Raw genomic sequence first — 72,089 nt, forward strand, 5'->3', positions numbered from 1 at the left:
GACACCTGCTGGACATTTTGTGTGTTGCAACCATGTGCTATGGTTTATTTTGGGTAATGACTCCGCCCTCACCTGTCATGCTTCCATGTGGTCATTGTCGGCCATTTTGTGCTCACCTGTTCTCTGTTAAGTCCTAATGATTAGGCCTACTTATTCTGTGCTCTGTCAGCCCCAGTTTGTCAGATTGTCCCAGTCTTTTGTTCTGAGCACATCAAACCGTTGTTACCTGCTTTGCCTGTCTGCCAACCTGCTTGTTTCAACTCTGCCTGTGAACCTGGTTTTTGGATTATCTGCCTGTTTGGACTGCTAATTTGGACCTGACCCTTGCCTGCCTCTAGACCACTCTTTGGACTGCCCTCTGGTTTGTCAGCTCTTCTCCTGTTTCAGTTTTGTGGCCAAGGGCCTGCATTTTTGTTGAGTTTTTGTTCACCGTTTGACGGGACATTCTTTGTTGGAGTTGTTTTTTGACTTTTTCTGTTCAATTAAAAACTCTTGAATTTGAACTTTCTGCATTTGGGTCCGAACTTTCTACCAGACTTGACAATAAAGGCCTGCAGCCTGCTCCTAAAATCTTAAGAAGAGCCTGTTAATGCCCATGGTTTTGGAGTGAGATGTTCAACAATCTCATATAGATGTCTGTGTCATGTGTCAACATAGATACATGTGTTGTGCATTTTGACTGGACATTTATGTTCTTGTGACCATTTAATTGTAAAACATTGAAATAACTAAAAGGTTATTTTCTGTCTTCACAAGACATATAGATAACTTCTTCTGTGCTTAGCAACTATACTGTCGACATATACAAACTGTGCCAAGGGGTCCCAAGCAGATTTTAATGGGGTGCAATATCTTGTAGTTCACTGTAATACTAAAAATCTGCCCAGCTTTTCATTACCTCCTTCTTTTCATTTCTTCTTCCCAGCAGACAACACTGTAAATATGTATAGTAGATTTACACTTATCCTTTAACTGCTCTTTCTAATCTCATGGTAAAGCCTCATAACATGACTGTGCAAAAAAAAACTGAACAGATACAGCCCACCATGTACTTGAATGTCCATAAAAGATAATCAACACAAGAGAATATATTATCAAATATTAGCCAGAAGAGTCCAATAAAATCCTTGACTTGTGTATATCTTGTATGAAGATTAAGTAACTGTGAACAGCAGGTCTTGGATTACATCGTAGCACTTTCTTTATGTCTTTGTGTACATTCTCTGTACTTTAAATCACATAAAACAAACAGTTGTAGGATGATGGAGAGCATTCCTGAAGAGTGACCATTTAAATATCATACTGAGTTAACCACTGTTTCTCTTTTGTTTGTTAGCAACCACAGAAATGTTTTCCAAACACAATTCATGAAGTCACCTGTATTCAAAAAGTATGCTTATTTTGGAAATACAGATAGTGTTGTAATATCCTTGACGCTAGTTAGGTTGAATGCTTAATGTGATGTTATGGGAATGAGTCAGAGGATGCAGCAGTGTTTTAGTTTATTCCTTGTGTGATTAATATGTTGACATTAATGGAAGAGAATTGTCAGATGAATAGAATTTGGATAAGCAAAGCTAATTTTCAGCCGAAGTAGGCCATGCTTAAAAAGCACCTTATAAGATCATCTCTAGTTTCCGTGTTTCTGTGTATTCTCATGAGTCAGACAGAGACGAACTAGTCCTGTGCTGTTTAACCTTAAACAAGATATAACTTTATTATCCATCATGGCCACAGCATACTCATCAGAGCTATTTCTTTCTTGTAAAGTCACTCATGTTTGGCTTGTCCCAGTAAATCCCCTGTGCTTAGTTTGGGTGATCTAACTAATCTGTTATGTTCATCTTTACTGTGTTTTTTGTGGTGGAAAGTGTTTATCACCTATATGTCATACCCTATTGTTGTCTCATGTGTGTCGCTGTGTAACATTATTTGTGACATCAAACCTTAAACTGCTGGGAAATCCACTGGCTAAGAGATTAATTTAGTTGGTGTTGCCAAAACACAGCAATAATATATGAGTTGTATGAATGTACCATGTTTTCATTTCCCCTCCTTAAATTATACACACACATACACTATATATCAAGTAAACATATATTGGGACAGATAAAAAGATCATAGTCAATAATACAAGAACAACAAAATATCACTTTCTTTCAAAAAGTCTTTAGTTGGTCTCATGAACAATGCCTGTTCATCTTTCATTTAATGCACTGGCCTGTTGTGTTTGGATTGTATTTATATGATTTACATGGATAAATATAGGTTCACACTGAAACTGAGTGTAAATACATATGTTTCCACTCTACTATTATTATTTCTTTTCCAATGGCATTACTCTAAGCTAGACTTATTCATGCTATCAGTGTCAGGCCTGACCTTTTATCCCTCTTGTATAAAGAAGTACAACAGTCTTGACAAACAACTTGTTTTCCCGGTCGAAATCCTTCAGGTACATGCAGATCCAAATTTAGTCAAAAGTACTTTTCTGTATCTCTTGGCCTCAGAAGTGGAACCATTATAAGAAATGTTGCTATTCATTTAGACAATAAATCTCATCTCCTGCATTAAGTGCAATTGGAAAACAGATATTTCTCAAAAATATTGAAAACAGTATGGCAGTTAGTGGTTAAATTAGTACATTCATGATCAATACAGGCATGGGCTACGTATGTTTCATCTGACCTGTAGTAAATTGGTGAACCTCAAGGGAATAAATGAAAATTACCTAATATGCAGGTGCTGCCATACTGTTTATTGGGCATGTGCATGGATAGAGGAGTTTTTGACAGGGTTTTGCTAAATTAAATTTAACCCTTTAATGGTCATATTTAATGCAGCCTTGCAGGACTTAAATATTACAGCTAACAAAGTTGAAGGCTGTTGCCTTTTGCTTACTCAGAAACTGATTCTCAGATGGAGAAGGACTTCACTGCCATCTTAATAAACATTTGTTAAAGAAGGTAATGGCAATTTTCAAAGGATCAACCAGAAAGTTGTATTACATTTGGCAGCTTTTTTCTCTTACTTTCAAAACTGGACACATTTTATTTAATCAATGTATATTGTGTGTGTGTGTGTGTGTGTGTGTGTGTGTGTGTGTGTGTGTGTGTGTGTGTGTGTGTGTGTGTGTGTGTGTGTGTGTGTGTGTGTGTGTGTGTGTGTGTGTGTGTGTGTGTGTGTGTGTGTGTGTGTGTGTGTGTGTGTGTGTGTGTGTGTGTGTGTGTGTGTGTGTGTGTGTGTGTGTGTGTGTGTGTGTGTGTGTGTGTGTGTGTGTGTGTGTGTGTGTAGCTCTTTGATACTAAAATAAATTATATTATTTATGTGGAAAGGTATAGGCATTTGTTAAAGGTTGTAGGCCATTTGTGAGTATAGTTTATTTGTCGGCTTATGTTCTGAAGACAAAAATGCATTGTGTAATTATAGGAATGCTTATATAAAACATGAAATTATTATATGCATTATTAATATGTTCCAAAATTAAAGCTTTTAACTACTATTTAACATTTACCATCTACACAATCAAAATAAAAACCCTCTGTCACACCAAGGGGACTTTTTCATATTTTAGGAACCTGCGATATATATTTGAAGCCTGACTGCATCTCATTTTTGCACAAACATACAGCAGGAAAATGGTTTCATGGCATATTTCCTGCACTGAGCTTCACTTCCTCCCCACAGCTTCTAACCATCAAACCCTATTATCTCTCCCAGTGTCTCCTCAGTCATGTCTGCATTTCCCATGGAATTGCCCTGCAGCTAAGAACATCTTCCTGCCTCTGAGGCCGGAGCATCGACATGACCACTTATCTATTTGCAGACTCTCTGCCTCCCACAGTCTTCTCACCAGGGCGGCACACATAGACAGATCTGGTGTGGAAAGAGGTTGTCTTGAAAGACAGAGTTGACTAAATGACACAGTGGCTCGGCCACAGTGGAGAACTGAGGCACCTTGTGCATGATGAGACAAATTGTAGAGTATGAAGTTTGAGGCTGTGAAGAATGTTAGGAGGGCAGCATGAAGAGATGCACTCATCAAACTCCCACTGCAGCATCCCAAAGAGGAAATGAGAGCTGCTGTTAACAGGCTGGGAAGATGAGTGGGTGTCTTTTTCAAGGTTATTGGTTGCACTATATAAAAGAAACACCATGCAACAGATATGCACTAAATACAAATGCAGTGAAGCTCATGATTTTTGAGTCACACAGTCACAAACGTTGCAAAAAGACATGGTGGGAAAGTCTAAAAAAAATTAATTGTGTCTAGTAAAGGGATGTGCATGGAAACACTGATGAGAAGGAGGAAAAAGTCAAGATAATCATATTACAAGCTGCTGATATTTAATCTATTTTTGCAGAAAAATACTGAGAAAATGAATCAGTGGGACTTTCAGTCTATGACAGTGAGGAAATGTAGGAGTGCCCAATGAGTCACACACAAGCTGCTTTTCCTCACAGAGTTTTCTCAGAAATCATAGCTTCTCTATTGGCTTGAGTATGTTTATTGGATTTGGATGCATATTCTCCATTAAAATATCTAAACAAGCAGACTGAATAAATGGTGCAAGGTCTCAATGCGAGCTATAGGAATTTACTTATCTTTTCATTCATCAAAGTAAAAAGAAAATGCAGAAAACAGCAGGTAAAATGATAACCAGTCTTCATGGATCTTACTTGTAACATTTACAGTATGTTATCACTGTATACTGTATCTGTAGCCATGCTGTGATGTATAGCAAGGCAAGGTAAATTATAGGACATTTCATACACAGAGGTAATTCACAGTACTTCACGTGAGGCATAAAAACATCAAAAAGAGAAAATGCAGCATAGGGAATTTGAAACATAAAAGGAAAGTAAAAACAAGAAAATGGACAGGCATAAATAGGAGAGTGCAGGATGAAAGTGTTTCTACTTATGATTCATTTAAATGGAATTGAGAATGTAAAAGTTTTACATTCTCATTTAAAGGTGAGTCAGATATCATGCAAGTCTTTTATCCTCAGTTACGAGGGCTATAATAAGTAATTCAACCTCTTCATGATTAGTTTGGACTCTTTGAACTGTTAGCAGACTGCCTCCTTGTGATCTAAGACATGTATTTTTGTCTCAAAACGTATTACTAAGCAAATCAGAGTATTATAAGATGCACAAAAAGCCATTGCAAAGACTTCAGAACAGGTGTGATATGTTAAATTTTCTTCACTGAGCAGCATAATTCTTCATGACCCAAATTGACCCAAAAACGTGAGAATATATCATTACAACAGCCAAACCTGTCTAAGCATGTATATATTTTTCTGAACCTGTCTGTAAATGTATACCTTTGAATCTTGCTATGTGAAAAAGGATTGTGTAAGGCTCCCAAGGATCCACATGGACTTCCTCCAGCAATGTCACCGTTTAACATTTCTTACAAGCCACACAATCCTTCAAAACATGCAATTAGGGCCGAGTGTCATTCACTGTTCCCTGCTGCAGTGGATTTACCCTCCCCAAAATGTTCATATGGTCCCAAAGTGACAGTCTTCCCTGAGCTGTCACAGTTCCACAGACCACAGTGTAATAAGTGTGGTTTTATGTCTCTCGCTCAGCGCTCTGTTTGCCTACAGAGCGGGCTGGGAGGAGAGATCCCTCTTTCTCCACTATGAGAGGAAGACACAGCGTGCTCAGAGAAAGGTTATGATCTGAAAACCTTTCTGGAAGGGGGTTCTCTTACTAAGCTGTGGACACTTTGTCTGCTGTCTGTGTGATTTTTATTGCCAATAATCAGAGGTGTTTTTATGTCTTATGTCAATTCCTTTATACAGTAAAAATGAAATGTAATAGTTTCACATTTTGGGAAATAAAATTATTAGCATTATTAACAAATTGTGGTTTTACAAGGGAAGTGACGAACTATTTCTTGGCTGAGCGTAGTGACTTCCTGGCGGATTTTGTTACCTTTGTTTCCAGTGTTTGTGCTAAGCTACTGTAAGCCAACTGTCTGCTGGCAGTAGCTTTATATTTACTTAACATTTAATACTGACTTGACAAGAAAGCATATAAGCGTTTTTACAAAAATGTAAGAATCCAAGTCAAGCCACAAATTCCCACAAGAAAAAAGCCGCCGAACCCTGACCAGTAATGACACAACATTTGAAAACTGTCCTCATAACCCTCATCCTAGCAACATATTTAACATGCAAGTACTACCAACGGATCCCAAGAGAACACTACTGTAAGAAACAACCATCATAGCAAAATGTGAATGTATTCCTTCTTAAAAAAAACATCTAAAAAACCCAGAACTTTGACCTTGTTTAACACAGTTATTAAACATTATAACCATATATATCACAAAAAGCATGTTATGTCGTATTTAACAAATAATATATGATAATAACATATAGAGCACACACACACACACACACACACACACACACACACACACACACACACACACACACACACACACACACACACAATTATTTGTTAGTAATTTGCAAATCGATTCACATACTCATTCTTTTCTTTTTAATTATTATTTATTATTAGTCTCATTATTATTATTGTTATCACAGATTTGGGTTTTCATGTGTCTTGGATAGTTTGATTTAATTAATTTTCAGGAGAGTAGCTGGTTGGGGGTTTACTCTGACGAAATGATGTTTTACTTCTGGGGGATTGATTTACATCCTAATTTGCTGTAATGGGCAAGAGTGTAAAAGGAGGCCAATAACATCTGAGCAGTGCCGACTGGTTTACTGAAAACTCTCAGCTGTACTTGATGATTCAAGCTGAAAAAAACAGTGACTATATTGCACGTATCTCTACAGATATGACTGTACATTGTCAGGAGAAAACAAAATAGCACAAAGTTCACCACACGAGATAAGTTTGTGGAGCCTGTTAAACCTCTCTGAGGGAGAGTTTGCCCACAGGTGATTTTTTTAAAACACCTTTCTTACCATGATAATATGTCACTGGTGTATTCACAGAGCACCAGAGAGTGTAGTGTGAGGATTAATCCTTTTTTTTTTTTGTCTGAACTTCTATGAAATACCACATTTTTTTGTTTGGATTGTTTCTATTATATTCTAAGGGAAACCCAATCTATGAACAGTTGAACAAGGTCTGAATTTTCAAGAGATCATACACATTTATTTAAAATATACAATAATAATAAGAAACACAAAGCACATTTAGTAATACCCAATAAGTGATGAGATTCACTTTATTCTAGATGAACATTACGATCCAGTGTAAAACAACAGAACACAATGAGGACAAAACATGAAACGCATTGACAAGTGAACTGTGAAGTCTGCAGGTGTGGCTCCTGGTACTAATAAATATAAGATTTTATTTGGATGTAACTGATGCAATTTTTTTGACGGCTTATGTATCACTTGACTTGTTGTTGTGTTTTGACCCTCAGGGCCACCGTACTTTCCTGCTTCATTACAGCATTATAGAAAATAAAGGTGAAAGAAAAAAGGGTGAATAAATCAGTCTGGTGAAGTTTATGGGAAGGGAAGTTTCCAGGAACTCATCATCATCATTACTCTCATCACCTCAATATAGCCTATACATTTTCTTCCTCTTTTCTCTCTCTCTATCTCTCAGACAAACGGGATGGGGGATGGGAGAAGGAGGGGACAGAGAGAGAGAGAGAGAGAGAGAGAGAGAGAGAGAGAGAAGGAGAGGAGGAGAAAGGACGACGTTAGGTGGTGGTGGGATGGCTTTGTGCAGAGAAGGAAGGAGAGTAACTCCTTGAGGAAAGGAGTCTCAGTGAATGAGCTCCTGTAAGCTGGACTGACACGGGAAAAGGAGCAGCGTTTTAAAACAAAGAACAACTTCTTCACTTAAGCCTGCAAAATCTTTACACTTTGACTTCCGGTAAGTAAACGAAAATACGCTAGGGATACTTCGTGTTGCTGTTTTAATGCACTTAATACCTGTTTGGCTTCAGGTGGCAGATATGAAATGATGTTGCTGAGAGACTCATTAATTAAACTTAACTTGGAGTTAATGCACCAACTCTCTCTCTCTCTCGCTCTCGCTCTCTCTCTCTCTCTCTCTCTCTCACTCTCACTCTCACTCTCTCTCACACACACACACACACACACACACACACACACACACACACACACACACACACACACACACACACACCGTGCAAGAAGTGCTACTTGAGATAACTGTCCCTTGATCTCTTTAATAGGATTGTTTTTTGGCAGCAATAAGTCTGTTTCTAAGTAGTACAAGTTTTGCATGCCTCATTGATTTTTCTTTTGTCCAGATAGATAATGCTGAAGCAGCCACCTGTATACAATTTGAATTTTATTTTTTGGTTTGAAAAAACAACAACATAAGAAGTTGGTCTCATTTAAGTAATGTCGATAAGGAGAAAGAACAATATGCTTCAAGGTGAAAGTGTAATGTCTACAGTTGCATCAGGTCTTACTATTTTCTGTGTTCAGGTTATAACATCTGGTTGTAGTTGGACTTCACTGCACAAAATCACCTCCACAAGAAGTCTAACTTCTTATCACACAGCACTTTTTTAAACATGTCTGCCCAGCAGCCTGCTGTTTTCACCACAAACCCCTGTCCTTGGAGTGCAGGGAGGGGGCCAGTCCAATGTGAGCCACCCATGGAGCTCTGCCCAATACACACTTAACTGTGATGGGAAGTGCTACTCCATCATAAACTAAACAAAACCAGGAAAATGTCCTGTGTTTATTCTAGCTGAGCTCAAGGACAAACCGGAGTAAAATGATGAGAGGAGGGAATCACCACTGTCTTTCAGAAATATATCAGAGGAAAAATCCATCATCTAATACTCACGCCGTTACAAATCAACACATTGCAGGAGATATTAGGTGATCTAATTATGTGGCTATTTACTAAAGTGAGTAACCCTAACCTGGCTTTGTTTCCTTGATTCAGTTTTGACAGTCCCTCCTGAGAACAAGTGCAAACCTGTTGTGTGTCACTGGTTGGAGCCGTGATAGTGATAACAGAGAAAGATGTCTTACAGTGGTTAAAAAAAGGAGAAGTTGTTGGTTTTAGCAACTAACAACAGCCTTGTGGTTATATGTCATTTTGATCTATTGAGTTTAATACCCGACAGAAGAGAACTTTGTCACTCTGCCTCTTCTGTGACTCATTTTAGCTTGTGAGAGTCTTAAAGATCAGCTAGTCTCTTTAAAACCATGTAGGAGACTCTAAAGGACCATAAAAAAATACTTTTAACATTCCATTAATTACTGATAGCATGTATTTGACATTACTGCTTACAATGAGTTCCTAGATGCATTCCCTGCCTTGTAACCTGTTGGTTTATATACAGATGCTCTGACATCAGAAACTTTAGAGGCCGCTAATAAACAGATAAATTGTACAATTTTCATAATGCAACTTGCTAACGTCTTTTATTAGATCATACTTGCCTGGTAAATGCCCATGTCTTTTCCCATGCAAAAATTAGTCTCCAAGTCCAAGCCGAGCTAACCTTGATGACATAATTAGGGGTGTATTCTCAGACAGTCCAAAAGCCAAAGAAGACTTGAAACAACAGTTTACTGAGTAGTATTTCATGTGACGAATACACTGATCTTTGTGTAAATTTGGGAAAGCACTCCTTATTAATGCAAGAAATGTTTATAATTTTTCAGACATATAGCTTGTGAGCACAATGATTATTGAAAATGAACCTTAATCTTAGATATGGAAGAATTTGTAAAATGACATAGAAGGATATTTTAACTGGCCTTGCTTATAACTGCATTATCACTCTAATGATAGATCAAGGAGACAAAATGTTCATTGTGATGGTTTACTTTTGTATTTTACACAAGTTTTAAGATTTCATATCAGACTGAAATGAGTGGAGGTAGGTGGGTAGGAAATGTATTTAAAAACTGATGGTATAGCACGCTTAGGCGATAATAGAAAGTATAAAGATTAATTAGTTAGTCATTTGCATGCAGAAAAAGATCTGAGGTCCTTTAGAAGTCACAGTGAAGGGGGCTGCATCCATCATCCGAACCTTTTAGAAACAAACTCTAGAGCAGAAGAAGTGAAGAGGGAGTAAAGCGAGGCCATGTCATGCTTGTCTTTGTGCAAGTGAAATGTGAGGGTCGCTGAGGGGGCTTTGTGCGTCAGAAGCTGTGGGGCCACTACAGAGTCAGCGTAAGGAGTGAGGGGCCGGGGTGTTGCACAGATTGAATAGGTTAGGGGCCACAGCGGCCTGTCTTTGAGAGGGAAGGATAGCATTCTGGGCCAACGGTGGCATGTCTTTGAGCACTGAAGAGTGAGTGAGGCGGGGGCCAGTGTCGGCACGTCTTTGTGCAGCCTTTCTTGAGTAGGGTTGCACCAGATGAAGAGGGCCGATTTTTATTCAGGCGTTTTTGGCACATGCACACACAAACACACACACAAACTGGCTTGGCTCATACTTTTCTCTGGGGAAGTCATGCGTTTTGATGCAATTATACCCTGGGTGAGTGAGCACAGGCTGGCACCTCTCACAGTTTATGGGTGAGTATTTGTTTTTGTGTTTGTGCGTCAGTAAAGTGGGCTGTATTGTTTTAGCACGCTGTTGGAGGGCTTCTCTCTGTCGTTTACAGTTTGGGGTCTCTCATTGTTATCGAAACCTCAGGCTCCCTAGTTGTATTTGAAAACTAGAGCTGCTGGCATTTCCACACTCCTCATACACAACCGGGGAATAACTTTTAATGGCTTTTTTATACATCTTGAATTGTTTTATAGTGTTTAATCTGGGTTTGTAAGTAAATCAAATCTAAACTATCTGCACCAAACATGCATTTTGATGGCCACCATCACTCACTAGTTGAAGTTATGAGACACAAGTTGTGGTAACTGTCTATCCATGGGAAACATTTTCTCCTCTTACAAGTCTTTCATTCACTGTTTATGGAAGGCTACAAAAGCGTCCGACTCACATGGTTATGGTTAGCGAAAAAGAAAGAGTTCTTGAGCACAGCGGCTCGGGTTGTTTCATAATATCTGGGAGGATTGAGAAAGCTCAAGTAAACGGAAGAGACTCTACTCATCTTTGTGCCTCTTCTATGTAGTGTTTCTATGTTATGCATGAATCACTCTCTCACTATCTCTCCTCTTTCTATGTATTGAGTGTGAAGCATGCTGCGTAAGCAGGTGTGGATGTTGCCTTCCCTAAGGCTACAGTCCTAGGTGTGACAATCAAAGGAGACCTGATGTACAACTCATTAAGGCTTTTTGTAACTTCTCTCGTAGCTTTTATGTCTGAAAGGCTTTTTCTTTCTCCACCCCTGGTGATAGACATGATTTGTGTTTCACAAGTAATCAAATCTGCCTTTCAGACTGCTGGGGGCAAAAAGAGCTTGCTGTTCATCTGTTGTTTTTCAGTATATATACAAATGATCTGTGATGAAAAGTTTACCTCTCAACACTGCAGGGCACGGGTGTCTTTATTCTGGAAAATGTTATGGCTTGTCTGCTATTCTCAACGTCAGCCACTCATCAGCTGCTCTCATAAAGCCATGATGTGTTTTAAGAAGGAAGCTTTTCCTTAGAGATTAATAAGAACGTGATTTTGAAACTGAGAGTTGAGGGTGTGATATTTTCCCAGTGTGTGGGTGGTGTCTGTTCAGCGTTCAGGCTACATTGCTTCACTCTCTCTCACTTTGACTCGGCTGCTTGCATTCTTTTATGAAAGAGGGATGAGTTTGGTCCTGTCCAACTCAGGCTGGTATCACACTAGTTTCGTATCTTTTGGAGGTTTTATTTTCTTGCAGATACAAATGGAAATTTGGGCCCTCATTGGTGGCCTGACTCCCACACTGTCTTGTTTGAGTAGTTGTGTATCGCTGACGATGATGATGGTAACAACCTCTTATGTGGTTTTGGTTTGAGGGCTTTCCTCCTGGCTGGTCCAGATGCATGACCAGACCCGACCAGGCACAGCAGCCAGTAGGGAACAGATTGCCTTGGTTTGAGGTTTCTGGTTCAGAATCTCTGAGTAAAGAAAGATGAGCTAATGGAGTCCTCTCAGCCCAGATCAACTGGGGGGAGTCATCTGATCTGGGTGGGTGATCCACCAACTCAAACAACCATTTCTAAACCAGGACAAGGTCATTGCCATTATAGGGGGAAAAAAGCGTTTTAATCTGATCTCTAACAGTTTATAAATGCATGTCCATGAATGGAATTGAGTCATGCAAACTCGTGTTAATGGCGGAGTCTAACTTCCCCTTCACAGAACAATCTGGGTCAACTGTGTTTCAGATCTCTCAACCACCCACCTTCAGTCCTCATGCACTTTCACTCTCCAGAGCAGACTACAGTGGCCTTCACTCATTACCTCAGCACCTTGGCATGCTACCAGCGCCTTTGCTCATATCTCAGACCAATTACTCTAGATTTACTACACAGCGGCCTCCTCTAACTAACGGCCAACTGACTGACCCACATATGCCTCGAATCTGCTGCTTTGTCTTGGACTTCAAAAAGGCTCTGGCTCAAACAGTTTTTACGCTTCATTAGTAGATATTTTATTGACCATACAGACTGCTTGGCCAACAGGTTTTAACAGCCAAAGTTGTAGTCCACATGGTTGGCTGTTGGCCTGTGGATTGTATTTTTTGCAAATTCCATGGGAGAAAGTTTGTCTCATAGCGGCAAGGAGGCTATTCATATTGGCCCACTGAATGAAGGATTGGAAGAGTGTGTATAAGTTGGCTTCAGGCCTTCACTGGTACATGCATATAATTCTGCATGGCTGGCAAGGTTTCTGTCAGGACAGGAGAGCAGTGTGGGAACAAACAGGTCCAGATCAGATGCACAATCACTCCACTGCTGATTCAGCTTTCATCTTTCATCTTCCAGCATATCTACTGGATTATCGGCCTAACTCAGCATCACGGACGAGTCACGGAAAGAACCATGAGATACATATCTATGACAGGGACATAGAGAGCTGCAGTAACAAAGATCTGACAGTATGATGATACATATCTATCAAAAGCAAATGGGAGGCAGAGACCTCTCACCCAGGGCGCCTTGGTCGCCGGGTAATGAATAAGTCATAATTCAGAGTAGCTGATGTGCCGTAAAGTGTAAAATACTACTCCCTCAGCACTCATGTAAACACATAAAATCTTGACCTCGCCAAGGAAGTACTGTTCAAGCACTTTCCCAGAAGTCTGCTGAACAACCAGCAAACAAGCGGAAAATATTCATCAGTTTCAGGATGTAGCGACATTTGTGCTCACTAAATGACACCACAAAGGGCCCAGACACATGCATATACACTGTGTATATAGGTCCACCCACAACACACATGCACAACCTCTCTACATGTGCAGAGTAGATTCACAAATATGAAACATTTACAAGAACTTTGATAATCAACATATTAGATGTATAGATTTTATGCCAATGTACAATACACACTTTTTAAGTCACCAAATACATTTGTAAACCTTCTAATTTCTCACCTGAAAGGCCAATATCACTTTTTAAAAATGTGAGAAATCCCTACTATGTACCTTCTCATATTACCCTGCTCTGAAACCCAGCAGAAAAAAGCCTCATCAAGTTTTTTATCTCCCTCTGAGTGCAATCCTCAGCCAGACTACAGAGAGCATGATGAGGTATGTGTCAAATGATTTCCTGTAAGAGCTGGGGGGAGATCGCACAAGGTGCCTGCCTGCTGCCCCAACAAGATATGTTTAACCTCCATCCCTGTAGTTTAAAGAGGCAGAGCTGCTAATTTGTGGGCATTGTAGTCTTAACAGGCAGCACCGTGCCTGGTTTTCATGGACTATAATCATCTCAAAACAGGAGACCCAAACTCCACAGCCAAGCTAAAACTGTGCCTGGGTGGCTTAAAACAAAAACCAGTGCAAACAAACACACACACACACACACACACACACACACACACACACACACACACACACACACACACACACACACACACACACACACATATACGGTTTGCAAGGGTGTGTGCTCAATATTCTCTTACATTTTTCCACATTTACACACATACTTTCACGTTGAAAAAACACAACATTTCTTGTATTTTAATTATAGCTATAAATAGAGCTAAAACACTGGCTGTTTTGAGCGAGTGCAAGTGTGCGAAACAATTGTAAGTACTGCAGAATGGAAACTGTGATAACAATTTGGAGAGTCATGGTTTGTGACGAGGCTTGGAATAAAGTCAAGGACTAGAATAGAATAGGACACACCTCAACCTCTCCTCAAGCACATAAACACACTTCAAATACATCACAATTAATGAAAACCTGCTTGTATTCTACTCTGTACTCTTGCTTAGGATGTTCCTTTTTCTACTTTTTCAAAAAAAAGCCTGTTTGAGGTACGACGGTTTAGATTGAAGATAACTTGAAAGATGATCACAATGCGCAACTTTGCCTCAGAAGCTGTTGGATGGACACTGTTGCTTCCTGTTTATTTTTGGCATTTCCTTCTTGGCTGATAATGAATAGTAACGTTGCTGATAGCTTATTTCTACAGTTGCTTTAAGCTTACTTGGAGTGTATTGGAAATTAGTGTCAACTGCAGTGCAATCCCCCAGTTTACCCACTCTTAGTTTATCCTCAAACTACATATTTATACGTAGACTGTGTATTTTGGCTGAGGGTTCACATAATCTCTAACTAGAATTCAAAATTGTAGAATGGGAGTAAAACTAAAGACACGCTACTGAAATTTTGCTCAAGCAGAGTAGATGGAATGAGATGAACTTGACTGGGAATGCCACAGATAGGCATCACTGTCAGACTCAAGACAAAGCAAACCTGCGCATACTAAAAGCAAAGTCGTTCATACTGAATAATCTGTCATCATCTATTGCAAAACTACTTGACAACACAACCATGCTGTGAGCTGGATCCTGATAAACTGAATCACACCTGCATCTTAAGTGTGTCAAATCCCATACCTGCTCCTCAGATGTTGTCACGCCTGGGATTTTGTTATCATGACCCAGTTTTGTCGGTTTGTTCGTATTCAACCCTGACTTCAGATGAATCATTCAGCCCTTTTTTAGCAGCATGAGATAAAACTCTTTATTTTGTGGCCTGGGAAATGTCTGAAGCCTTGAACTGGCTCCGATCATATCAGACAAAATACAACATCACTGTTCATTCCTTACATATGTGGTGCGTTGATTTACCATCGTGAGTGGAGACTGGCGGGGGAGTTATGTATAACCGAATACCACACTTATTCCCCTCAGGGCCCTAGCATGACTTGGAGCTCTTAAGAAAGCTTTGGTATTGAACTTTTTTATCACCAACAAAATGACACATGCAGCAAGAATTAGAGCGATAACATGATAGGACAATCCACTCTTATCAGTTTAACAATCCTCCCTCCCCTTTTATGTGAAAGTTATGAATCCATTAGGCTGAGGCAAATCCTGATTTATGACACATTTCATCGCGTGTACAGACTGGGACATTTTGAAACGTTTTGTTCACCCGTTGTACAAAACATATTTACTTCTGCAGGTATCTAGCCATATTGAAGGTTTATGTTTTTTTAATCTGTCTCTGAAATTTCTGCCTACACTACAGAACAATAGAGGTGAATATATTGTAATATGGGATGTTTATACAGCAACATGTTTACCTGTTAACCTGGATAATCCACACACCTGGCTGTTAACAGCAGAGCCTGAACGATACATCAAAGGTATTTTATCTTCTAAACTATAAAATGTTGGGCTCTGTACATATATTGACTGCTATTCTTTCATAGCTGATGATAAGGGATCCTTAGGGCTGCAATCTATGATTATTTCCATTATGGATTAATTTGCGGATCATTTTCTGGATTAATTGATTAATTGTTTAGTCTATGAAATGCGAAAAAATTGTGAACATTTTGAATTCCCAATTTTCAAAATGCCACTGTCATGTCTTCAATTTGCTTCATGTGTCTGACTAACAGGCCAAAACCTTAAGATATTGAAGTCACTGTTATTTATGACAAAGAAAAACAGTAATTCTTTACATAAAAGAAGGTGAAATCAGAAAATGTTTGGCATTTTTACTTGAATGACTGAAACAATTATTCGATTATAGTTGTGGATTAATTTTCTGTGGATTAATTTATTGATTAATCATTGAAGCTCTAAAAGTAATTAAAAAAACACATTCAAATATTAATAACATTTTGGCGGCCTCACAAATCTAGTATCAGTTTCTTCTTTAAATATAAGTTTCATAGGGAACTGCTAACAGCAATATGTGTGGATTATCCGGTCAAACCAGGACATTGTTAATGTTGTTGTTGGATGTTGTAATTGGAACTTTTCAATGCTGTGAACATCAAAAACATGTTTGCATTCATCTCCACATGTTGTGGCAGCAAAGATCTCAGATATAATATAGACTGGCATGGCTGAATACCACTAGCAGTAATTTAGAAAAACCCCTTTAGCTTCTCACCACCTTTTTTTTGATACACAGAGCTGTAAATATCAAGTCTCCTCCACTGACACAGGGAGGTCCACCAAGGCGACCCCGCCGTATTTAAACCAGATTCCACATATTTTCCTGTGTGTATCATAATGCTGGATCATGACATCAGAGGGCTTCTGAGAAACCTCCATGCTCCCACGAGACCACGTCTGTGTCGAGGCCAGTGTGGCCACAGCAACTAAATCATAACATAGCAACACAGTCACAATCACTGTGATTGGGACATATACACACTGGCTCACACAGTTGAACAGTTTGAACGGACGCACGCACGCACACACACACACACGCACATGTTACATGTTATATGTAATCAAGTTTTGATTACAATTGAAAAGAGAAGAAAGAAATCAGATTTTTCCCTGCAGCATCAAAAATAACAACAAAATTCTCCAATAAAGCCAATAACCACTCCCTTTCATTTTGTTGCATTTATTTATACTATAATTTAATAGTGAACTAAATGATGGCGCTCCAGTTGATGTCATGTGTGTTCTTGTCACGGCATCAATAATCTGGCATGTCTCACTGTGTTACTATTGAATGCTGTGTGCTGTAGCAGAACTCTGATCTGTGCTGACAGCGGCTCACATAAAGCTCCTGTCATTTTACAGATAAAATCAAACACAAAAAGTTCTCTTGAGTATGAGCAAAATGGGGGCAGGAACTTTGTTGTTTCTAGCAGTTTTATGAATGAGTGTGTGACCATTGTGTGATTCATCATGACTGTTTCAACACTCTGGCTTCACGTCAACAGACATCTGGATGTGTTGCTCATGGCATGCTCACAGCTGGCTGATAGTGAATTTGAAGTAGCACTCTTTGTGGGAATGTCCTGGGACTGTACGTGTTTCACAAATAAAAACGGTACAAATTGGACATCCTGTGTGGCAAATCCAGCAAACACAAGGGAGTCTGGTGATTCACAGTGGCTGGAAACAAATTGCTTCTCATCCTTCCCACACTGCTGTCCCTTTTTAATGTCTCCTTCCCCCCTTGTGCACATTAGTTACTCCCACTTTTCTCCATGTGTCAGTGATGCAGTTTATTACTCTCTGTGTGTCTGTAGGTGTGACTTTATGATTGCGCCATGGCTGAGGGAAGCTGTTTCGGTGCATTGTAGCTGTATGAGACAACCAGAAACGGACCTCCACTCAAGGAACAAAAGAAGAGAGAAAGACGTAGAACCATGAGGGGAGGGAAAACATTTGCTCAGAGAGAATAAGATCAGCAGCCCATCTGGACCTGGACACTGAACCTTTTGGACTATTCTATTTGTAAGGACAGGAATTTTAACTTCCCAATCCCTGTCACTTGGAGGAGCTTTAAACAGTTTCAAGAATATTTCAGTTACTTTTTTATCATCAACAAATTAAAGTTAACACCATGTGCCATGTTATTGTGACATGCCGCTCCATGCTCTGGACGCTGCTCAGTATCGTGGTGGCCTTTGCTGAGCTTATCGCCTTCATGAGCCCTGATTGGCTGCTGGGATCCCCTCGGACGGACACCAGTGTAAGCAGGGAGTACAGACCATCTCTCGGCCTCTACAGCCGCTGCCTTCATATTGGGACCTGGGGAAGAGGGGTGAGCTGCGGGCCATATGCCAGCTCATTTGGAGAGGTGGCCAGTGGCTTCTGGCAGGCAGCCATGTTGTTCCTGGCAGCAGGGACATTGTTGCTTGGGGTCGTGGCCTGTATGTCCATCTTCACCTTGTGCTTCCAGAGCATCCTGAAGAAAAGCATATTCAACATCTGTGGACTGCTCCAGGCTATCGCAGGTGAGGGGTGGATGATGGTGTATGTGTGAAATTCTGTGTCCAGATCTTCCATAAAACTGCTATGTTATAATTTTTCATCAGAAAATAAATTCCATTCAGAGTTCAGTATACTTACTAAAAGATCTATTTTGGCAATTTGCCTGCTATTTTGCATTTAATTCAATAGCTTAAACTACTTTAAACTGAAGGACAACCAATATGAAGAGAGATGATGTGCCTCAAGCGTCTCCAGTCAAAACTGGGGACTGCAGTTAAGTGGTATTAAATACTTTAGACTACTAGGCCAAGAAACACCCACAAGTTACTCACTTCTTAATGTAGCAAAGACAAGGATGAGGATGATCCACTTTGATTCTATAAAACAAATGTTTACGTAAAACTGTAAAATAAAACTGAAAACTGAGCACACTGTAATTGTACATTTTAATATTATTAATATGTAATTTTATATCATTTCACTTAAAAAACAACAACATATAGACACATTTTAAATTACACTATTGTCAAAAATATTTTCTGTGTGCTGCCTTTGGGTTTACACATTCATAGTGCTAGTTAAAAAAGAAGGGATATTGAAAATTCACACAAAATTTCTAGCATCTAAACTGTGTCTCAGTGACTGAGGATAGAAAAAAAGGGAAGAAATATGGAAACACCCAGGAAACTGACCATCTGCATACATCTCTCCTGCTACCTAAGCTAATTTTAATGATCTGCTCATGAAGTCCACAGAGACTAGCTTACACGTCTATGCAAGTATAGTGAGGTTTTATTGTCATGCCGTAGCCTTTAGGGAATTTAAGTGTTGCTGTTGATTTTACAAGTTGAAACATCTGAGTTTAGAAGTTGCCAACATCCAGTGTTACTTTGTGTCGCTTTTTTCCTAGTTGAAGGTTAGATATTCCAATCAAAATCTCTCCAGGTCTTACTGCATGTTTCAACAAACTGCCACAGGTATGTTTGACTGGACGGGCCTGTCGACGAGATAATCTATCATTATGTGACTTCACTGTAGGGGGCGGTCAAATAGGGTCATTCCTCTCATCGCAAATCAAATGCTTGTCAGCTGAAAAATACATGTATTCTTCACTTGCATTGAGTCATTGTGTTCCCAGCTGCAGTGCAATCTGTTTGTGCTCTCAACCCCAATGTTTACATGTACGTGACTGAACCCCTTTTCTCATTGTCTGCTCTCCTTACAGGCCTCTTGCTGATGGTGGGTCTCATGCTGTACCCTGCTGGTTGGGGTTCAGAGAAGGTGATCAGCTACTGCGGCTCTGAGGCCTTGCCCTTCAGGCCGGCTCTGTGCTCCCTTGGATGGGCGTTCTACGCAGCAATTGGAGGAACGCTGGCCTCCTTCCTGTGCGCCGTTTTGTCTGCGCAGGCTGAAATTGCCACCTCCAGCGATAAGGTTCAAGAGGAGATTGAAGAGGGGAAGAGTCTGATCTGCTTGCTCTGAGCCTTCACAAATTACAGCATCTTTGGTGCGGTTTCTCTGATATGGACACCGGCTCCTTTTAGTGGAAAGAGGACCCACATTTCCCTGAATGGTTTTCATGATTCATGATGGCCTGAATAAAATCATCTGATTGTTGACGAAACATAAACAGTTTTTTCAAATCTTGAGGCATGATATTATGTCCTGAAAACCACTGTATCCTGAATTTACCAAGAAGTAGGAAACCACATATTATTCTCCTAACACAACTTCAGGTTAAACAAAAAGGCCTTGGTACAGCAGCAGGCTAAGGAACATTACCTGTTTACTCGTCTGTTGTGTTTGTCCAAGATACTGTGTTAATAATTCTTGCTATAAACAAACCACTGTACTATCATCTTGGTAGTGGATACATTGTTAGTGTTACTGTGGACAGGTTCAATACATTGTTATGATGTTTATTCACCTGCAAACCTCAACAAACCACTGAACAGTAGCAGATGTGTCCACTAAAATGCTCCACAATAGCTTGCAAATGTTCTCTGTGTGCGTGTGTGTGTGAGAGATAGACATCAAGTGTTGACGTTCCTAAATGCTCATATGTTCTGGCTCTGTGGCACAGCAGGACAGTAATACTACTCACGATTTATGATGTGCCACTTTAAGGGATTGTTCACTTCAAAGGGAGTTCCTCCTAATGGATTGTTTGTGGGTCTGTTGCACTGCATAATAACTGGAGTGTATGCAGAAAAAGAACAGAGGCTTGCCATATGTTTCACTGTGGTAAGCTTTCATTAGGGGGATGTTTGCTCACATCAAGATAAAGGAGGCTGTGCTGTAGCTTATTCTAAGTTACCTTATGACACGCAGAGAACCATGCAAACAAGATCTGTCTTTGTAAAGAGGTCCAAGACAGAATCTTTTATTTTTATTTTTATATAAAGGTCAAGAGACTGTCAAAAACTCCTTACAGGTCATCAGTGTTGCCACTGCAGTGTCCCTCTGTCATTTTGTTTTGCACTTATTTCATTTATTTTCTCACTTCTGTTTTGATTTTTTCAATTGTGCTCCATAAGTCACTGTATGTGTAAAATGATTCATGTGATTGCTTTTATTCATTGTTAGATGAGATGTGCAATAATTGCTGTGAAAGCGAGTGGATGAAATGAGTGAAACCATAACATGAAATTGTATCACAAAGCATTTCTAGTCTGTCTGTGCTTAAATTAATGTGGTGACTGTCAGCTGTTTTTGTTACATTAACAAGAGTTAACAGCATTTCTGGCACATTGTATAGAGCTACAAGTATGAAAGGTTGATGTGTTTTTTGAGAGAAATAGTCTGTTCTTTGTACCCAAATAAACCAATCCTTTATTAAATGTGTCTTTGGTGGATGTGTAAAAAGTATCTTTTACACTGATGTGCATACAGCAAGTTTCTACTTTCATGCTTCTTTCCTGTTTAAGATGAACTTTCGGAGGAAACACTGACACCTAGTGATGAAATGTGGACAATGCAGAACAGTTTATTGCAAGATAAATTGGAGAAAATTCTTTACGATCAGATTGTAAAGAAGACGTACAACATATTTCTACTGAAGAGACTATCTATGTATTTATTAAATACTGGAGATTTTCTTCTTCAAACTGAAACTATTCAAAGCTTGAAAAGGAAACTCACTTTTTGGCTTAACTGCCTGCAACTCACAGTACACATCCGCAACCTGTGACAAAGGTTCTGTGAGCATACATTACTTCAATTTAAAAGGCTAATACCACTGATACTGAGCAAACATCTTGTGGAAGCAATAGTTTTAAGTAAAAACACATGATCACTTGACATTTTTTGCTTGATATACACAAGAAGCTCAGATACAGGTTGTGTAACTACTTAATAGTTTCCTGAAAATAAGTCAAATGCTACAACAAACAAATGTTTCTTTCAAATTTTATTTCATGTTAATACCATAAATATACAAAACTCAAACTATTTCACATGCGACAAAGGCCAGACAAGAGTGCATTACGTTTTCTTTTTACATGTGATTGATTATGGGGATCAAATTTTCAACTTTACAAAATGTACAAGTGTCCCTTTTAAATGATTTTCTTCTCTGATTCAGTGAAATAACATGGTCACAGGTCAAAAACACAGTTATGTGTTAGCAAACTTAAAACACGTTCTTTACTGTAGACCAGCTCTTGCCAAATAGATCAAGAGATTACCCACTGTGGCTTGGCTTCATGTGACAACTGTTTAAAACTAGAGCTACATGGGAATCATGTGGGTGTATGTAGAAAAAAAGTGTGTAATATCTTAAAGTAAGACATGGCAAGGGAACACATCACAAACCAAGATTTAAAAACAAATCTATATGGACATTTGGTAGATTTCTCACAGCTTTTCAGGACATACAGTAGAATAACACTTGAGGGAGATTTTTCTTTTTCCTTTCATAACAATCATTCATAGATCTTCATCCACACACGCACACCTCTTGCAGGATCCAGTTGCAAAGTCATTAACATTGAACACTTTTTTAAAATCTAGCTGATGCTATGATCATGTCATTACAAAACCACACAAACATAATACATTATGTAAAATCAAACCACATAAAATGGAGATTCAAACAACTTAAATTACACCATAAATAAAAACATGTTGCTTTCTGCACTAGGTTCAACGTAAAACAAGAAATGTGCAATGAATTTAAAACAAAACAAAAAAATGTTTCCAAACAAGAAAAATACTGCCAAGATGTAGGCCTGTCATTTCCAATTACTGACCTTCAACTTTGTAACACTCGCAGGAGTATTTCGTCCACTGAAATGCTCAGTCCCACACATGTATAATAACAGCGGCACCAGTCATCAGTCGTCTATCATGCACATCTCCAGACACTCACCAACACTATGAGAAGTGCAAAAGCACGACACAAATGCAACCCACATTCATATTCTCAGTGACAGTCTGTACAACTTTGTGCTGAATAACACCATTATCATTGTATATAAATTAATGCATCTGATATCACTGAATATGCGTCAGTCCTTAGTTAGCTTAATGCTCATTTTGGCTAAGAAAGTTCTGATGCCAATAATCTGATACTTACAAGAGGAAATTCAATGGATTGATTTTTTGTATTTAAAAATACAGACTGTATTTGACAGTCTGTTCAGATCACATACACATAATATCAATCTTTACACTATTTTATGTATGTGTGTTAATCCAAGTCATCCTCTGTGAGAAAAGGCAGGTCACATCTCTCAGTTCTCCCTCTCGCTTCTGTTGGCCTGTTTGGTGACAGTAAGATATGTGTCGTTTTCAGAAGGAAACATGATAACAGGAGGCCACGACCAAGTGACTCAAATTTATAGCAGCGTTAGTTTTTAACCAAGTGTGAAGAGCTACAAAAACAACTGAGATAGAGCCACATAGTAGTCTGTTAATGTCACACATACATGAAGGAAAATGCAAATACTTTTCCCCAGTTTTTCCCCCATTCTAGTGCACCATGGCATGACTTTTACAGACTTCTTTTACATTTGAGGTGAGAACCGCTGACCTGACCTGGACGTTCAGTGGGTCTTTACAAATAGATCCGTACATTATCAATCAGTCAAACAGCCAACCGGACATGCAATAACCTTACAGCTCATTTTCTCACATAAACCGAGAGATTTTAAGTAGGCAGGTATTACCGCCGAACAGGTGACCCCTGTAGCCAGAGAAAAGGCTAATTAATAGTGGATAGAATGACTTTGCCAAAGAAATAGCTACCTTGTTGAGTGTGCTAAAAACGCACGTCATTACCATGCTGTCAAATCTTAGTAAACCACAGAAATACTGACACATCACCAATCAGAGTAGCATAAAGAGTGGGAATATTTGTTCAACTCACAGTTATCTCTGGAGCACTGCGGGAAGGCCCTTAAATAAGAACATATAGACATATTCCTATTTATATTAATGAGGTTTTACCATATTCAAAATGGTATTTGTCTCAGACTAGAAGCGCTGATATATGACGAGTTACAATTTACCTTTCAGATCTCAATGACTAAGCACTGGATTATCAAAAAAAACCCAAAAAAACAAAACAAGCCAGAGCCACAATTTTTCTCAAAGTGAAATAAACATTCACACGCAGGCCCACCTGTTCAAACATGCACTGTACTTTCGGTATGTGAGCAAGAAAACAGAACTATGTGCAAAACACCATGGTCAGATTATCACTTTTCATGAATCCTGTATTTACCAGGCGTAAAAGCTGCTTGGAGGTCATCATCACCATGACAAAAATAAGGTATGCTAGTACGTCGACCTCTGCCTGGCCTAGGATCACCTCGAGGAGACAGAAGAACAAGGAAAGCGAAGGAGTGCTTAAAGAGAGTGTGAGATGAAATCCCACACAATGGGAACAAACCTTGAGTCACTTAGTTGATGTTTCGAGGGATGTGAGCAGACAGTCACCTGACTGAAAAGCTTACAGGGTAGATGTAGGAGAGTTTGTTTATATTTGATTGTGAGTGAAGATGGACAACTCTGGCCACTTTATCTGCCTGTAATTCTGTTATTTCTGCTCTCTGACTCTTTACACCTTTTTAACAAAGTCTGCAGGGCCATCTTAGCATAATGGCTTTCATAAATAGAATCAATTTGATCTAAGAACCAGCAGGGCCAGAGTTGTGCATCTCCAACTTTTGACTGTGTGTGCATATGTTTGTATGTGTGAGCATGTGTGTATGTATGTGAGTGTCAGTTTATGGATGAGGTTTGAAGGCCCCGCGGGCAGCATTGGACGCAGCATTAGCTGCAGCGTTGGCGGCTGCAGTCTGAACGGTCTTGTTAGACATGACCCCGGTTGCAAACTCCTGCTGGGCCTTCTCAAAACTAGCACCGGTAGTACGATACAGTGCGTGCACCTAGAAAGAGAAGAAGAAACATATCTTTGTTAAGTGATGTATCACAAGACCGTATGTGCACATTATGACATGATTCAGTTACAGTCCATTGAACATAGCAACGGGTGCCAACATGCTGGAGTAGTCTGTGAGTGTGTTACCTTTTTAAACATGATGAGCGAGCCCACAGACAGTGCAGTGAACAGAGCTGAGATGAGTAACATGATGATGCCCACTGGGATACTGGTGTTCAGACCAGTTAAAGCTGCGATCCAACCACTGAACCGAACAAGACAATGACAACATGAGTGAAGTTCAGTACACACTCATAGAGGTACAGGATCATTAAGTGTAAACAATACTCACCATGTTCCCCAGCCAGTGATGCCAATACTTTGAAGTACGTGAACTCCAAACTGACAGATATAGACGAAGAAGAAGACGAAGAAGCGGAATGAACTGTCGCTCCTGTAGTGGAGACAGAGAATGAGGTACTGAGAAAGAACAGTATGAGGTCAGTAATATGATAAAACATAATTTATTCAACTTTCACTTTAATTTAACCTTTAATCCCACTCCACTTCCTCAAGTCTGTCAAAGTCTGCATGTATTTTATGTTGTAAGGCTGTGCCAAATGCTTCAAAACATCTTCAGAATGAACTGGATGCAGACCGAAAAACACCAGCAGCACAAGCGACACGGAAGCAGTCCAGCAGGGCGGAGAGGAGGAGGAGGCACCTGCACTGTGACTCACTCTCCCCCACTGCTTCCGTCCTCTCTCTTCACTCTCCTCACACCTCGCTCCTATCCCCTACAAAGCTTTGAATACATTTGAATAATTGCTGCTGAAGCTTTGTAGCCCCAAAAAAAGGTATTTGGAACAGCCTTAGTATGTTATGTAAACTTAAGGGTCAAGGTCAGATTTGGTCATAAATAATTTGGTTTTCTGTAGGTGTGCTGGTAGAATAGGGGACGAGGATGAAAAATAAGCTTCTACAACCCCCAAGAATTTCCAAAGTCAACTACCTCCCTCTTTTCAAATTTCATACAGCAATTACCGCCTTTAGCTTCAGCATGTTGTGGATGTCCACAGAGACATGTATCTGCATCTTTTTAATGCTGCAGAAGCTGGTTTGTATTAACATGTATCTTCTCACCTGAAAGCCCCGTAAAGCGGTCTGTACCAGCAGACAAAGGAACAGGGGGTAAACAGCAGGAACCATAGCATGGCCAGGCCGAAATCTACACCACGGGTGGCATCCACACAGAACCAGGCCAGACAGCCAAACATGTTCACAAAAAGCGTGCCTGCATGAACTGGTGGGAAAAAAAACAACATGAAGAACTTTTGTGTCATTTGAGTACAAAAACACAACAGAACTACAATTTATGCTCAGAAAAATGAAAAATATTGTTTCTGTCTTTTAATGTCATTGTGATAGATGAGCAGACAAGATGTTTGTTAACAAAGATATGTTTCAGAGCAGGTGGCTTCTCTCTTCTTTGGGGAATCCACTTACACATCCAAAGGTTGTACATGATCTTAACGGTCTTCTGGAACTCTATGGGAATGTCCACAGCGATGTCGTGGTAGAAACATGGCCCGACGGGGAATTTCTCCGGCAGCGGGGGCCAGTTATTCTTGCGTCCTGCAAGGACAATGACAGCAGTGTTTGGATGATGTCTAGCTATGTGCAGTATATACACAAAATCAAGTGTGTGTGGAAGAATGGAGGCAAGAATGAAACCTTTTGAAAACCCTGTATTAGCATTTTTGGTGTATAACTTGACCCATACCCTAAAATAATAAAATATATGTAAGGTATTGGAATAAAAAAACAAAAAATATTGGCTTTATATTTTATGCCAATGGCCAAATAGCTTTATATATATATATATATATATGAATATATGTTAATTACACCCCTTTGTATAGTATACAACATACTCAATATTAATATTGCAGCTGATACATGTAAGGTCTAACATACTGTACCTATTTTCTGTACCTAAGTTCTTCCCAGATTTGAGATACTTTTTATAACGTGAGATACAGTGAAGAATTTTTCCTGTATTATATATTTTTTATCTTGAAGAGTACAGCTTGCTCCTCCTCTATGGACTCTTTTCACAGCAGACATTTTGACTTGTCGAAGCAGGAAAACCACAGTTGTAAATAATAACATTAACAATGGCTCCATTACATTAAGCGTCCCAGTGAGCCTTGTCAGTGAGTGAGCGTGCACAATACGAACCCCTTAACTGGCTTACTAAAAAAAATGCAGCCATTGATAGTGCTATTCATTCCAACTGTGCTTTTTCTGCATTGACAAGACAAAATGAAAGTGAAAACGGTGTATAATTTTTGTTATGGCATGATGAAACTGGTGGCCACAATATAAACCTAAAGGAATGTAACATTACCTGGGAGAGCCCTGTGTTTCTATGCTGTGAGGATATCTTTTATTAAAACAATTGAAATGGGACTACAGAATGGGAGAAAAACACTTTCAGAAGCAGTGGTGGTCATGGTAACACATCAACTTTCGTATTAGTCTCATGAACATTATTCAGAGTGTTGCTTTGAATATAAACGAACAGTCAACTGAGTCAACCAAACTCTGAGATCAAATGGGGCCCGTGGGTGAAAAAGGTGAATGACTGATGGTCTGAGTGACTGACCTCCTGCACCTCCGTGGGACTGTAACTCTCTCTCCCGACGATCAAGCTCTGCTGCTTTCTTCTCCAACTCCTCCTGCCTTCTCAACAACTCAGCCTGAGCACGTGCCTGGTCCTAACATGCACACAGAAATGATCTTAACATTAATTCCCAAAAAATCTGACAGGAGTTATGATGTCTAACATGGTAAATAATGACAACTTTTCCACTCAGGTAAGCTTAGGTGTGGAACAGGAAACAGGCAGGTTACAATTGCAAAATGAATCAACTACTATCTGCTTCAGTTAGTACTAAACCAGCTCTGAAATGGCACTGTGAGTAGAAAGCTACAAGTGGGAAAAGAGGAACAGGGAACATGAAACAGGAAACATCAGATGATAGACAGTACCTCATTACGCCGCTGTTGGGTCATCTGAGTATAGATATGAAGGACATGAGATAAGGTGCACCAGAAGCAAACAAAAAGAAGAAAAGAAAAAGAAAAGATGTGTTGTGTTGTGAATCACAATGTTGAGAACGCGCATTGTCAGTCTAGCCTGGACAAATGAAAGTCAAAAGAAAACTACATCTGATTGAACGTACATTCAAAAAACATGTTTTTGTGTGTAATACCTGAGTCTGTAGCTGTGAGTAAGCCGGCGGCTCTTCTGTGGGCTTCATGATGGCAGGTTGCGTGTTCTGGGAAGGTGCAGTAGGAGTAGTTTTGGAAGCATTTCCAGGGGCTGCCTGTAAACAAGCAGAGATTCTCGCTGTTAATATTTGTGCATTCAAAAGACAGACTATGAATCAAAACTGTAATTAGGCCACAGTCATATTTTGTCAGTGAAATCCTCTGTGACTAAGAGATGGAGGAGAGAAAGAGGGTAGTGGATAAAATGAGGTCACTGACTCAGGAACACACACACACAGACTCATCAATAGCGATGTTAGTTAAGCTGACCGTTCTGGCGTCTGTGAAAGGGTTATACTCCTCCAGACCACCAGGAGGGACAGACTGGGTCACCTGCGTCACCGAAGGATCCTACAGGGTGGAAAGGACCATATAGGATTTTAGTGGGTGAAAACTACAAAAAACTTTGATTTTTGTTGATACAATTCAACCTTTATCTTGCATGCAAAACCACAGCTGGCCAAACAGTCAATTGGTTTAAATCAACACGTGCTGAAAAATTCTCATAGTTGTGTTGGACATCAAAAAACAGGATGTAAATGCAGCACGAAGAATATCTATATGTTATAATATTGAATTTGCAGTGAATTTACTTGATCATGTGGCAATTTGAAACACTGTGAATGGGACCAGGTGCAGAGGGAACTGGAAAAGGGCACTAATATCATGCTTGCTTGCTTGACAGGACAGTCTGTAGTGGCCCACTATAAAGAGCCAACAGGCTGCAGGCTTTCATACCAACCAAAGACTCCACCCACTGATCGCCACACCTTCAAGTGGAGTGGAGGTAGCCAACCCCAAAATCACTTCATGAGGGGAATTTGTTTGAAATGAAAACCTGCAGATTGTTGGTTCTCCATTGGCAGCCCCTGGTCTATGATGAGAGAAAGGACGATTTACATGAGAAAATACAACTGTGCACAATGCATGATAAGGGGCTGATGACTGTAGCACAATAAACAGCATGTATCATGTATAGCATGTATATCAGTGTAGGTCGTCAGTAACATGTTGTGTCAACTGAATTATGATAATGTTATACTGCATTTATGGCCAAGAAAACATCGTAAGACCTTGTGCTCTCTGGTTCCCGTGTAAATATATTTTCAACAAATGTGCAAAACTGTGTAATTCGGCCTTCAACTTTTACTTCTTATCAGACAAAGGCTAGAGAAAGAAACTCGCCAGGGAGGAAACACAGACAAGGATTCAGTCTTCGACTTTAATTCTCAGCAGAGACTGAAAGAAACTCTCTAGAGATACAGTGTAATAATTCAAAATATACATGTTTGGGTGACTGATTGGCAGTATGTGGAAATACTACCACTGAACTTCATACAGCAAACTGGGAGATCTGCATTTGCAAACATGAACTTTGAGACATATGCAAAGGTAAATACGGTTTATAACAGGATGTGTGTACATTATTCATACTGTATAATTTGCAAAGGTAAGTAAGGTTCATGATAGGATATGCTTACATTGCTCACACTGTATTAGATATATGCAACGGTATGTGAGGTTTATAGTAGGATATATGTACAATGCTCATACTATATTAGATATATGAAAAGGTAAGTAAGGTTTATAACAGGATATATAAATTGCTCATACTGTATTAAATATATGCACAGGTAAGTGAAGTTTATAACCAGACATATGTAAATTGATTAACTATATTAGATATATGCAAAGGTAAATAGGGTTTATAACAGTATATGTAAATTGATCACACTATATTAGATATATGCAAAGGTAAGTAAGGTTTATAACAGTATATATATGTAAATTGCACATACTGCGTTAGATGTATGTAAATATAAGTAAGGTTTATAACAGGATACATATACATTGCTCATACAGTATTGAATATATGCAAAGGTACGTAGATTTATAATAGAGCGCTGCTGTGATAATACACAACGTCGTAAGTACAATTACGGCCACAACTTTGCATTTCAACTTAATTTGGAAACAATTCAAGCACACAATGTCAATAAGTGATGCCAACAAATGTTTACTGACAGTGGGACAAAGCCAGTCGGCTAACATCATGTGTCTTTGTTAGTAGTTGGCAACCAATTAAAAACAAACATCATCAATAATAATATGCTAAATTAACCGTGATAGCTGCCTGTGCGAGGTGATAACGTGGCAGAGATAAGATAAAGACAGTAAATGATCATTAGCTCTTCCAAAGGGAAACCTCTGGCTAGCTGTCAGTGAGCAGGGATGCTAAAGTAACACTGGCCTCACTGGGGCTTTTCAGGGCTTACATTAGCTAGCTAGCTAGCTCAGTTAGCTACCTGAAAGGGATTGCTGAAGTCCGGGTCCGCGAAGGGGTTGCTGTCAAAATCTGACATTGTTCAGCCTTTCAGATGAGGGTGTCCTGTGTGTCTCTAGGGAAAGGTCAGCCCCTTTGATTTCACTGCCTTTCTCTGCCGCTCTGCAGTCTTTTACGCCTCCTGCTGATGGAGACCCCTTCGCTTAGCAAGTTAGCACAGTAGCACAAAAATGGCAGGAGAGGAGGAGGAGGAGGGAGGAGGAAGAGGGAGGAGGAGGAGAGGATGCGTGATGAGCGGCGGCACCCTGACTCCCTCTACGTCACTAATGTTTGGAGAGGTACAGTAAGTATATTTAGGGTTTATAATGAGAAAAACTAATAAGACATTTCATCTCAGAGATAGTGAAAATGAAGAGAAAGACAAAGATGTTGTTTATCTTGTAGCTACAGTTGATTTTGTTGCTGGGAAAATTCCATATACACAAGAAGAAATGGACTGACTCCAAGCCAAACTTTGGACACTTTGCTCAAGAACTAAATCAATATGGCACCACAATTAAGGACATTATAAACAGTAAGGCAATGAAAACAAACTGTATTTTTGAAAAATACTTGATGTGATTGTTTCCCTGGCAGAAACAGATGTTTGTATATATTGTTTATATTTAATTAAAAAAAAAAAAAAGTATATTTAGGGTTGGGAAGGTTACTTTGGAAGTGAAATATATGTACATATCTGTCTGTACTGTTCATACTCTATATCCATATTTATTCAGCTCTTATAATGTTACTGTTAATACACTGCACATATCCTTACTGTAAACCGTACCACTTGATTAACTGTATACTACTGTCTACACTGCACTATATGTCACATACTGTAAATTGTTATGCAACCATGTAGTTCAATTTTCCATATTTATTGTATGTAATTTTGTCAGTATCAGTATTTGCTTTCTACCATGCACAAATAAAAATGTAACTGAACTTTTGTTGTGTAATTGTAAACCAACAATATAGTAAAAACACACGCAAAAGCAGATTTTGCACGGGCACTGCACTAGTTTATTTAATGTGGTGTGTTTGCCTAAATGCCCACTAGATGGCAGTATTAGAGAACAAATGAAAACCTGTTGAATTTTGAGTGGCTTAAGTGAAAAATCAATAATTTGGTGTTATGCAAATCATTGATTTGGATGTAAACTGGTTGAAAGATGCTTTCTGATTAATGGCAACATTTTTAGTGCAAGGATCAAGGGGTATGTTTCACAGTAATAGTGTTGTGATTTATATTTTACATTGTGACTATTGTTAAAAAAAACCCAAAAAAACCCTAATCTAATCAAAAGAATCTAATTTAACTTTTGTCCTTTCATGAACAGACTGTTGATCACATCACATCTGTATTTAGAAATAAATTATTATTGAGACTGGATTAAAACACACATCTGGGTCTGGGAACCTATAGGGGATGTAGAAGTACAGTGACTATTAGAGAATCTGAGCGGAGCAGAGTTGGGGTTGAGCAGGGGGCAGCAGAGCACCATTAATTTAACCTGAGCAAGGAGCCCACTTAAACCACTGACATACAGTATATAAGAACATGTTAATGGTTTTTATATGTATCTGTTATGTATGTATCATATGTGTATATATATATAACGACCACAGTTTCAAAGTTTCTGGTGGCCATTCTTTGCTCTCCAGAGCATCACCAGAGCCCAAAATTATCTGCACAAATTGCTCCACCCTACACAAATACTAAGTCACAGTTGCTTATAAAACATACCGCACATATGTAGCCCAAACATATGTACTAGCAAGAACCCACATGATCACAATGTAAGCATAGGTACAGCCCAACACTGCCCCTACGTCAAAATGGGGTGGTGGGTATGTTGACACCAACCAATAGCAATGAAGCCTTAATGGTCCAAACACCTTAATGTGTTCAAAATGGATGCGTTACCCGATATTTTCTGTCATCTTTGGATTCACAAATGTGATGTATTAATGCAAACACTGAAGTAGACGTGAATCTTCCCCTTCTAAGTAAAATGTTGAATAACCAATTAATTGTAATTGAGTATTTGCACATTGAGGTATTGCTTTTAAGATATAAATGCGTCTTCCACCACATGTTTGTAGTCAATATATAGTAAGGAAGAATGATATGTTTTTACATTTTTTTCTCTTACTATCTCCATCTTTGTTTGCCTAATCAAATAATTTTGCCACCCCCAAACACAAGAATTTCAAATTATTTGCTTAGGTCTGATTTTGTCATCATTCTTGTGTACATTCATCTACATGTAGGCTACTGTATGCACAATATACAGTATTTGAGCTCTTGTAGGTCAAATACCATAGTAATCTCTTCCACTTGATGATTATTATGATGATGATGTTAATGATGATAATGATGTTAATGATGATGAGGACGATGACATATGGAAGTGTCTGCTGCTTAAAGCATCTCTGCTGCCTGCAAGAAAGAGCCTGAGATGCACACCCAAACTGCATATTTTATATATCTTTCTCAGCAGCAATCCCACACAACTTACTGGAAATAATTTTATGTCACTCATCCCTATAAGGAATATCAAACCTCCTGAGAGCCCCTGTGGTGTGTGTGCTTTTCCACATTAGCTTTTAGTTTCTGTTAGCTGCCAAAATTGCCCACTTGGGGGAGCTATAGTCCAATAGGTCTCTTCCAATCGGTTGCTTTTGCAGAATCCTTTCTCATTTGCCATCAATTTATTTTCATTCAAACGAAGGGTGACCATGTGAAGAACATCAGATCAGTTGACAGCCTGTAAATGTGATTTAAACATTTAAGCACCATTTACCCAGATTAAGTTTCAATTGAAGAACAAATGCTATTAGGTGGAAATCTTACAGTATGTGATAAATGATGGAGCTTTAGATATTCCCATTTTATTGTTTGAATCTTATTGTTCATATTTGAACAAAAGCACCATGCTGGTTTGATTTTATAGTGACATCCAATACATTTAAGTTAAAGTTATTTGCTTTTGTTAATAAGCAGACTTCATACCCTGATGATCTGTTCCTTCAATCTTACATACTGCACCTATATACTGTGCCACATTGATTGACTCTAAATAAACACAAACTGTGGATTCATTACAATTCAACTTCTGTCCACAAACACATGCACCCAGGCCTACACACACATACACACACACACACACACACACACACACACACACACACACACACACACACACACACACACACACACACACACACACACACACACACACACACACACACACACACACACACACACACACACAAAATGAGCATTGGTTCCTTCCCTAATCTTGTATTAATGGACCCAATCACAGAGACTATGAATAATCAATGGCCAGTGGTCTGCAACCGCAGTGCTGAGACCTTGAGTGAAACTGAATTTTCCTAATAAGACACACACACACATGCACTCACACACCTTGAAGCCCTAATAAGCACTAATGCACTGTGGGTTGAGAATACGTCACATGGTTTGTTTGCTGCAGAATGTGAAAGATAAACATGCTGTGCCAGGCTGTGTAATGTGTGTGTGTGTATGTACTGTACATGTGCGTATGGAGAGAAACGGTACCTGTCTGTCCTTGTCCGCTCTCTCCTGCCTCTCTAATGCTTCTTTCCACAGATGAGTCTGTGTGGAAACAACCGCTTTGGCTAATAGCTGCTACATTAGTCTCTTAACCAGCTGGTCATGGCCATTTAGAAATGTTCATTAGGTCGCAGACCAGAGTGGATAGGTGTGATAGTTCACTCCCCATTGTTGACTGTAGAAAGACAGAGAGAGAAAAGAGAATAAGACAGACAGACAGACAGAGAGGGAGAGAGAAGCAATTCACTGGCCAACTTGACAACCAAGTGTTAAAAGCTGCAGATGCAATTATCATCATATTGCCCTCAGTAAGAACCTTGTGCATAATTAGATCTCATTAAGGTCTATGAGTGTTATTTTAGGGCTCTGAAAGGTTGGATAAGCAGGACTTGATATTATGGGTTATTAATGCTGCAACATCTGGTGCCATTCTGGCAATAGTCTGATACTTGTCTGAATGGGCAGGCAAATTCAGTATTTAAGTGATGTTACGACCATATAGTAAAATAGGTTACTATACAGAACGCATTATTCTTCTGAGTGTGTAGATGTAGATACAGATATATACAGTAAATGGGTAGATGGTGTGTGTATGCATGTGAATTTGTTTGTGCTGATGACCAGTCAGAGCACATTACACACCGCAGAGGGAAACAGCCCTCCGTTGCCGGAAAAGCGATTGATTCTCCATTTCCATATTAATGAGCAGATTTGTTAAGAGCCTGCAGGAGAGGGAGAAAATAACAGGGTCTTCATAGGGCACGACATTTATAAATAAAGCTGATGCAGAGAAAAATGGAAATTAAACCTTTTAGTTTAATAAATTTGAGGCGTCCGCAGCAAAGCGAGCAATTTGCATTTCCATTTGTGGCCAAATAATGAGAGTGCGGGTCCATGATGAGCCTGCTAGTGCTGCTTTTGGGTCTCAAACTGTCAGACAATCACTCCACCGTGCAGCCCTCCACATCAATGTCATTAGCTCAGGCCTGTTAACTCTGCTTCTTGGTTTTCTAAGATTATTTGGTGAACTAGAGATGCGTATTGTCACTCCGAATGAGGAATAGCATTGTGCTCAAAGTAAAATGTATTCACTTGTGTGTTTTCCTAACTTGGATGGCTCTATATCTTTTTCTTTGAGTATTCAACATCCTTTCTATACACAGGTGTCACCTTAAAATGATTTTTTTGTTGTTCTAAAACAAATCTGTCAGAAAGAGTCTCTGTCTTTCTCTCTGCCTCTCTCATAAACACTTGCACTTAGACTCACACAACACACACACAGAGACAAACACACAAAGCATCACTGATTGAATTTATTGGGGAATGGATGTTGACTAGACCACTCCAAGTAGGCTAGATTGTTGTTGTTCCCAGATTGACAGACAGACCCAGAGCGGCTGATTGAAAGTGCCTTTTAGCTTGCTCTCACTGTATATTTGATTTGGCAAAATGGAAGGGGAGTCCAGTCTTTTCCCAGGATGCAAACACAAGTCCCTGTGTTTGTGTGGGAGTATGTGTGTGTTTGTGTATCTGTGTATATGCGTGTGCCATGCACATATTGACTAGTGGATGCTTTAGTAAATGCTGCATAAAATGTACCCCTTTCAGGTATTAATTGAATAATGCAAGCACTCCTCTTGTCAGCCATCAAGTGGGACACTTTCTCAGTGGCCTGTGCTGCTCTCCTTGCCTGTGAATTGACTAGATTTATCTGTGTTGTTCCAGCCAATGGATGCCATTTGTTCCAAATGTTTGATATAAACATGCAAAGAGCAGAGGCGTGCACTCATAAAATAAGCTTCTAGATTGTTGTTTTACAGCCCAAAGGGACCGATGGGGGGGGCCTCAGCCAATCAAATCATGTGGAGCTCTTGCTGAGCCAACGGTGTGTTAAAGTTCTCTTTCAACCAATGATGTGATGAAAAGGAACAATTGCCGCCATAAAGAAAGAAAGGGGAGAGGAGAGGGGGAGAAAAGGAGCATGGAGGAGAGAGACAGAGTGCTCTAGGAGGAGGGAGAGTGCAGTTGGAGAAGAGATGAGATGTGCAGTGTTCTGCTAAATATGCATACTTATTTTCCATGCCTTTAATGGGACACATCTCATTGGGCGCCTTATGTCTGCTTCCAAACTGTAAAAGATATTTAGCTTCACACCTGCAGGAAATTTGCCATAATAAAGACAATAATGGCATATGGAGTCTTTGCTTATTCTGCTCTATGCTTTCTGGTGCTGTTAAGACGTATGGTATAAAACTAGTTAGTCTTCAAGTTATATTTGACTTTTGTTTTTGAATGGGCGTGATAGGAGATTAATCAGGATATCCCTTAATTTAAGCGTGGGCATTTTTTTAGAGGTAGAAATGAGATTTAGAAGTTGTCGACATTGTGTGTGTGGATTAAACTCAGGTGTGTACATGTGTGTGTGTCTACTTTGTGCACGCAAGATTCGATTTGCTGATTTAGCACCTCTCTAATTTTCCACAGAGTAATATTTGCCTTACCTACTGCCATCTGTTTTTATTATCCGGGTGAATATGTTTGTCTAAGGATATCAATAATCATAAACAAAGCCATGACTCTTTCACCTCTTCCTTTGTATACCCCACCCGATACCTCTGTCTGTGTCTCACACAAGGCTGACTCTCAGCTTGTACCCTGATTGCACACAGTCTACATATTTCAATATGTAATTGGTGAAAAGCAAACATTATCAACCCTATATTTAGTCAAACTATGCATACACTTACAGTACATAACACACACACACACATAAATTCGCACACACTGCCGTGGCTCATGCCTTGACTGAGTGTGTGCTCTCCTATTACAGACAGTAATTACCGTCAGTCACCCTGTGTGTCCATAACAAGCCAGCATAATGCCCTAATCAGGCCTGGATTAATCCAACCCTCTCTCTAATCACTCTAAAAGTGATTTATATTGTTTTTCCTGTTCGGAACAAATGAAATCTGTAGCCTAAATTAATACTGGCTTTTCATCACTGTGAAGTTAAAAAGCCAGTAACCGTCACATTCTTGTCATTAAGGCCGTGTCTGAGGAGACAAGCGCACTCACAGGCACACATGCATACGCAATCTCACATACATATTTAAGTTGGAAAGAAAAAATATATAATGTAATATTCCATTAACTTGGCAAACTAATAACATTAGTCTTCTGCTGAGAAAGGCTTTCAGACCAAGCAAATGGGGTCATCAGAGGAATAACAAAAATGTAATTGCTACTATTTCATATGAAATATTCTGCTTTGATTTAATAATTATAATCAGAAAATGGTGGCTGATAAATTACTTTTACATAGTGCAATTGTATCAGCTCTTTTTCAAGAACTTTCTTCTGAGATGTAAATTAAATGCACCAAGAGTCTGTTAGCCAGGCTCACGTGTGATAGCACAGGAATATTTTTTTCACCGTAATGGACATGAAATCATTTTTTATCCATCTACCAATTATTCTGATGAAAAATGCTCTATATCATCATTTGTCAAATTGTATCGGCCACAATCTTGCAATTTCTTGGTCCTGTGTTTTCATTCAAGATAGCATGCCTCCTATTTTGGTCCATGCCTCCTACTTTGTTTCATTTCCATTGTTAAACAAATCAATTCCAACCCTGACTCACTTCCCACTGTTTTTCATTATGAGGAACGAAGGCCGGACACGAATCGTAACAGAACCCTGAAATTTCCTGTTCACTATTCAGTTTGTGCTCGGAATACAAACCAAGTCACAAGACGCACATTTAACAAATGCAAATTGTGAGCCAATGTGGTCGAGCTATCCGGGCTCCCGGTTCCATATTCATTTCCTCTACCCCACTGTTCACAAACTCGAAGAACAATCCGGGGGTTAACCTGAAAGGGATAGGAAATGGAGATCTGACAGTGTCCACCATCTCGCTCTCTTTTCTCTCCTTTATCTCTTTCTCTTCCACACTGTCTCTCACCTTTGCTCCCCTCTCCTCCCTTTCCCCTCTCCCCCTCTTCTCCCCTCAGTCCCCTCTCCCCTGTTCTCTTCATGCTGTGCAATTCTCATCTTACACACTCTGTTGCTCTGGACTATGAATAATGCATGGTGTGTGAGAAATCCTCAATCTCATGCTTGGCTCCCAGTGAGCATTACGGAGCTTGCATCTCTATTACGGAGATGAATAGGAGAGAGGGGAATATCACATAGGATACGCTCTAACTTCATTGTTTGTTTTCAGCATTAAAGCCCCAATCTGGGATTTCTTGAATTATGTATATAAATACATAAGGAGAGGCTTGCTGATGGAAAAATAAACTCTTCAAAACTTTTATAATCCACCATATCGTCACCACAGTCCCATTTTTCTCCAGTGTCACAATACAAATAAATATGAACAACATGAGCAAATACATTTAAAATTCATGTGCTTGAATGCTGCCAGTCCTTGAAAAATAATTTCTTTTCAGTTAATCCATTTTTATAGAGAACGGCTTTAAATTCAATCAAATAATCCTATAAAAAGCAGTGCCACAACTGTTTTGATGTGGTGTGTTTCAATTCTGTGGGGTTTTCATTTTTTACCACCTTGTTGATTTGATTTTATGGAAATGATAAGATGGCAGCCGCGGGGACGATGCATTTATAAATACACTAGTCTGTTTTTGGTGCATGCATGAATCTCTGACTTTGTGTTCCACCGTTGGAAATTTGTTTACAGCTGGAAAAAACGCAGATAACAAAGCAGAATCGGGCTGCTCACAGTGAAAAAGCAGCGGACACACTTTGAGAATAGGTCAGGTGAAACTCCATTATGTTCAATCCTGTCTCATCACACTTGGAACAAATGACTGCTTGAACCTCTCTGAAGACATTCTGGGAAGTGTAAACCTGAAGTGGCTGAGCTATGTCGCCCGTGATATGAACTTTTAACAATTTGTTCAGTGACTCAAAATTACACCCAGCAGTTTTACAAGCTTTTTTTGGACAATCTTTCTAGGCTGGTGTCAACCTCTTTTTTATTAATTTCCTTTTGTAGATATGAGGTCACAGCAGGGGACACGTCCAAAAATGCTTTTGTTAAAAAAGAAATCCGACACATCTTGCCAAAACATTCAAAAAAATTTGTTTTTCTTAGCTGTTTCTGAGCTAGCATTTTCTGTATGCATTATGTGTGTGTGTTACTGTATGTGTGAGCAATTCTGCGACATAGACCCATGTTTTATGGAGTGTGTACGCACGATAAAAGCACTGAAGAGTTAAAGTGCTTTTCTACCATGCTCAAAGCCATGTGTCAGCACTAGACCACTAAATCCACACAATTCCCTTGAACAGTTTCCCTTCCTCTGATAGTCTATCATGCGTCTGTTTCAGGTGGTTGGCCACTGTGGCTGACAGGGCCGAGTCCTTGAGGAGATCATGTGTCTGTGGAAAGTACAGGACAAGCACTGATGTTTGAGCTTTCAAACGAATGTCTCTTGTTTCCCCCTTTCTTTCTGTCTCTATGTCTATATATGACTGAGGTCCATGGCTTGACACATACAGCAATACATGACTTTACATTTTTGAGTACTTTGAAATCATATCATGTCATATACTACAATAAGGCTTCAGATAACAATTATTTTATTTATTTATTCATCTATTTATTATTGTCTGGATTAATTGATTAGTCGTTTGGCCTATTTAATGTGAAAAATGTCAATCCGTTTCCAAGCCAAAGATGCAACCTCAAGCAACCTCTTATTTTGTACCCACCAACAGTCCACAACATAGAAACTAGAAAATATTAACATTTAAGAAGCTGAAACAGCTTCTTTTTTTTTTTTTTTTTTAGCTTTTTTTCTTTAAAAAATTACTAAAACCAATTGATCAGTTATCAAAATAGTGGAAGATTAATTTTCTGTTGACCAGTTAATCACAAATCTTTGTAGCTCTAGGTGATAATATACCGTCACTAATATGGTTTCCACTCTGTGATCATGCTCTGGAATATATTCCTTATATTTCACCAACCCTAGGTTTCTATGTTCTGCTTTACTCAGTAGGCTATTGCACATCATTTGTAATATGAAGCAGCGATAGAGAATATTATGGCTAAAAACCTCCCCATTATTCCATGGTGCTGAAATCTTACAGAAATATGCCTCCCATTTTGGTAGACATGGCCTACTCTTTCTGTCTTTTTTGTGCCCGTTTTGGATGAAGCCCAGATGAATCAAACTAACGACCTGGGCCCTGTGCTGCAGCACTGCTCTGAAATTAATATCTAAGCAATGGAGATATAGGGCAAATAGATGAGAATAGGAACCCGATATTCACTCTTGGGTACTACGTGCTCAGGCACAGGCACATACACATACATGCACTTGCATATACTGCACACAGACCCTGACAGGCAGGCTATTATCCCCCAGCCCGGGCTGCCGTAATTGGCTATCTCTTTTTACAAATGTGGCTCCGTCTGACTCGCATATCAGCCCCCATCTCATCAACCATGTAGGGGTCACCATGTCCGTGCTTGCGTGCGCGTGTGTGTGTGTGCGTGTGTGTGGTGCTGTATGTGTATATGTCTGTGTCTGTATACGTGTGTCTATATGTAGGGGTCACTGGTGTGCCCATCTCTCTCATGTCTCCATTTCCCATGCTCATTTATGTTCATGCTAAACGAGCCAACGGATGCTAAGTGTGTCAGTGGCTGGCTCCTCTTTAGCAGCGCCGGAGTATTTAGCCATTAGTCTGCTAATAGCATCAAGATCATTCCAACACCGGCTAGCTGATGATGAAATATTAGCTTAGCTCTGGCTGTCATTAGTTAGTCTGGGCTTGCCATGGAGGTCAGGTCCATCTTATTTCTCACATACAGAGATCAAACCCAGTTATTAACTGAATGTGCAGATACATTTTTTAATTTTGTCAGTTTGTAAAAAAAGAAATTAGACCTCATAAAGCTAAAAATCTACTGGTTTTAATACTAGAACTTTACTTTCCTCTGCGCAAGAGCAGAGTAGCTTAATTTCTTTTATCTCCATTGGTTGTTCTGATATACATTTGTATAAATTCTAAGCCTTAGGATAATTACTTTAATTTGGCTACACCAGCTTATTTCATACAATTGAGTCTATTTTTAGTCGATCACACAAACGCTTTCTACATGATAGACAAAGAAAAGACATAATGTTCTCTTTGATTTCTCCAACTGACAGGGTTTGTGTAAATATGTATCATTTTTAAATTTGAAAATTAGTATAAGATGGGAAATTCTTGCTCTGCTCTGACAATTGTCAGCAAAAACAAAACTGGCACAAACAGGAAATAACCTATATTGTTTTTGGTGTGCAAAAGAGGCACAATATATTATAAATAATATATTCAGAAATGCAGAGCAGTGAAAACACTCACTGTGGTTCATTGTGGTTTTAAAGCCACTGATCATGAACTGCAGTTGTTAATAAATTGTAGTGCTGTGTCCTGTCAAGCTTATATGAATATAAGGGTGGAGACGGACAAAGCAACAACTGTATGATAAATTAAATCAAAAGCTTATGCTGTTAATTTACCTCACCTTTGTAGGCAGCACACTTAGTGTTTGATTTGTAAAGATGAATGCATGTAATCCTCAGATACCATTTACTCTGAAAACTTCAGCAAGGTTAAACTGTCAAATTGACAGCCTTTACGCTGACTTAATTGCACCACATGAGATTTGTAACTTATGAAGGGAGAGATTGACTCTTAAGGAAGTCTATTGTGGATGGACCTGCTATTATTAACATTCAGACACTCGGGGTCAGTGCACCTCAGGTTTTGAAGTTTAACTTTAAGAGGAATCCCTGAAGTCACAGTGAAATTACTTTCCCACTAGGCGGGGCTCTGGAGCTGAAATTACATCATGCATAATGGGGTTGATTTAAACTTATATTTGAGAAGGCAACTGCTTGCCTATCATACTCTTGCACCTTGTTAATCCTTAACCAATGAATTAACCTTCATTACCAATGTTGGAATATAGATGAGCGATCTCTCTCCACTTCTTGCTCTGAATCTTCTCCCCTCTATCCTGTTCTGACCCTCTATCTAGCTTTCTGTGATGGGGGATGTCTGGGGTCAGTGGTTCTGTCCTGTGTCGCTCTTGATAGTTCCTCCTGCATTCAGATTAGTCTGACCTAAGATCAGCCCTATCAGCTGACCACTAAAGCACTTTAAACCTCCAGTCTATCCAACAGCCAGCTGCTCCCCTCAGTGTAAAGATTGCCTCATATCTCTCAGCTTGTCTATCTGTCTCTGTTTCGTCCGAACAGAGGGAACAGTGCTGCTAAAAAGGAAACCACAAGCAAATTCTCTTTGGCAATACTTCAATTTCAAATGACAAAGTACAGACAGAAAGCTGAGCACTGGTGTGAGATGAGCTTTATCCTCAGGTGTCATTTAAACCTGGCCTCCTCTAGTCTGTAAATAACATGCCTCAGCTCCACTTTGCACACAAGAGTCAAGTGCTCTCAGCCAAGATTGGAGTGTGTGTGTGTGAGATTGTGTGTATTTTACCCAGTGAGACATCAGTATATCTACCATTCAGGCATATACAAAAACATATGAATCAATCCAGCTACAAGTATTCACTCCTTCCGTGAATGTGTGAGTTTGGTTTCTCAGTCTCAAAATCCAATATGTATTTGAAACAGCATCTATTGGATCACATTTTATTGCTACATGTGTAAAGGAGAGGTTTTCTAATGATTGACACCTGGCACTCAGTTATCCTTCACCGCAACCAATCTTTCAGATCACTGACAAGAAGCAGAAAACTAGACAAAGCATGTGGAGATCATTTTCTTTCACAAATTTAAAGTACAAATCAAAAATGGAATTAAACAGCTGAATTTATAAATGATATTTTCCACACAGAGCTGTATTGCAACGTTTTCTGGTCTTTTTGTCTGTGCATCCTGTACAGAGGTGGCTTGCCCGTGCTTGTGCATTCAGATGAACGTCCGGTCTTATTGTGTGTGACCTCCGTCTCTCTGGCTGTTTGCTGTCTCGGATAACATTTTGACATTCCAGTCTCCTCTCTCAGACACTGCGATACCTTGGACCGAGGGTGGATGGGGGGCCCAATGATAAGGCTTCACTCACAATTAGCAGGCAGGAGCAGGGAGGCGAGAGGGGGAAATTGAACTGTCAGAGAGAGAAGAGAAGAGAGGAGGAGTGGAGGAGAGAGGAGGGTGAGATAGAGGGGTGTCGGGGGGGAGGAGGGTGACCCCATCCTGCAAAATGGAGCCCGTCATAATTTGTTCATTTGGTGCCCATCAGGCTCTACCTTCCCTTTCTAACACCACTCTGCTGACCTCCCTCCCTCTGTTTCACCCTCTTCCGTACCTCTCCTCTCTTCACTATCTTTCCATCTCTCATCTTCCACATTTCACCTTCCCGCTTACCTTCACTCATCACAGCATTCCCTCCTTATTTCATACTGTGTCCACTGGCTGTACATATATGATTGACCTCTCCCTTTTAGCAATACTCTTACATTGTGGCTATTAGCATTACCAACATTATTCTTTTTAAGAAAATTTTAAGAAGAAAAAAATACCCAGAGGTTTAAAGATCTGGGAGATGGGAGTTAAAGAGCTAACAAGGCCAGAACCTGTGGCTGCCCTGCCCCTGTGCAGGATGTGATGGATGGTAATGTTAATGTTAAATAAGCAGAGAGGCTTTTAGCAGCTCTGTATTTAAATGTCAAATGCTGATGAGCACTAATGAGATAATACTGCTGAGAGCAATTAGCCTGTTAGGCACAGAAGACTGTTCACATCAGCACTGGAGACTTGCACACATACAGTATGAGTATACATACACAGTATACCTTCATTCACATACATGCCATATATTGCTGAGTGGATAAAACAACTGCCATTCAAAGTATAAATATAAAGGAGGAAAGATGATTTTATTATTCAACAGTTGTTTTTAAAATTGAAGTCACCTCTTATATTCTTATTTGGTGCTGTATGAAGATGATCATCATGTACACATTAAAGTCAAATTATAATCCTGTAACACCACACTCATCTTACGCCTGCCTATTATATACTGCAGGTCCTGTAAAGGACACATAAACCACACCTTTAGTGACCTTTCTTGCCTGTACTGATTCTTGCAAAAGACCAGTTTGGTAATGGCACATCAAAATGTTTTATGTGATCTGGTTTTAGAGGGAATGCCCTAAATCATACAGTTAGACCAAAATACATTAAAGAAGACAGCAACAGTGTAATGTATTCATACATTAGAGTTATAATGCTCTTAGTTTGCATTCAAAAGGGATTAATAAAGATTTTTATATAAAATTCCATTGACTTTTTTTTTTTTTTTTTTAATTTTTACTATTTCAGTAACTGTATGCTTGATTGCAATTATTTGGGTAATTGCTGGGACATTACTTTAAAGCTACTTTTGAAGGTTTGCAATCATTTGGTGCCCATCAGGGCTGACCATCTATAGTGTGTTTTTAGCCCTCATTGGATAAGTTGAATTTAGTGTATTCTCTTCCAGTTCTTCAGCTGGTGGTGCCACCTTATATTTTACGTTTTTTGTCAGGCAGGCAGCTATTAACAGGTGAGGAAGTGGCAGCAAATGTTTTCTACTTTTCTTTTTCTTTACTTAGTCTACTGTTTGGCACTGTCTCTGAACATTATTATGTGCAAAACTTCAAAGTAGCACAGTAAAACATTCTGTGTTCAAATGTTTTGTTGTAATCTCTTTACCTAGGTTTTTCATGACAGATAGACTGGATGGTTTTTTGATTATGAAATATGAAAAAACTAAACTTTTTAAAACTTTTTTATGTTACCTGACATCTTCTATAAAACTCATAATAAACAAAAATGTTTCTGTCAATTATCATTTAGAGCAGCAATGATTAGCAGATTAATTAATTACTTGACCAACAGAAAATGAATTGCTAATTACTTTGATAATTGAATAATTGCTTTGAGTCATTTAAAAACAAAAACAAAAACAAAAAAAACAACAACACTTTTTCAACTGTTTTCTGGTTTCTTTATTCTTCTATGGACTAAAATTTGGGTTATGGGCTTTGGGTGGGACAAAACAAGACATTTGAAGACATCACCGTTGACTTTTGGAAACAGTGGTCAGCATTTTTCACCACCACCATTTTCTAGACCAAATGACTAATTGATTAATAAGGAAAATAATCAACAGATAATTAATTGTGAAAATGACTGTTAGATGCAGCCACAGTATCTTTAAAGTGAAAATCTGGCTTAAAAAGGTTTTGCTTTTGTGCCAGTTTTACTGCTAGTTTTGGGTAAAGGTTGAGATAAGCAGTCACTGCTGATAAACCAGTATAGATTTTCATCTTTTTAAATATCTCTCCCCTTCTGTCTCTTACTCACTACACAGTACAATAAGTGTGAATTGTTATATGTCAGCAAAAGTGTGCATTGTGTGTGTGTGTGTGTGTGTGTGTGTGTGTGTGTGTGTGTGTGTGTGTGTGTGTGTGTGTGCGTGTGTTTGTGTGTGTGTGTGTGTGTGTGTGTGTGTGTGTGTGTGTGTGTGTGTGTGTGTGTGTGTGTGTGTGTGTGTGTGTGACAGAAAGGATACAGGTGTTGTTAGCAAGCTCTGAAGGTGACTGCTGGTCTCATCCATCAAACAGGCTTTCCTCAGGCTGATCCCTAATGGATCCCCTCAATCAGAGCCGCTCACTGTCAGTCGCAGTGCAACAAAATGAGAAATCAGGCAACTGGTCGCGCAGCCAAGGTTGGGAGTCATATAAAGGGGACAAAGTGATAAAGACCAGCTCGTGTCCAGCCTGTTGATTAGTATTGAGTGATCTCAGCCTTCCAGCCAGTATGACGGAAACAGGACATCAATCTGGACATAGCTACTTCTTCAACAACTATAAATCAGCTGTACATATACAGTATATCCAAAACAGCAACCTGGATGTCTTTGTGAGGTGATGTGTTTGTTTTGCACAGTGACTGCTAATTATCAGTCTATTCCTTTTTAATTGCACTTAGTGTCCCATATTAAGTTGTTTTAATAAATCAATATAATTTGATAACGGGTAACAGACTGAGTGTGCCAGAGATTTGGATTTCATTCTGTGCAATTTACAACAGTAATGGAAAGGAAAGGAAGGCTAAACCCTCTCTGTACTTTAAAAAATAGTCCCTCTCTAATGTAGTTATCGAGTGTTAACACACTTTATTTTACCATAGGCCATTAAAATCTATGAAGGGAGGACAGATTCAAACAGAGCATTTACTTTACGCCTCTGTGTCCAGGACTCCTCACTATGTTAAATGCTGGTTCTGTCTTCCCTTCAGGTGATTTGATTTGAGAAGCTAATATACTGAAAGCCTGCTTTTGCTGTTTGTCTCCAGCTACTCATTCTCTCAGCTTTAAAAGCCTCAAGCCTTTATTATTGAAAAGGCCTCTATTTGGTTTTAGGGTCTAACAAAATTGTGTGCCACCTCAGAGAAAACACAATGAAAAGGTTTTGAGTGCCGTTGGTGTTCCTAAAACAGATTCATTATACAGTATGTCTATGTTTGACTTCTAAATAGACAAGAAAGAAGGAGGTGATTTTTAGAGATATGGAAGTACAGCAGAGTAATCACACTAAAAGCTTGCTGTCTTGCTACAGCTTGTGCACACAGTACTGTCCAACCCAATTTAAAGGGGCTTTATTGGCATGAAGGTTTCAAGAACAATGTGGCCCAAGCATCAAAGTACATTTTTGTCTAAATATTTAGACAGTGCACTGCACAATAACAGTAATATGAACATTAACTCGACAATAGGTTTGATATCCATCCATCCATTTTCTTCACTGTTTATTCTCTAGATGGTTGCAGAGGAGCTTGAGCCAATCTCAGCTGACACTGGGTGAGAGGCAGGATACACCATGGATAGGTTGCCAGTCAATCACAGGGCTAACATATATAGAGACAAACAACCATTCACACTCACATTCACACCTACAGGCAGTTTAAAGTTAGCAAGTAACCTAACCTGCTGCATGGTGGTGCAGTAGTTATCACTGGTGCCACTGGCTGGCTTTGGTCCTTCTGTGGAGTTTGGATGTTCTCCATGTGCCTGCATTTGGTTCTTTCTGGGTACTCCAGCTTCCTCCAACAAACCAAAAAAAAGCAGATTAGGTTGATTGGTGACTCTAGATTGCTCGTAGGTGTGAATGCGTGTCTGTCTTCATATATGTTAGCCCTGTGATTGACTGGCGACCTGTCCAAGGTGTACCACCCAATTGTCAGCTGCTAATGGCTCCAGCTGCCCCGCAACCCTCTAGAAGATAAGTGGTAAAGAAAATGAATGAATGAAAGTAACCTAACCTGCATGTCTTTGGTCTGTGAATGAGTATGAGGAAGCTGGAGCACCCGGAGTGAACCCCTGCAGGCATGGGGAGGACATTCAAGCTTCGAACCCAGAGCCCTCATGCTGTGAGACTACAAAGCTAACCACTGCACCACTACGCTGCCCTAGATGTACATTAATTATCCTAGCTATGTGTTTGTGTGTGAGAGACAGGAGCCCTCCTGAAATGAAATGACTCCAATGGTTGCAAAAGGAAGTCCTTTTGTATAGAGGTCTATGAGAAAATGACCCTAATTCTCACTTGATTTATTACCTTAGTAAACACTTTCCTCATGAGTTTATGGTCTCAGTCGCAAGTTTCAAGTCTTGTTCAATACCGGTGTTCATTTTGTAAATTGTGGTCCCATTTAATTTAAAGTAGACGATAAAGTAGGGTATTGCTTTAGGGTGTGGCTCAGTTGTGACTGACAACATGGCGTTACCCCACATTAGTAGCGAAGTAGCAGGTGTCCTTTCAATGTGTTTACAGTTCATGTAAGTTAATTGTAACATTTTGCTCACCTAAAATGTATTGTTCAGTGTCTGGCAGCTTTAAATGACACTCCAAGGAGACGGATGTTTATTTTTTTCAGTAAGTACAGCTTGCTTTAATTGTTTTAAAACAGTTTTAGCTAGCCTTAGGGTCAGCTTCACCCTCCCATTCATTATTTCCGGCTCCAAACATCTAAGATGGCGACCTTCAAAATGCCAAAACACCACTCCACAAACCAATGGGTGATGTTAAGGTGGCTACTTTAATTATTTTTATACAGTCTGTGGAGAGAGGGAACAGTTTGTCTCAGCGCTGACTGACACAGGGGGACTCTTTTCTGGGCTCAGCTCTTGGGTTTGGAGGGCTTTTGATTTGATAGTGTCTAGGGAGTTGGATTTAAGGCGATTTAAACAATTGAGTGCTCTCTTTTCAAATGTTAATTATCAGTGGGTATCTGCCTAATCGTGCTTTACATAGCTACATTTGTTTGTGTTTTTCTGTGTAGGCCTATGTGTAAAATGTATCCGCAGGATTCTGTTGGATATTTGTCTCAGTGGGTATTATAGTATGATGACCCCATACTTTACTACTCGCTATAGGCTACAGTGCAATGGGCTTGATGACACTATCAAATATTTTAAGCCAGATTTATATATAAAATTTCCACTTAATTGCATTAAGAGCTCTTCAGGCTTTGTCTTTTATTGCATTCATTGCCATGTTGAAACTCACTGATGTTGTTATGGTTTTACCCTTGTATACGTAACTCAATGATATTATTTTTTATGGTAAACTGGTAGTTGTTCTCCTGACATTTGGGGCATTGTTGGAAATAATCACATTAGTTTTCTTCGTATTTACTTCTACGGCCCAGTTCTGACAGTTTCTACTATGTCCAGCTATTGTTGTAATCCTTGTTCAGTAGGAGACAGAAAAGAGTCATCAACATAAAAAATACCTCTATCTAGTAGGGAGAGGTTAGGAAAAGCACGTTGATCTACCAGAACAGCAAGTTAATTTATATACTCATTAAATAAAGGCAGACTTAAATTACAGCTACTCCACTTACTTCTGATCTCAGTTGTCTTGTCTTGCCATTTTGGACCTTGTGGATTTTTCGGCAAACCGTTTCAGTAGCAGTGAATGTCACAAACTTTCCAAGCCCTCATTTTTATCAACATAATGAGAAAACTTGAATTATCATATGTGGCAATTCGCAAAATGTTGATACTGCTCACAGCCACTACATTATTAATAATATATACTCACTCCACAAGGTTAAGGTTAGGGAAAGATCATGGTGTTGGTTTATTCCAAAGTCTGCAGTCATATTGGACTCAGGATGCATTTATAGAACTGTCATGGAGCTCATTGGAAAACCTGATTTGGCATATATATTGGCTGATTTTAATATGACGTCTCAGCTCATCAATTACAAAGTTATCAATAGAGCTTACACTGCACCCTATAAACGATTTCGTATGAGACCAATTGCATCTGTCATCTGTGTAATTCCAACTTTCCAAAGTACTTTTCTTCACATGTTTTGGCTATGTCGGCTTGTAAGAGTTGTCTACAATCCTGGTCCTTGTTTATCTGTTGTTAATGACAAGTTTCATGTTAATCTGAACACTGGAGGATGTAATTATCTGATTTCACAGTAGGAAAGAAGACAATCTTAAAAAAAAATCATGGATTACTCCTGAATATTTGAATGCCCCATACAAATGTGGATAATTAACACAGGAGAGAGAAGGGCTACATAGAATATGTCAGTCATGTTGTAATACTGTGTCTATAAGTAACTGGTAGTGTTAGTAAGTCATACCTATTCCAGTTCTCCTTTGTCCTTGTTGCAGGCAGATACTCGCCTGTTGATGTATGTGGTGATATTAATATTGGTGGCGATGGGTATTGATTTGGAGGCCTGCACATAGTCATACATATAGCTGTCTGGTGGTGGGCTTACCAATCACCATAAGTCAGTGTCTGGCTGGGAAAACCAGGGGTGGTGTGAGCACCCATCAGAAATGAATCAGGTTTATTTTGGCCTTCTTCTCCTGTTATTTCAGGAGTTTGTACAGTTCTCACTTTTAATGCTGCATCATATGCATATTTTGACTGCAGTTTTTTAGAAAACAAACAACTCTGAATCTGTTCAGCAACTGTTAGTAAATTCAAACTTTGCCTTTAATGTGTTTACCAAATGGAGATTTACGCATCACCTAATTAAATCTTGCTTGAAACTTAACATAATATTTTACAGAAAAAAACAGTAAACCTAAAATTAGACACAGTTATCCCAATAATGTAACTAAATGTTAGACTAAATGACCAACTCCGTTAGATGACTAAATTTAGATATTTCCCTTTCACTGTAAACTTTATGAACAGACCTACTACTAATTTAAAAAACACAAATATTTCTCCAAGTATACAAATCTAAACAAAAAACTCACGTCACGTCTAAATTCACAAAGAATTGACAATAAAGTTTATTCCACTTTTTGGCCCCTAAAACTGTTAGTTGTGATGCTTCAGTAATTTCCTATTATTATAAGTGGTTGCTTCTTATTACACTGTGCAACAGATGTTTCCTAAAGATAGATTTGTCTGTGTGTGAATAGATATTGGGTACTAGATAAGACATTTCCTATTGTGTATTTTTAATGGTGCAACTTAATTTAGTAAACGAGTAGTTTAAAACTTAATACTTAGGAACTTAAAGACTTTACACACTCTAGTACAGTGCAGTCATAATGTTATATACCATCTGTGCAGTATTGAGCTAAGATCAGACGGTATCCCCCAAGATAAACAGATTTCTCCATCGTCACTGTATGGATGTAGGACGTATAGAGAGGTATAAAGAGGGCAGATGACTTTAGAGCTGTTTGAAGTCTTACTGATTCCTCGCTGTCTCTTTGTCTTACCCTCCATGTTCCTCTCTCTCCAAACCTAATGAAGGCTCCTTGGTTACAGTCCATGATTATCATACAGAGAGGATCATATCCCATTGATTTTATGCAGATGATCACCTTTCTGTGTACGCAGGGCTGATGGTGGTAGTAATTTACAGAAGAAAATCAATTACCCTTCTCATGTGCAGAAGTAATTGTTTATTATTTTCCTATTAGACAAACTGTGTTGATCAATGTTATGGAAAGATTGCCCATGAATACTATCAACATAAATAGATTTGCCTTCAACATTAGTACCAGTTTACCTTTAATGACCTGTACAATGTCAAACCAATGCCACAGGCTGAGATCTAAGCTCTCACTGTTTTGTTTGTGTGTGTGTGTGTGTGTGTGTGTGTGTGTGTGTGTGTGTGTGTGTGTGTGTGTGTGTGTGTGTGTGTGTGTGTGTGTGTGTGTGTGTGTGTGTGTGTGTGGACGTCTCAACCCTCTGCAGGCCTCAGATTTACCCACTAGACCACACGTATGTACTATGCAGAGGGTTGATGGCATGATGAAACAATTACATCCCAGATACTAAACGCAGGATTGTGCATCGACACTGTTGTTGTTTCACAAATGTGCCATTGATGTGAATAGTCAGTGGTTCCCCTGGCTCCGTCCGCAGCCTCTCTCCCTGTATCAGTGCGGATTGATCTAGACACAAACTAATCACTATAACTCACTGAAGTAATTGGCCCAGCCAAGATCACAGAGTAGCAGCCAATCGACTAGTCGGCGAATCAATAGACCGATCAGAAAAGGTGGGAGCAGCAAGTAGGGATACAGAGGAAGGAGGAGGGATGTTTTGTAATGTAGAAGATCAATCTGGCTGAACAGCACAGTTTATGGGTGTGTGATAGTCAACCTATCATATTCCCTGTGCAGCCTATTTTAACTTCAGCTGTGTTTTCACAGGTTCTGCACTCCTCTGGCCACCCCAAATCTGGATTCAAGAGCAGCCAAGGATCATTACAAATTCTTCTACCCTTCTCTCGATCCTTCTTAGTCTCACAACAGGTAAACCTACTAGATCAGGTAGTAGGTAGTAGGTCCTCAACTCTAAAAGCATGCTTCTTTCTAAATGAAAACAAACAAATAAAATAATAGAGATTAATCAGTGATCATTAGTTGCAGCTCTATTTGGATGCATTGTTAGGCTTCCAGATATGACTAAATACACAGCTACATTTCATGTAGGTGTTGTCATTTTGTATGGATAGCCCAGGATTCCTCTCCAGGTGACACAAAAAATTATATGTCAGCTGCTTTGCTAAAATAAACTCACAAACTTAAAGCAGAGCTATCTGATATTGACATTTGAGTCTTTTTTGTGATCTGAAATTGCATCTGATGTGGATTCTTGCTCAACTGTCGAAACATAAGATAACCCTTTATTAGTCCAGTGATGGGGGAATGTACAGCATTACATTAGCAAAGTGGCTAGTAAAAAGGGTAGAGCATCAATAAAAAAGACGATAAAAGTAGGTAAAATAAATAATATGAACAGTAGAGAATAAAAATACTAACAGTATGTTGAGAGGAATATTGGCGTAATGGTTATATACTTATGTGTGATACTGTTATTTCACAGATTTTAAAGTGAAAAAGTTAAATATTGCACAGTTGAACTGAAATAAGTATTACATCCAAAATACTGATATTGCACAGTAGTGTACATTAAAAAGTGCAGTTTGTCAAATTGTCCAGGTCAGGGGCTTGTGTGGTTTACTGGGAGCTGTGCTGATTGTACTACTGCTACAATATGAAGGGGACAGTCACTGTATTGGTGCGATCCCTCCGATCTCACAAAAAAAATTCAGGATCACTCTCCTCACATTTGGCCTCAGCCGTGCTCAGTGTATTTCATGGAAAGAGCAGGTGGTCCTAATATCTTCATGCGCTCAGTGTGTTTGCAACCCTTAGCACCCCCCAACCCACACACACACACACACACACACACACACACACACACACACACACACACACACACACACACACACACACACACACACACACACACACACACACACACACACACACACACACACACACACACACACAACCCCTTTACTCCTGCCTGCGTCTATTCCTCATCCCACTAGAGCCCATTTCTCTTTTATCCATGCTGGTCGTCCTGCTTTTTAGGAGGTTCCTGCTCAGCCAGACAGAACACTGAGCACAGTTCCGGAGCGCTGGCCCTCCTCTCAACATTCTCATCTCAGCATCTCCCCCGACGACGCTCCTGTCTCGCTTTCTCCTCTCCTCCATCTCCCTCCACTGCCCTACCCCACCCCGCCACCCTCCTTTCCTTCCCACTTTTGATTTTTCTCTTTCTTCCCCTTCTCTCTCTCTTTCTCTCTCCCTTTTCCCTTCCTTCTCTCTTTCTCTTTCTCTTTCTCTCTCTTCTCTCTTCTCTCTCTCTCTCTCTCTCTCTCTCTCTCTCTCTCTCTCTCTCTCTCTCTCTCTCTCTCTCTCTCTCTCTCTCTCTCTCTCTCTCTCTCTCTCTCTCTCTCTCCCTCTGTGGTTGTTGATTGGGTGTCTGAGTGCTTGTGGCAGCTGTGTGTTGTGTGTAATAGAGCAGAGAGGCTAGTCTGAATACAGCGATGGGAGAATTTGTTTATGTGAGAGATGCATAGATGGAGACAGGTCTCCAGACGCCGCAGGCTCTCTCTTGCTGTCATCCCGCATTCAAGCCCTGACAGGAGATCTGAGATGGCCAAATATGCCAGACGCTCGCCACAAATCCCCAAGCTGCACCTTGCAATCCGACCGATGTGTGTTTGTGTTTATTCAGATTTGACAGAATGATTCTGTGTGTGTGTGTGTGTGTGTGTGTGTGTGTGTGTGTGTGTGTGTGTGTGTGTGTGTGTGTGTGTGTGTGTGTCTTCAGGATGGCATGCTTGATCAGATTCCCCCGCCACAGGCTTGGTCCAGGGTCCATTACCACTGAGCGACAGAGGGGAGAGGGTCCACCAGCTATTCTCTTTTTATCCTATCCCAGTGATCTCTTTCTCTGATATATGGAGTCTGTTCAGTGGGGCAAAGATTCGGCTTCCATCGCTGCTCTGAGACGTGTGTCCAGCTCAAACAGCTCATTTAGCGTTTTCATTCTCCTCTCCTTGGTATACTTGTAGTTGCATTTGTATCTGAATGTTTGCAGCGGTTTGTCCAACTTAGTCTTGTCACTTCAGCCTCGCACCTTCAGGGATTCTTTGTGTCACCGTGATGTGCGGCGATGTGTTATTTAAATCAAATGTTTCAATTGAATAACATCTGCTTTTTGGTTTATGCAGAACTTCCTCAACTCTTCTAAAGACTATTGGCAACGTTCTGTCTTGTTCAGGGCTGAAAGCATGCTTCTTTCTAAATGAAAACAAACAAATGTATTAGAGTAATATGCTTGAGGAGAGACACTAAAGCACAATTAATGAAGACTGGATCTGGAGTGGCTCATTGGCTGTAAGACCGTATCAACAGAATCCGTGCTTCTTCCATCAACGCCTCTCGATTGATAACGCAAAGGCTGCATTCTGAGAGCAACCGCAGTCGGCATGTTGTGGCCTTTTAACTGCCTTCAGCAATAACATTTGATGCTCCTTAATTATCCAAACCCCCCCCCCCACACACACACACACCCAACTCCTCTTCTGCCTTGCTGTCTTCTTCCCGCTCAGCCGCAGAGACAGTGCGTTTGCTTACCGCTCTGCCTTGCCTAAGTGTTCGCCTGCATGTAAATTAGTCTTGATTCACTTTATCCTGCCCTGCTGAGTGCTACAAATTACCCTATAGCAACGAAACAGCACAAGTGAAAAAAGCCAAATTGCAGCACTTGATAGGCTGTTGCTCCTTGTGCTTTATGCCATTACATTAGGGCTACATAATGAATGCTCTCTTGTGAAAAGTAGTGTGTTGTAGGTTTTTAATTCATCCTGAATAGAGAATGTTTGTGCATCTCTCTCTCCCTTTCTCTCTCTGTCTCTCTTTCTCTGTCTGTCTGTATGTGTTTCTCCAGAAGAAGCTTTAATGAAGGAGGCCTTGCTGGGTAACCACGAAGCGTACATTTACTCTCAGTGCCCCCCTCCACCTCCCCCCAAAACGTCAGCATCCATCATTCCATTTACAGGAGCTTGACAAAATTAGCTGCCTTTGTGCCATAGTCTCTCTAATTGGCTGAGGAAGAAAAACAGGCTTTTGACACAAACACAGGCAACAAATTCACTTACCGCGGCACTTGTCTCTCTGTGGATGTTAATGCGAAAGAGGTTTAGGTTTTAATTCACCAGAACAGAATTGGCTCTAGCTTGAGTGCTCCGTTTTCCAGCCCGAATGCTCTTCACAAATTTCCCTGCCGTCTTTTATTGCTTTTAAACCACAGTTTTATGTTCTTTCTTCCCTGATGGATGTTCACTCAGTACTTACTTGCTTTGTCGGGTGAGAATAAGTCCCTAAAGAAGTCGGTCTTTGTTCTGTCATCATGGAAAAAAGTTTTTTATTTTATTTTATTTGCTGTGTTTGATCCCACCATATTAGTCAAGTATTCTACTGCATATGAAATAACCTTGACTATCGACAAAGCAAGGACACTCACTGTGTGGGTATGTTCTTGTGTGTGTGTGTGTGTGTGTGTGTGTGTGTGTGTGTGTGTGTGTGTGTGTGTGTGTGTGTGTGTGTGTGTGTTTGTGTGTGTAAATCAATGACAGTGAATGGGAGGAACCCCTCTACAAACCCTCATCTTTCATCTTGAATAACCGATATCATAAACAGACGCTACTCATCAATCTCACCTGTGTTCCCGATACAAAGATGGGAGGCAGGCCTATTTCCCTCTCTTTCTGCAGACCTGATGACATTTACTAAATTGTCCTGTGTGTGTGTGTGTGTGTGTGTGTGTGTGTGTGTGTGTGTGTGTGTGTGTGTGTGTGTGTGTGTGTGTGTGTGTGTGTGTGTGTGTATACAGAGAGGCGTGTGTGTGTCTGTCAGTGTGCATGTGCCTAATGTTTATGCTTGGTAACATTTGTGCAAACTTGGTGGCATTTGTTTGTATGGCAATAATATTGTAGATCAATTTGTTTTGAGTGGACAATTTGGTTTTCCTGGGTGATCTTTGCCTTTTTTTCTTTCTTTTTTTTAAGTTGGCAACTCTGCAGCTCTAAAATCGTCCACTGAGGGGCAGTGCAGCAGTTTGCAGCTGCCTGTGGGCCGGGAGAGAAAATGAAATAAAAGTGGGAATAAATCAGGAAAACCAGCACACATGAAGAAGAGGTAAAGATTGAATTATGTTTAATGATGTCATTTGGAGAGGAGTGCGCTATATTATAACAAATGATAAAAGTGTGTTTTAATGAGTAGTCATAAAGACTCCGTAGACAATCTTATTCAATAGGCTTGCAATGTTCCTCAGGGCTGAAGAAGAACAAAGTGACTTTGGGACAATTATGGCACATGTGTTTATTATCACTTACCAGTTCCATGCCAAAGAAAATGCTCTGTGTGTGTGTGTGTGTGTGTGGTTGTGTGTGTGTGTGGCCCAAGGTCATGGTAAACATTGTACATCACTAGCTTCAGGCAACAGTGATAATCCTTGGATAAATAATAGATGTAGTATATAAATCTATTAGCCAGAACAAGGCTGATAAAGACATTTATCCCTCTGAAAGGGGGGATTACCAAACAAAGACCCTGTGTGTGTGTGTTTGTGTGTGTGTGTGTGCGTGCATGTGTGGACATATGTGTGTCAGTGAGTGTGTCTATCTTTCGCTATAAAATTGACGGCAAAGATGAACCACGAACACTGTGTATCCAAGAAATAATAGCATTTATTATTACGTTTATTCCCATATTTCCAACCCTCTCTCTTTAATATCACTTATCTTGACTGAAATTGACTAATGTAATTGACTCTTGACTAATTTTTCACAAAGAAGAAGAAAACATGATTGTGATTAAAAGGCTCTTTTGCTGAAATGTTTTCAAGTTGAAACTCTGCTCAATGAAGTGTTCTCCAGCCAACTGTTCCTTTCTCCAACTAAAAATAAACAAAGTTCCCAGCAACTGCAAAACAAAGAGTGCCACAACAATAAGATGGTAACAATTAAATATCATTATGTTTTAATTAATCTGCACACAATTCATTAAATACTAATTCCATATGAAAATCGGGAAAGAAGAATGCCATCAATACGCTCCGTTAATTAGCATGTGATTGACAGAACACTGAAATAGAGAGTTTTCATAGTGTGTGTGTGTGTGTGTGTGTGTGTGTGTGTGTGTGTGTCTGTGTGTGTGTGTCTTAAGTGTGTAAAGATAAACTCCCCTCTGTCTGTTGATGGTAATTAAGCTTGCTCCCTGTGGGGTTGCTGGAATGGCCAGGTTGGAGTAGGTGGGTGCGGGGGGGCATGATCTGTGCTAATTGTTGTACATGGGAGCCTGTTTTGGCTCCTTAAAAGCACTGCAGGGTCTGTGTGTGTGTGTGTGTGTGTGTGTGTGTGTGTGTGTGTGTGTGTGTGTGTGTGTGTGTGTGTGTGTGTGTGTGTGTGTGTGTGTGTGTGTGTGTGTGTGTGTGTGTGTGTGTGTGTTTGTGTATATATATGCTCAAGAGGTTCTGGTGTGAAACTGAATGGAGCCATATGACTACGGGTCACACCCACGAGTGCCGTTGCTAGGATACGGCATCTGAAGCATCATGGAGGGGTGGTACCGGGGTACTCCATCTTCAGCCCCCCCAAAACACCACCCACCACCACCACAATCACCCTGATCCTGCTTCCACCCTTCCTTCCACCCCTCCCTCTCATCCCCCCGCCACTTTCCCATGGGGTTTGGCTGAATGGGCCGAGCTGACAGGGGCTGAATGGTTTGGGGTGACAGGGGGGTGGTGTCCTATTTGTCCCTAAATGCTTCTCTATAGACCCCTGATAATAGACTGGCTGCCTGTTCCCCTTACCCACCCGCCCCACCAAACCTCCGCCACCTTCACCCACTCTGTCTCTGTCTCCTTGTCTCATCGTCTCCCCCTCCTCATCCCCTCTGTCTCGCTTTCCTCCCTATCATGTCTCCTTCTCTTCCTATCACTTTCTCTGTCTCTCTTTTCCTTTTTCCTCTTTTTGCTGACGCACTTTTTCAGGTGGCGTTGTCCTCTGATGTATGAGCATTCTCCGCTGCTTGTTATATTGTCCGAGTCAGTGTCAGTGGCGTGCATGTAAAAAAGCGGAGGGTCACTGCTTATTACTCACCTCTCCAGCTCCTCAGCATTGTCCAGCAGCTCCTCAGCTCTGCCCTTGTTAATAGGAGCTGCTTTTGATGTTGGTTTTTCATGCTTTGTGTGGAGACATAGCTGAGGTTACCTTTGATGACTGCAGGCCTGTTAGTCAGGTTGTGTGATAAATTCGAGGAAATAATGAAGAGTCTCTTTTAATGACAGATCTGTGATCAAATAAAAAAAATATTAAAGCAATGCAAGCAAGAGCATTGAAAAGAATACAAAAATGTCTGTATTCAGCGTGCACTCAAAAGGAAGGCGCAGCGAGAGGTCACCAACTTGCATCTGGATCACCATCTGCTTAGTCGATTCCATGCATCAGATGTTTTTGTGTGCACAAAAAAAAATCTGTTTACTAACCTAAATGTGCATGCTTGATTTTTATGTTAGGCTATGTTTTTTTTATGTGTGTGTCTATGTGTGAACACGCACGCCTGTGTTAGGGGTCAGGAGTGAAGATGTTACCCCCTGGTCATTCATCACACGTGTGACATGCTCTCCCCTGCGCTCCGGTACGCAGAGGCAATGTTTTATAAAAGAATAACACGTCAGCGGGCACCCACCGGCCATCCATTACCAACCTGTGCAACCTGCAAGATGTACAATGGACTCACAGGTTTCATGCACGCACTGTGCTCCACGCTTGTCGTCTGCATATATAATAATAGCCCATGTTGTCATGCCTTTTTTTCCTTTGCTTCAGATGACTTTCTCTATACAATCCTGCTTCATCTTTCACAGTGTGTGATTTATGTTGCACTGCAAAGGTAGAATGAGCCAAAAACAGCTAAGAGGATGCAAGGAGTGGACAGATTTCAGCCACAGGAAGTCCAGCATCCAGACGATGGTTTAGGTGAGCTGAGCAGACCTTGAGAGTGTTGAGTGCTGGAGGGAAGATGTCTTTATCTTCTCTCTCTTACTACACCCACATACACACACTCACTCATACGCACACACAGTTAAGGCTGCCCTTACATGGCTCATCACTCATCTAGTTGACAGCAGCTTCTAGTACTACTACCACACACACACACACACACACACACACACACACACACACACACACACACACACACACACACACACACACACACACACACACACACACACACACACACACACACTCACACACACACACACACACACACACACTCTCTTTTGTTTTGGTGTAATTATAGTAATCTAAAAACAAATGTTGACCGTTCAGAACCCAATGTGTGACAAGCAAGTACTCAAATATATTCTATACAAAGCTACTGTATTGAAGGCTTTATACATACTTTTTGACCACATTAAATTGTTGTATATTCACCTACTAGATATCATTTAAAAGTTTGAATTAAATCTAAAAAAAAAAATCTGCATTTCTTTTTTGTATTTTTCAACTGAAAATAGTACAAATATCAGCTTATTTTATTACTGATGTAAACAAACATACAGTACCAATATCACAAATGTTAAAGATTAGACCTAGTTGTTTCCTAGTTTTGGTTATATCTACTTGGATGTATCTGGGAGTGATTGTACTTGTTTTTTCTCATTGTTACTGTGGTTCCTGTTTGTTTGTATTTGTGTTGCAGTTTGTGCCTTTAAGGCATCACTATTTTGGATGCTACAGCTTGTGCTGTGTAAGACAGAACAAGTTGAGGACGTTGTGAGTTATAGAGCTCTTAGACCAGTTTACGAGGACTATTATCTCTCAGTTAGTCTCAGTTTTATGTGCATTTTCTCTGGGCTGGTCTGGAACCATCAATTTAATGCTTTCATAAAGCAAGGTTAGATAGCACTGAATCAAACAGAACACTTGCTGACACTCTCCTCTGCTTTAGAGCTAAAGTCACAAAGAGGAGACGAAAGAAGAAGACAGCGAGAGGCGATGAAAGATGGACAGACAGTTTTATGACGTCTTTTTAAAGCCAATTTAGAGCAAAAGTTTTGTTTCCAGCTGCAATAACAATTGGAAATGTAGTCACACAGCGAATCCTAAACAAATATATTTTCCTGTCTACTTGAGTGTCTGTTGCATGGACACTTTATTGTCTGACATGACTCTGTGTTCATGTATCAAACAGACTTATGTGTTTTGTGAGGCACCAATTTTGTGGCGCTTATTGGCTGTTTTATAGCAGGCGGTTCCTTTCATGATGTTGCTCAATCACCTGCTGTTTCCTGTCAGCAGTCCAGGTGGCAAACTCTTTGTCGTTAGTCCAAACATGTACGTAATATTCACTTCAAAACAAATAACAAGCAGGAATCGATACGGGTTGAAACCAAGTGTAGTGCTTATGGACACCACACAGTTTTTCAAGCAGGCATTCAATAAGAGTCTGATTCCATTTCACCTCTTTTATGAGTTGTGTGTGTGACTCTGTGCATGTGTGCTTAATCCATCTGCTGCTAGTGTGACACTTTAATTTTGAATGCTGGTGGAGACACAGCAGGTCAAGAGAACGGATGGATGAGACAGCGTGGAAAGAAGGGAGGAAGAGAAATGAGGAAAGAGTAAAGAGAGCGATGCTTAAGAGACCCAAGTAGAGATTTTGTTGCTTTGTTTTGTGTGTGAGATGTGAAAGTGAGGATGCAGTGCCAGCACTCTCTGACAAGGAAGAGGAGATTTATCACCTCTCAGTGGTACCTTACACCCTGACAGGACGGGAATGTGAGAATCCCCCTGACACACAGACACACACAAAAACACAGATGTACCCTGATGTGTTGACTGTGTGTGTGTTGTGACAGGCACAGTAGAGCGGGCTGCAGGTTCTTTTGTCTGGCCTTGAGGAACATGTCATTAACAGACACGAGGAGAGACAGAGGGGCCTCATCAGTATTTAAATAGTCTGACATCTCTGCCACTGCATATCTGCAGGGGCTTCCCGCTCTCCACTCCCACTTTTTACAGCTTGTCTCCTATCTACAGCTTTTTATTCCTATGTGCTTTTATACACCTTCCATCCATCCATCCATCCATCCATCCTTCTTCCTCCACCAGGCTGCTCTCTTGCTCTCTCAATTCCTTTTTCTGGTCTTTATATCAGTGGCTGTGTAATTTATTCACTTTCTTTTGTTTTGTTTTGTCTCGGTGTGTGTTCGGCATTTGTCACAGAGTGTTACCTGCTGTGCCTGACTACCTGGTGTAAAGTATTAGATTCTCTTTACTTTGGCTGTACTGAGTTAGTTTTTGGCTCTGGTGGAAATCATCATGGCAACAGTGCCCAAGGCTGTGACTGAAGTTTTGCTAAATTATCCTCGATCTTTCTGGCGATATTCCATGGAAATGATAACAGCTATATTTTTGTATGTTTGTGTCTATCTGTTCAGAAGCAGCAGTCATTAGCCCCTGACGGTCGGTAGTCCTGTTCATGAATAAGCTACTCATTACAGCAGCGAGGCACTTTGCGCAAAGACGTACTTAAAACTACAGGAGAACAGAGAAGGAAGAAAAAACACATTTCAGGACAAGCTTAATTGTGATTCTGATTTGAATGAGAAAGCACCTTAATAAAAGGGCCATTGGAGGCAGAAAAGGTAAAAGGTTTTACCTTTAACAAGCACTGCGCTAAAACAACTCTGAACCTGAAGAGGTGTGCTCTGAAAGGCATGTATAAAGCTTTTTGTAAGTGTCTACTTATGAGCGTGTATGTGAGTTTTTGCAGATGCACGTGTTTGTATTTGTGCCTGCGACACACACACACACACACACACACACACACACACACACACACACATACACACACACACACAGACATACAGGGGTGATTTATTCCAAGCACAGGGCAGGTAAATTGAAGCAGGCCTTTCAGGTTGGTTTTCAGCTCCAGGTCTAATGAGAGCAGCGTTTCCCGTCTCTCCAAACAATGCGCTGCTGTCTCTTAAGAGCCCTTCCACCCGCCTGCAGCCTAGCCACTCTACATTAGATCTGTGGCCTGCAGCAGCCACTACAGTGAAAGGCCTCAGGCTCTGAAATGGCTGTTTGATTCTCTCCCTGCTTTGCCTCTAAATGAATGATTTATTGGCTGTCAATGAGGAGGCCAAGCGTAATGGACAAAAGCAGCACTGCAGATCCCCAGTCAAGAGGATGTTGTTGTGGATGTTCTCTTTGAGGATCTCCCTGCCTCTGTCTGAAACTGTAATGAAGAGTAAACAACCTTGCTAGTGCACGACCAAAGATAGTTGGGCTGCATTAGGAATCGTTGGACTTCAGGTTCAATGTTGACATCTTGCACCTTATGGCTTAAAAATTACATTTTTTTAATGTTATTCACCATTTTTTTTATAAATTGTTGAGGAAATTATACTCACTGACACAATATTAGGTTTGCATTGCTTTTCAATTGGAACCAGTTACACAAATTCAAAATTGAAATTGTTGGGTTTCTCTGTATTATCCACAATTTAAGTCAACACCTCTGTCTTTATTTTTCAAATTTCTCCTTCAAAATTTGCCGGACATCTGAACCGCAGATGCAGGACAATGTAGGTTATCAGACACACCAATTCCTTCCTGCTAACATACAACTTCAATCAATTAACACTGCTGAGTAACTTACCACACACACACTGCAACTGGAGTGGCCACAGGCGGCAACGGAGACGTGTTATTTAAAATCCCCTCTGCTTTTGTTCCCGTAAAAGGGGACATTAACACCCGCTCGTCCTTTGGCCTCCGCTTGTCATCCAAACGGCTAATTTCTGCAGATCCCTCTAATCCCCCAGGAGAGACAGCAGGGCTCGGGGCCAGCAGGGGTGAGGGCCTCAGAGGCAGGCCGCCAGAATGCAGAGTCGATGGGTGCTTTTAGAATTGACGTTCTAAAACGTGCCTTTGTTTGCATCATGCTCTCTGGCGTCCCGCCTTTCAGCAGTTCTAATGATAAGTGACAGGCCATTAATTGAAGCTCTTTAGGAAGCCATCATCAGACACACATCTGATCCTTCTCCACTGAGACCAGTACAACAGTATTGCAGAATGGTAGATGAGGAAATTGTCGGGTTAGGTTGCTTAATCTGTTTGATTTTTATTGGTGCTTGTAAATCACTGGCTTCTCAAAAGCAAAAGAACATATCATTTTTTCTCTTTATCCTAATAATCAACTGCTTCAGTGAATACTCTATTAAAATCATTTAAATTCACATTTTCATTTATATAATTTTAATAATCTGTGATGTTAGATGGCAAACATTTTCTCCTTTTCTTTGTTAAAAAAAAACTTATAAGGCAAAAGTAATAGTATTGTTATATTGGAAGATTATTTGCTGTTCCAAGATAAATCTAAAAGAAAAATAGTAAAGATACACACACAGTACGAGGGAAGCATTTTAAAATTCTTCCTTGTTTCATAGTCTTTACTTTAATGTAAAGAATTACAGTGAGGTGTCATTTCCATCGACTGTTTTTATTTAGTTTTGAATGTGCGGACTGTGGAGTGAAAGTCTTTTACTTGACATTCTGCAGCAATAATAAACACTGGGACTCTTTTACTCTGCAGCGTCTGGTATTTGACCATAATTTGAAAATTGCTGTACAGATATGATTTTTAAAAAATCATTATATGAGCTTACTGCGCTCTTGATAAGAAAATAACTGAAGGAGTATTAGAATGCAATTGTCCATATATCATGATAAAAACACACAACAGGCACCAGAAATGATACAAGCACTGGGAATGGGAAAGAACACAAGAGTGCGTAACAAAAGAAGGTTCATGCAAGCAGCTTGTTTGTCACCCGTGGGTCTGTTATATGTTGGCCGAGCAAACATGGCTATGCAATTGAATATTTTCAATTATTTATGCTTGTAATGAACAGAGGACAAAGATAATGAAATATCTAGAACGATTTTTTTTCAGTTAAATTTGCATAATTTTGATATGTTAGGTTCAGTTGCTTATCTGTAATTTTGCTCTAGAAAAAAAGTATGTTGAAATTATTTTCCTTAGAGGAACTTGACTTGAAGATCACTTAATCAAAACACATTGTGACGCTATGTTTAAGCAGTGGATAGATTTATTATTTAAGCAGAGGTGAGGTACACTCACTATGTACTAACATAATAAAGTTGGCTTCTTTAAACATCCACACTAACACGAGCAACAAAATATTTCATAAAGATCACCAGTAACCATCCCAAAATCTGCAAGGTCAATACTGCCACCGCTCACGATAAATAACCCGAATATTCTTCATACCCCAGGACTGAATTCTGCTCTGAATTTATTCTACATCCCCAAGTCCAGTCATTCAGCTGCAGTTCATTCCCCTCCAACCAATTTACCATCTGTGAATCTTTCCATCTTCTCCCTAAAACAGGGAAGGAAACAGTTGTCGCTGTTTGGGTTTTAGGGGCTAAATGATGTTGCTAATCACCAGCTTTTAGTGGGGCTGATTTATGGAAGGGACATGAATTGTTATAGGCTGACTTATATGTGTTTGTGTGTGTGTGTGTGTGTGTGTGTGTGTGTGTGTGTGTGTGTGTGTGTGTGTGTGTTTGGGTAGGTGTCAGAGAGGCAGCCTGTGGGATAGGCTAAATAGTCCTATTATTTATCATCTCAGAGCGGCCTCTCTGAACGGAAGAGCGGCTCTCCAAATTGAAATATAGCTGAGTTTACCCTTCTGATTACGGCAGTAGTTTACTCCCAGAGCCCAAGGAGATCATTAAACAATGGCCGCCACTAGCAACTCAACACCCCATTATGGCCCAGGATAAATGCTCAGACTGAGACATAGCTAACGCTGCTGCTGACAGACAATAAGTGTGCCTCGCAGGCATCATTTTTTCCCCTCAAAACTACACCAGTTGTTTCCTCAGCCCAGGCTGGCATCAAAACAGCAATTGTGCCTTGACTGATATGGATTTCTACAAGAAAGATTCATTGTTTTGCAGATGAGAAAAGGCACTCAAAATTCCAGCTAATGGGTAAAGCCATTTTGAGAGTAAACTGGCCAGCTAATGTTGTGACAAGAGCTGTAATTGGTTCAAAATTCTAACAAGATGATTAAAATATGGTAATGAATTATGAACAAACACTGAACACACGAGTGCCTTACTGTCCTTATATTGTGCAACTGAATTAGCTTAATTGTTGATATCACAGTTCACCACCAAGACAAGATACTTAACAATGAAGCAGCTAGTAAAGTTCTCAAATAAAAACAAGTAGGTTGATTTAGTTATTGTAAAGCTTTTGGATTAAATTGTCGGATGATTTAATTTTTTTCTTTCTTAATTTGTTTTTAAGGTAGACATGGTGATGGATAAAGCTGTAGATCAAGATTAAGAGTTAAAGCCACTGACAAATCTTAATGTTTAGTATTTTCTTTGTGATATTAATCTTTCATGACTAAATAATGTAATATGTTAAGAAAAACACCTTGAGATATTATTCACAGAGAGTTTAACACTTAAAAACTCTGCTTCATCTGGGCTGTGTGTGACCATCAGGGGATCGCTTTTTTTTTCCAAACTAGGAGCACAGAGAAAAACACCTTCAAAAATGTCTAATGTTGAATAATAAAAAGTATTCTCACTTTGGCAGAAAATAGAGAGTGTATATTGGACCTCATCAGTTGTAAGAAGAAGTTAATTGAGAAAATAAGTTTCAGGGCCTTTAAGGGAGCCACTGATGTGGTATTGATGTGAGAAAAAAAGGCTTATCTCAGTGGAACCATGTCTCATTCTATCCCAGCCATCACCATCAGCCGGCGTTTCCACAATGACTTTTGCAGGCGGGATGTTGGTCGGGATTGCAGGCTGAGTCCTTCACACGCTGCTGCTTTGATTACTGCAACATCTGTAACATAAACAGTAGAGCAGGACATCAGCACAGCAGACCTAACAGCCATGACAATGAAGTGACACTGTCAGCTCAAGACAAGATGACAATGATGTTTCTGTCTCAGTGTGGTGATTATGCTCTGTACAGTACGTCTCATAGAGCTAGGAGCTGTTCTGGTTAAATAAGAAATGAAGCTCTGGCATACATCACAGCGACTTTTTATGTCACGAAATTAAACCTTGACCTGTGATTACTCCTTTGATTAATAGGAACTGCACAAAAACATTTCTGATAAGACCGTGGCACAGTCTGCTTTGTGCTGCAACATGTTACCCCCAGAGATGTCTGAGGCTTTATTGGAAATTAGTATGTATGTCGGTACACAAGTCAGCCAGGACCGGCTGGAGAATCATCACCAGTAATAATCAACCTTATTCGATAATAGCAGGATAAGAGAAAAATAGGCTTACATACTGCTGAAACTGGAGCTAATATGATGAGTTGGCTCTGGAGAGGCATTTTATTGAACTGCTGAATGGAAGGCTGACGCTTTGTAAAATTAGCAAGTAAGTCTTTAAGGTAGTGTTAAGACACTGCTCATAAAGTTCATAGATGTGAAGCGCCTATGAAACTTTATTTGACTCTTTACAAAATGATTTATCATGAAGATCATGTTGTTTAACATGCATATACATCTGTGAAGATCAGGGGCAGGTTTCTGCTGTTGAGTGGGTCTACGTCTCTCCCATGTAGCATCCCATTGTGGCTGTTGTTGCTGTCTGTCCTAACACATTTACCTTAAGCCATCAGCACTCATTAAATGCCTGCTGGTGCAGGGAAACAAAAGGCTGCCTGGCGAGCCAATATGCGCCTCTGACACGTCAGCCAATCCCCAGACGGTCCGCAGAGCCTGGCTGCGCCACGGAATTCTCAAACATATTTTTCTAATTTATGGATGGATAATAAATCAACATTAAGGCTTGGACAACGAGTTATACATCAGAGGGAGATGGCTGCAAACTGGGCCACAATGCAGCAGAGGAGACCAGGCGCACATCTGCACTAAAGTCACACTGGGTTTTTGTGTGTGTGTTTGTTTGTGTGCATGATTATGTGTAAATATGTATGTCTCTTCACTGCCAAACTCAGTTTAATTTCAACCTCTAAGTTGGTGGTGATGCAAACATTTTTAATGTCACTGCTTAGAGGTGGTGAGTATGAATATTATGAATAGGAAATAAGACTATTAGGATTTACTACTGGAGGGATGGTGCTTTAAATGCTTCATAAAATTTAACGCTGTGAAATATGCGCGCATTTGCATTTTAATGCCCATGAATCGGCCTTTCACTGATGTGGTAGGTCACTAGTTCTATACTAGGCCTATGTGCTGTAGCCCTGCATTAAGTAGCCATGCAGGTCTTAGGAAGGAAACCCATATTCTGGTGTTGACTATTACGCAGTCTTCATTTTTCTGAATGCCAGGATATATTTCAGCAAACCAACAAAATCCCAAAAAACACAAAGTCATCCGTTATTTGAAAATACACCTTGTTACCAGGGTGTGAGTTATCAAGATCCCTCTGATATTTTATGATGTGAGGAATATGTCATCATAGCCTAAAATATTTACATTATCCATGACAATATGAAGCAAGCATGCACAGTTTTAATTGATATAATCTGCACAATTATAAAGAACAGGGCTTTATTATTAATAGTTTAATTATGTTCATTTGATATGGTAAATAGTACTTTGGCATATGTATTATTCTAAATTTGACTTTTAATTTAAATCTGTAAATTCAAAATCAAACATGCTATGGCATTATTGGGAGACTGAACAATATACAGTATGTCCGAATTATCAATATTATTTTTATTTTACAAAAAAAAAAGTTCTAAGTTTGTATTTGTATCTTGTTGACATGTTAGATAGAGTCTAAATATCTAAAATATTCTTATCCATTTTCAGTGGTGGTTGCAACTTTAACTCAAGTATCACAGCACAGCGGACAGTACAAGCAGTGATTAGGATATAAAAGCAGGTCAAGTTTTATAATAAATTCAATTATGTGTCACTTGCATTCTTCTTTTCACTATCACGACACTGATGATGAGTTTGTTTCTTGTTGCTGACGCTCTCGTGCAGTTGCTCTCAGTCTGTTAAGCGTTTGATGCATCGTGTGGCTAAGCTGGAGCTCCACTCTAAAATTATTAGACCTAATCATTCATTAACCTCCATTAGACTGATAGGAGGGTAAACCTAACGCCTGATTACATTCTGTGTGTGGGTCTGAGTTTGTGTGTCTTTTCCCGGTGTGTGTGCGTATATGCACACTGTGTGCATGGCAAACATGGAGGTATGTGAAAGTGAAAGATGTTACCCTATATATTTCTACACACGCTGCACACATCTTTATTGTATTGATACACAGTTAAACAGTTTCTGTGTTTCCGTGTTTGTGTGTGTATGTGTGTGTGTGTGTGTGTGTGTGTGTGTGTGTGTGTGTGTGTGTGTGTGTGTGTGTGTGTGTGTGTGTGTGTGTGTGTGTGTGTGTGTGTGTGTGTGTGTGTGTGTGCTGTAGAGGTTTGTCATTCATTAGAGTGGAGCACAATCAGAACTAAACTAGCCATGGCGGCCTGACTCATTATAAGCTGAAGGTTTATTTAAAACCTCAAACTGCCTCATTCCCAATCCACTCACCACCATATGCATACAGTAATTACACAAGTGAGGAGGAGGAGAAGGTTAGTGAGCTGCTGCTGCTGTGTGTATGTGTATGTGTGTGTGTGTGTGTGTGTGTGTGTGTGTGTGTGTGTGTGTGTGTGTGTGTGTGTGTGTGTGTGTGTGTGTGTGTGTGTGTGTGTGTGTGTGTGTGTGTGTGTGTGTGTGTGTGAGAGAGAGAGTGGGAGAGGGAGAGAGCGGGCATGCAAACCTGTGTGTATGATTATTTTTCATTCCATGTTTCGCCTGAGTTCTGCCCCTATAACTGAGGATCTAATCAATCTGCCGGCTATTAAGTTTGTTAATTGATAATGCATACTAATTAGGCCTGGCTCCGTTACCACAGCGACGACGAGAAGGTGATTGTAGGCAGGAGTCCAAATGGACTTTTAAAGCAGGGAGCGTGCGGTGGAAGCCATCAAACCAGCACATGTACACGCACATGGTCATGGCGTCCACACACACACACACAAACACACACACACACACACACACACACACACACACACACACACACACACACACACACACACACACACACACACACAAACACATGCAGTCAGCATAAACAAATCTTGTACGGACCCCGCCAAGCTGTTTTGACCTATGTTATCCAAAAATATATATCTGACAAAAATTAGTTTCACCTTGTTGTAAAAGAAAAGGCAGTGCCAGTAGTAAGGACGCCTTTTATAAAGCAATATAAACTGTAACTAATGGCTTTATTATCTAATGCTTTAGGGATCAGTAATAAATAACCATTAATAAGAACAACTTTGGATTTGCCAAGTCTTAAAAAAAAAGTTGTGTGTTTGTCCTTCTCCAGCAGCTTGTCATTTTAATTATTTAATTCATTAATAAAATAAAACAAAAAAAACAAACAAACCAAACAAACAAACAAAAAAAATGTATGGAACATAACCAAGCACATTTACTCAAGTACTGTTTTCAAGTACAAAATTGAGGTGCTTGTACTTTCCATTTAATGCTACTTTGACAGCCTTAAAGTAACGTTAAAGTTTTACATACAAATCATATGACAAGCTTATAGAATATGATGCACTGATGCATCAGTAATATTAATCCAGTAATATAATATATAAAAGTATACAAATAACAGGTGACATTTTTCTGCATTATGAGAACTATTACTTTATTATTGTTATTTAAGGGATGTTTTAAATTCAGGACTGTTAAGTGTTACTTTTACTTATAGTATTATAAAGAACTTGAACAGCTCCTCCAACACTGATAATGACTTAATAATTAAGATTATTAAATGCACACTTGATGACTTGTTAGAGAGTTAATATTTAATATGTTTTAATAACTAACATTTACAACTAAAATGTTATGCGCAAAGGGACTTTTGGCAACCTTGCAATCCAAAACTCATTCATATAATTAATGAAGCTATTAGTTACTATTTTAAGTCCTTTATGAAGTCTGCCTTCAGTGGTACTGAAAACAAACAAACAAAAAATCACTGTGTTCAACCAAAGCTGCACTGACTATCAGAATAACAGAAAAGTGTATAAATGGCAGTATAATGTAAATGTTGAATGAAGCTCCAGACAACATTAATATTCCATTATTCTGCATCTGAATGAAACAAAGTTGATCTTAATTGCAAAACAGCCCTCTTTCTGTAGCAATCCAGTGCATCACACAACAGATTCACGTATGTATTCATTGTGTGTGTGCTTTACCTCTGTTTGTCTAGCTCAGATCTTCTGCATTTGTTTTCACTTTTGTGAATTAGATGTGGACACACACACACACACACACACTCACACACACACACACACACACACACACACACACACACACACACACACACACACACACACATACACATACACACACAGACATGTGCACGTGCACACATGCACATAAACCATTTATCACCTGCCTGAGACCCCAGAATTATTATCTCTCTGGTCCAAGGTCAAGGAGATGCAGCAGGTAAATTGAAGTCTGAGAGGTCAGCTGTGTTTGATCTCTCTTTTCCTTCATCTTCGCTGGGAGAGCTTCAGGCAGAAAAAGGCTGATGTTTTATTTTGTATATGACAGCGATGATACCCCCACTTCCTTGAGTTGTCTTTGACAGGCTTTATCTCTCTTCAGCTACATCTAACTTCATTCACTCTGACCCCTGTCACTTCCTGCTTTCCAACAGGAAGTAGTCCCCTTCGCTCACCTCTGCACACGCTGTCACATAGAAAACACCTGTCACTGCTGCTCGCGCCTCTCAAACTGACAGTCTGCTTATGTGAGTGTTTGCCTATATATCTGTGAGCCCTTTTAGTGTGTAAATATGTACAGTAAAGGGAGTCGGGTCTTGTCTGTTTGTCTATTTGAAATCTGTACGGATGTTATTGTGCAGTTAAGGATATTCCCCTCATTACTCCATGATGAAGAGCTCAGTGGACGGTCATATCACTGATTTATCCTGCCTGCTTTGTCTGTGTGACTGATGGTGTTGTACACGCAGGCCAATCCCTCATCAAACTATTCAGTCTTTGACAGCTTTGCAATTCATAAATGAACCAAACATTTTCAGGGAGACTGAATCACCCCCACAAAACAGTTTAATTGAGACATCTGTATGTTTTCATTTCCTCTTTTAGATTTTTTTTTTTTTTTTTTGTAATTCGCCCCCTGTGGATGTGAATTTCTTCTCGAAGCAAACATCTTACGACTTTGTTTAACCACAAATATTAAAACAGAGTCCTGCTATTCTTCCTTCACCCTTCCTTCAACCTCTTATTACTTTGTCTTTGCCTCTTCTTTCTCGCTGCCTCTCATCACCTTCCTTTTCTCTTTGTATCTGCAAATGTACATGTGTTGCATGCTTTGTGTGTATAATCTGAGCACATGGCTGCATACACGTGCATATTTGTTTCTCTGCAAGCACTGGTTTTCGTGTGTGTGTGTATGTGTGTGAGAGTGCGTGCTCGTGTGTGTAGGGGGGGCAGAGCAGCCAGCTGGGTTGGAGGGGTAATAAAGAAGGAGAATCAATAGGCCATGCAGTAGAGCCAAGGTGCTGCCATTTATCACACCGCCTCCCTGACTTCCATCATTCATCATGCCCAATGAGGCAGCAAATAGGAAAATGACTATTTGTATCAAACACATCTGCACTCATCCACTGAGGTATTTTATTCCCATTAACTCAAAGAGTAGAATACGCCAGTTTCAGCTGCTGCTGCTGCTGTTGTTGCTGCTGTGTTTGTGTGTGTGTGTGATTCTATTTGTTCAGGCTTGTAGTTGTAGATTCATTGGGAACACATTCATGGCTGCTGTTGTTTTTTCCCTGGAAGAAAAAAAAACAAAAACCTCAAGAATGTGTGCTGTGAGCCCTCTAATCCCCATGTTGATGTGTTTAGTCTCCCTCTCCCTCTCTCTCTTTTTCTCTTGACCTACTCTCTCGTTTAATCCACATTCCCTTGTTTCCAAATCTTCCTCTTTCTGAACCGATGGAGTGATGGTGCGAATAATACCTCATGGCTGTAAGGACCCATTACATTAAGCTTGCCTTTCATTTTCACCTATAAATTAGCCCCGACACTG

At 39.9% G+C, this 72,089-nt stretch overlaps 2 protein-coding genes across 2 annotated transcripts; one reads left to right on the forward strand and one right to left on the reverse strand.

Moving 5' to 3' along the window:
* Positions 1–7,752: 7,752 nt before the first annotated feature.
* Positions 7,753–20,591, forward strand: LOC133979509 (LHFPL tetraspan subfamily member 2a protein-like). Its single transcript, XM_062418038.1, has 3 exons — positions 7,753–7,887; positions 17,584–18,294; positions 19,497–20,591. Exons 2-3 carry the CDS (start codon positions 17,901–17,903, stop codon positions 19,751–19,753), a joined length of 651 nt encoding a protein of 216 aa, XP_062274022.1. The 5' UTR covers positions 7,753–7,887; positions 17,584–17,900; the 3' UTR covers positions 19,754–20,591.
* Positions 20,592–21,690: 1,099 nt separating this feature from the next.
* Positions 21,691–30,436, reverse strand: LOC133978932 (secretory carrier-associated membrane protein 1-like). Its single transcript, XM_062417292.1, has 9 exons — positions 30,299–30,436; positions 28,263–28,343; positions 27,935–28,048; positions 27,325–27,436; positions 26,163–26,291; positions 25,800–25,959; positions 25,009–25,110; positions 24,804–24,921; positions 21,691–24,663 (listed from the first exon to the last, which is right to left on the reverse strand). The coding sequence occupies exons 1-9, from the start codon at positions 30,353–30,355 to the stop codon at positions 24,502–24,504; spliced, it is 1,035 nt and encodes a 344-aa protein (XP_062273276.1). The 5' UTR covers positions 30,356–30,436; the 3' UTR covers positions 21,691–24,501.
* Positions 30,437–72,089: the final 41,653 nt, after the last annotated feature.

Source organism: Scomber scombrus, chromosome 4, assembly GCF_963691925.1.
Source record: "Scomber scombrus chromosome 4, fScoSco1.1, whole genome shotgun sequence".
NCBI classification, from domain to species: Eukaryota; Metazoa; Chordata; class Actinopteri; order Scombriformes; family Scombridae; genus Scomber; species Scomber scombrus.

Excerpts from the sequence above, each read along its gene's own strand:
- LOC133978932 (XM_062417292.1), bottom strand. The coding sequence starts at position 30,355 with ATGTCAGATTTTGACAGCAACCCCTTCGCGGACCCGGACTTCAGCAAT. Across the intron at positions 28,344-30,298 it reads ACTTCAGCAATCCCTTTCAG|GATCCTTCGGTGACGCAGGT; the intron begins GTAGCTAACTGA and ends TCCACCCTGTAG. Across the intron at positions 27,437-27,934 it reads ACTCACAGCTACAGACTCAG|GACCAGGCACGTGCTCAGGC; the intron begins GTATTACACACA and ends TGTGCATGTTAG.
- LOC133979509 (XM_062418038.1), top strand. The coding sequence starts at position 17,901 with ATGTGCCATGTTATTGTGACATGCCGCTCCATGCTCTGGACGCTGCTC. Across the intron at positions 18,295-19,496 it reads ACTGCTCCAGGCTATCGCAG|GCCTCTTGCTGATGGTGGGT; the intron begins GTGAGGGGTGGA and ends CTCTCCTTACAG.